This window comes from Cydia fagiglandana, chromosome 9 (assembly GCF_963556715.1).
Source record: "Cydia fagiglandana chromosome 9, ilCydFagi1.1, whole genome shotgun sequence".
In the NCBI taxonomy this organism is placed as follows: Eukaryota; Metazoa; Arthropoda; class Insecta; order Lepidoptera; family Tortricidae; genus Cydia; species Cydia fagiglandana.
The window spans coordinates 20,890,112-20,962,200 of record NC_085940.1 but is presented as its reverse complement, the minus strand read 5'-3'; the positions used below and the strand labels follow the sequence as shown (position 1 = coordinate 20,962,200).

At 37.1% G+C, this 72,089-nt stretch overlaps 1 protein-coding gene and 1 long non-coding RNA gene across 2 annotated transcripts; both read right to left on the bottom strand.

The window, feature by feature from the left end:
- Positions 1 to 13,720: 13,720 nt before the first annotated feature.
- On the bottom strand, positions 13,721 to 14,087 carry LOC134667774 (uncharacterized). The gene is made up of 2 exons (XR_010098687.1): positions 13,842 to 14,087; positions 13,721 to 13,804 (listed from the first exon to the last, which is right to left on the bottom strand). It is a non-coding gene; the product is annotated as an uncharacterized LOC134667774 (long non-coding RNA).
- A 52,441-nt stretch (positions 14,088 to 66,528) lies between these two features.
- On the bottom strand, positions 66,529 to 68,132 carry LOC134667669 (uncharacterized). Its single transcript, XM_063525090.1, has 3 exons — positions 67,997 to 68,132; positions 67,639 to 67,728; positions 66,529 to 67,529 (listed from the first exon to the last, which is right to left on the bottom strand). Exons 1-3 carry the CDS (start codon positions 68,130 to 68,132, stop codon positions 66,529 to 66,531), a joined length of 1,227 nt encoding a protein of 408 aa, XP_063381160.1.
- Positions 68,133 to 72,089: the final 3,957 nt, after the last annotated feature.

The window sequence follows — 72,089 nt, the reverse complement described above, 5'->3', positions numbered from 1 at the left end:
TGCGACCTTTCGACCGGCTCGGTCGAGTTCAAAGATCGAAGTTCGAGTCTTGCCGCAAGCGGCAAATTTTTCCTTTTATATGATGAAAAATATTCGTCCTTGTGTGTGCCAAGCCACTTTTGCTGAAATCCTCAGACTGGACCTTTTGAGATGATTACTCTGTAATGTATATGACAAGGCGGTAACCGCAGCCCGGTATAATGGCGTAACTCGATAAAAGATTTCCCCCGGCGGCGATGCTTCACACGCGCCATTTTAACTCGGCCCTGAGGCACACATGCGAGTGCTTTTGAGACCACTTTTAGAACGCCGTAAGGATATGGGTCGTTCCGGGGTTAAAACTCTGTTTTTGGGTGAAAAAATAAGTACATAAGTACCTAATAATGCAGGCAGCAAAATAGTGGATCTGGTCCACTACTGCACCTGATGCATTCTTTAATAAACTAACGTAAAGACAATAATATATGTTTCTATATGTCAGACAATTAGTATGTGAAAGATACATAACTTCACTGCTGTGCTGTGTATCTTTTCTCTCTATATTTTAAAAAAGTTAGCTTTACCCGAGAAAAAATGTGGATGGACTGTGTGAGGGATGATATGAAACGAACGAAAGTGAATGATGAGATGACGGGCGAGAGAGAGGTATGGAAGAAAAAGACATGCTGTGCCGACCCCAAATGAATAGGATAAGGGCAAGCGAATTATGATTTTAAAAAGTTGTCTCTTAAAACATTTTTAACAGTAAACGTCATTTAACATGCACGTTCCAATGAATTATCTCGACACACAGAGGAACACAGATAGAGACATATCCAACACAGAGGAAACTCGCAACCCACAACTATGGTCCGATCTCCGTATCTGATTGGGCAGTCGTTATTGGCCCTCGGCTCCGCCGAATGGCGTGCTCAGTGGCCCCGAGGCCCGATAACGACATTGTCGGTCTAAAGAATACATCCAACAGACTCAGCAAAAGCGACCGTACAGTCGCTCTTTTACTGAATACGCGGTGGGTTCTGTACGCAGAGTTTTTGATAAATCGTAGCGCGTTTTGAGATTATAATACGGGTGCCAAAAAGTATGAATATAAATCTTGAGGCCTTTCTCTAGCAACTTCATCAATTCGAAAACAGATTAAACAACTTTCGTTTGATGGAATTTTTTACATAAAAGCGATTAGGTACTGTTTGAGATCACAGTGCCCTGCTTGTCGCCTTATTGAATTGATTAACTTGCTTATTAATCATAATCGTAATCACAGTCCAGATTAGGTTTTCTCGAGAGGCACAGCGTGGGATTCTCCAAAAGAAGAGTAATGGGTTCTAAAGGGCCGACCACCTCACAATATCATCTAAGGGAGTTGCAGGCATCTAAAAGCTACGGTGACAGCTAACATCAGGCGGCCCTTATGCTTAGTTGCCACCTACGTGGTATAAACATAGTACGAAGTACGAGTAAGTGATCTTCGTGCGGGCCATTCTGAAGGGAATTAGCCAAGGGCTGATTACGCGCACTGGCCCTTTATTTATTTGTTTCGCTAATTTTATGACCGCGATAATGGCTGGGAGAATGTCTTGCGGTGTGGGGACAATTGATTCTAGGGTTGTTGGCAGCCTCCAGTTGGCAGTTGAAATCCTGTCTGACACTTTTTTGGGTTCCTTGTACTCAGAATCACCAGCATTTATGTTCTACCTACATACTTAAAGGTGGAACTTGAAAGGAATTTTAGTTTCGATACTTTCGATTAGCTAGGTACTCTACGTTACTTATGATGATGATAAACTAATCAAGTTAAAAGAAAAGACCTTCTTACTCGACTTTTTACTTTCTTGTACTTAAGCACCTACCTAACCGGCTTTTGTTAAAGGCGTAAATAACAAGATTCATAAAATGGCTTTACTATTTAATTAAAGAGGAAATGAAAACATAGTCAACCCTCACATAAGTATAACATGAATACTCCCACATCAGTCAATATACGTCCAATATCGCCCGTCACATTTACGTATGGCTCCAGAAATTCCCATAATTGGCTGTCATACAATAAATATGGGATATCATACGGCTAATAGGACATCTGAATGCAAACCCATACATTATTCCATATATTACCCTAACAGTCTTGTCAATGCAATACAACTGATATATACAGCATATAAAATTGGAGGCACAAGCGAATAACAAGTAAAGGTTTGAGCTAATTGGGGTAAAAATAGCGTGCCTAACCTAACAACTACAAAGGTACAAATTGGCGCATTCTCCATTATTTTAAGCAGGGAATGAAACTGAGATACAGCAAGCCTCAGAGCAAATATCAGAGCAATAATGGGGTCTATAATCCTTATTTTTACGAGTTAGCGGATCGCATTTCACGCTTATGGTTGCTTCTGCCTCCGCCCTAAGAACCCAGGACCCAAAGAAACCCTGGAGTGGACCAATGTTGATCCTTTTTAGGGTTCCGTACCTCATAAGGAAAAAACGGAACCCTTATAGGATCACTCGTGCGTCTGTCTGTCCGTCTGTCACAGCCCATTTTCTCCGAAACTACTGGACCAATTAAGTTGAAATTTGGCACACATATGTAAGTTTGTGACCCAAAGTCGGACATGTAATGTAAACAAATGAATTTTAAATATGGGGGCCACTTTTGGGGAATAAATGAGAAAATTGAAAAATTAAGTTTTTCAAAATATATCAAATGAAAGAGCTCAATGTGAGAATTTCAAATATATTTTTTTTGTAATTTTATAATAAACAGTTTAGAAGTAATTCAAGAAAATAGGCAATAAATGACCATTCCCCCCCTTTATCTCCGAAACTACTGGGTCTAAAATTTTGTAAAAAATACAAAATAAGGTCTTTACCTATAGATGACAGGAAAACCTATTAGTAATATGTAGTCAAGCGTGAGTCGGACTAATTACTTAGTTTTCGATCCGACCCCTACGGGTTTTTAAAGGCAATTCACTCGCGTTTTACGTATTAAAAAAACATTGTTTTTTAATTGAGTAATGTACGGAACCTTTGGAACGCGAGTCCGACTCGCACTTGGCCGGTTTTTGAGACAGAGTCAGTGGGTCGCTCCCGCGCCCACGAACGCTTCCGCCTCCTCTAAAGCTGTGGTCTTAGAGCAAGAATGAAATGTAGCGTAAAAAGAAAGCCTGGAGTGGGCCAATGTCGATCCTTATTTATGAGTCAGCGGATTATTATGAGTTGGCAATTTTCCGGAGTATAAAACCCGTTACTGCCTCTGGAGCGGAATTTAGACTTAAAAAATATATTATTGATTTGATCATCTTGAATGTTGAACTCCGTGTCAACAATTAGCGAGATGAAGCGCAGGGCCGAGAAAAATGTCGTTGTATTGTGTCGGCGGCCAAGACTCTTCGCGACCTCCGGAAGTCAGAGACGTCAGAGGCTCTCGGCCACCACCGTCTTTAGGCTTCCATAGTCAATCTGTCTGTTTGTGTATCTGTTCGTATGCCATTACCATTAGCCATTTTATTCTGATACTATAAGCCATATTTTACGAAAATTTGGAACTAACTGTAGTTTGTTAGTAAGTAAACGCTTTTGGAATAATAGCTCAGAAAGTAAAAAATATTGTGCCCCCGCCCCTCTAACCTTAAAACCCGGCGGAAAAAAAATTGGAAACATTTCTAGATATTAAACCTTAGTGCGGTACATCTTTTCCTGTGGCTGTAAAGAGTATAAAGTCCAATCGCAGCACGGCATTTCCTGCCACAAAGATCGCAGGTGAAGCGCGAATCTGTTGATGATTCCTGTGGAGTCAGAAGTCTTTTCCGCTTTAAGTCAACAGCTTGGAAACAAAGAAGAGACAACGTTTACTTGGCGTAAAGATGTATAAGAGAATTCGATTAAGCTCTGAAACTCTGAAAATGGTTGCCGCTTTTCTTGCTGAAATAGCAAGTGGTAGTAAACTTCCAATTTCGAATGGCGATAGCAGCGGACGACTTAAGAGCCCTAGCAAGCTCGGTTCTCCATACAAACGTAGGTACTTAAGCTCTCATTTTAAAACGACTAGCTAGATTGCTCTGAAACTTTGTACTTACAATAGGATAAGGTACATCTAGTCCTGTAATTAGTAACCGTAATTTAAAAAATACAGGGAATTTGTTTTATAAAGTTTAGCTATTTATAAACTAATTACAGAACTTTAGGTATTTTTATTTTTTATTTATTTTTAGTTTTAGTTGTTTTTATTTTTGTAGCCAATAATTTGTTTACATGCAGTTTTTAATCATTCTCTACAGGACTAGATACATTTCATCAATCTCATGTCATTGTATGTGCAAAGCTTTATTATATTCCCAGATGTAGTTGTAAAATGAAAACTAAACTCCGTTTGTAGGGAAGGTGAAATTCGGCCGAGCGTGACTCTTAAAGCCAGGAAATTAGAAGGAAAGAAAAGATATGGCGCGCCGCGCGGGTTTTTACCTTTCATATCAATTAATTTTAAAATATTTTCCTTTTTATCATATTGCTCGTCAGATGCTACGGGTATTATCTGTTACTATTTTATACTAAAAATACTGATACGTTATGCAGGGTAAGGATCCTATACATATATGTACAACTGAAAATAAATGAAAATTATACATATTTCTTTAATTTTGTTCAATCGAACAATTTTATGTTAAGAATTTGATGTTAATCTTTTGAGGTTGGTTGGCGTCTGCCCTTGCAAACATAGGCAAGTTTCTGAGCTTTTTCCATCTCACAAAAAATGCTATTATTTTGAGAAAATTTACTAAAACTCGATTAAAATTAACAGCCATTCGCATACGTCGTTCACAATCGCGCCCCTTCCTCGAAAACAGAACGCTATCAAAGGCAAATTGTCGCAAAAAACATTGTGTTTGTAGCAATTTACATTCGCGATATCACCCGGTTAACATCACAACCTCGTATCTCTTGCACACTCAATAATGTACAATCAACTTTATGGTTTTCATGTTAAGGTTGTTTTTGTAATTCAAGGTTTAATAGGATAGGAGTGTTGGTGAGTGTGACAGCGGTATGCCGGACGCAGGGTCGCCCCAACAAGGCGCAGATTGAACGGCGTAGAAACGATGAAAAACCTCGTAAATACATGTTTCTTTGCGGCTGCTGCCAACTCTGATGGGGTACCTACGTGATTTTTATAGGTTTAAGTTGCTAAAAAAAAGAGATATTTTTGAATTCGTGGTGTGAAATCGCTATAATTATAAGTACATACACGGTGTAACATGAGGGAACCGAATAATTTTAACCACGCATTTCTGAGGTCAAAAGAAGTAAAAAATGTAATATGAGTTTAGGTTAAAATTCGCCAAAAAAAATTTTTTTTGTTTTGTTTTTTATTTTTTTGAATGTATTTGTACACAAAAAAAAATGTTATTGATAAACTTGTCACTTAAAATTGCTTTTTACATATTTTTTCGTAGAACCTACTTTTTGCAAAGTGTTACTTGTCACTTTTTGACATATATCAATAAGAATATTTAGACTACGTCCCATAGCAGCATCATCACCATCAAAAAGGCCTTTTACACTATGTAACAATAAAAACTTGTTTTTTTTTAAATTAATAATATCTCTGAAACTAGGCGAATTTCAAAAAAGTTTATAGGACATTTTTGTCTCTAAATATGATATGATCAGGAATACGCTGTTAAAATTATTCGGTTTACTCATGTTACACCATGTATATGAATAATATCAGTACACTGGTGCGACAACGTAATAAAGTATAAGTCATAGGTACATCTCAAAACACTCATGAACTAAGTATGTATGTAACTAGAATTAGAAAGATGTAACTAGAAAGATTTTATCAAATACTAAAGGGGTATGATTAAATCGCCCAGAAAGTAGCGGTGCTGACTCCAATTAATTATTTAAAGCATTAAAAGAAATTGCATCTACAAAAAGGAACGATTTGTCGACTAATAAAATAATGTATGTGCATCTGTATTTAAGGCCATTTATGTTACTTTAAGTTTTATGTTCATCCCATGTATGTTTTTCTGTGTTATCTCCTCAATAAATAAATAAATAATAAATAAATGTACTTACTCGTATCTAAATGTAATATGTACAATGCCAACCAACCGCAATGTGGTTTGGCAGAAGAATCAAGTAATTAATGTACCTAAAGTCATGTTTTTAAACAAACGATTATTTAAAAAAAAGGATTCTCAAGCGTCTTCTTACTTACCGTCTTTGTCATATACCCGGTTATAGTTAGAGTCCGTAGAATGTAGGCCGTACTTTATGCCGTAATAAACGCATAACTCCCGTTATCTGATGACCATGTTTTACTCCCTCCGCGATTACTGTCCCGGACGGAAATAATTCCGGGATAAAACACTTGTTTTTGCTTTTATAGCTAGTTCAGATAGTCCTGAGTTATGGCAGATTGTATGGGGTGGGGTTATTATTTTACTGCGAATAAACGTTTAGATAATTTTTAAGCATTAATAGTTATATGTATAACAAAGGGCTATAATTATTGTTGAAGTCAAAATATTAATAACAGTAGATATAGTGAAATATTACAAAAAGTGTAATCTTGAGCATTGCGAGGGTTTCGATTCAAGGCTCGTGTCATGAAACTCTTGTGAGTTAAAAAAATACATTTGTTACTATAGGTACTACTTGAATCCAACTATTTTATGCTATTTGTCATTCAACATTATCATACTTCAGTGAGGAAAACACTCAAAATTACTTTGCTACTCTTAAGATAAAATACAACTTGCTTTTTATTTTTGAAGGATAAAGGGAATGGTGTGGTTAAACATTAATTGAATAGATCACATCGGTAAGTCGGTACTATTTATATTTATGTTTACCTTATGGTCCATTTCCAACGACAGCTGCACTACTGTTCATTTTACTATGGAAATTGACAATGACAGCGACGCGTTCAGTACCGGTAGTGCAGCTGCGGTTAGAAATGGAATGTTACCATTAAGGTGTTAAAGTGACATTCCATTTCCAACTGCAGCTGCAATACTGTTCATTTTACTATGGAAACGCGTCGCTGTCATTGTCAATTTCCATAGTAATTTGAACAGTATTGCAGCTGCAGTTGGAAATGGAATGTCACTCTTAAGCGGAGTCCATATTCCGCCATCTTGTTTAAACTCCTAATCAAAGTAATTTTGTAAATTGTAAATGTTAACTTAGGTAAGTAATTTGGTTTGTTTAATTATGTATATTGATGTTAAGAGTCGGTAAACATGAGCAAAATCTTAATTAAGCTAATTGATTAATGTTTTGTTTAACTAACTCTTGAGAACTTTATTTCATATCAGTCAATTTAAAAACAGTACACTGAAATTAAAACGAAAATAACACTAAATAAAACGAAACTAAAATAAAACGAAAAATATACCTACACATATTTACAGGTAAAAAATGGGGGCTAGCTCGTGCTATAATTATAGATAGTGTAGGGTAGGGTACCCAGTAGGCTGTCACCCCTGTATGGTCACCCCTACCTAACATCATAACTAACTGTTCAGTTATCTTTGCGGCTGTACATGGATTAACCTAATGCCTACATAATATTTCGAACTGCAATAAATCAAACTCAAAGAAACCATCCATAACTCAATGGATCCCACTTAATATCGTAATCAGAGCAATCGGTCTATCATTAATTACTCCCCCATCATCCTTTAATGAAAAAGGTAGAGCGCATTAAAAGATTAATTCCAGAAAGAATCTCCCGGGACGTTTTGTATAGAGAATCTTATTTACTTCAAGTGAGGCTTCGGGTGCACGCAAGTTGTAAGAGACGAGCGACAGTTTTATAAGATGACGTTCGGATTCAACTGCAGCTGCAAATATATTTGATTACAAAAATTGGTCTACCTAAACGGGTGAAATTATATCGCGGTAGACCCGTTTGTGTAATTAAATATGTGTACAAAACGCGAGAGGTTAAAGTGTTATATTGCAGCTGTAAATGTTAAAAATGATGTCGCTGCCCCGATTTTTGACATTTGCGGCAATAATGAAGTCGGCAGTAAATTATGTCCCGTTTCCACACTGCCGCAGTAGTGCAGCTGCGATCGGAATCCGAACGTCACATTAACAATATGAAGCAAATAATATACCGCAGCGAGTTGAGGGCTCAGAAGCTTGTGCGAGATGACAATTGTTGGTGGAAAACGCCAATAGAAACTTAAATAATGTAAGGAAGTAGTCACGTTATTTCAGTAGCATTTGTCATCCCGACATTTTCTCTACGATTGTGATTTTGGCTGGGCCCCCAGGTAATTCCATTTTAGGCGGCGTGATGTTTGGCCATCCTGTCTGTGACTATAATTGTCCTGCAGTGCTCCAAGGAATTGTGGGGAATCCCTGCTTGCGGTTTAGGTCCCCGTGCCGGTGCGTGGAACTCGTACTGATGAATAATTGTATAACTCTATTCAAAGTCAGCCCTTTTTTGAGTTTTCTAAGCCTTCGTTCGATAACAATTTTTTAGTAGGTACATAAAATATTTTTAAAATTAGGATATTTATAGGTTATTAAGTAATATTAAAAATTATACCTACAACTACATTCGGAAAACTGGATTAAAATAATGTGGTTGAACGTGCCTTCGTTTAACTGATTTTTTTTTATAAATGATTTCTATGTCGTCGTAGAGGCCATTTTTAAAAACGGGCTGTTGAAAGTGAAAATACCAAAAAACAAGCGCAAAAATTTCCAAAACGCTTTTTGCTCTTAACTCGGATCTGTCAATTTGATACCGCCCAGTCGGACATTATGGACTTGATTTTTATTGAAGCCGGAATTGAGACTCCATGTTTCCCCCCACCATCTAACTGAAAAATTAAATAAAATGGAGGGGAACATAATTGAACCCAGTATCCAATTTGTTTTTATTAGATATTTTACTTTCGGAGATCTTTGGATTGCGTTTGTTTGACGGCGTCTTTATTCATTGATCGGTGTATTTCGACTTGGAGAGGCATTTAGACTTTTAAAATCTGATAGTGATTTGGCATTAGTCGTTATTATCAAAAACATTATACCGATACGTCTAACTACTTCATTTCCTTTAAGTATTAAATATCTCTCGAGACCTTCCTATACCTCTTGCGTTGAATAAAATGTAATTGGTTAGTAAGTTTCAACGTTATTTTATGTTTAGAGTCAGACCAAGAATAGTCTGCAACGGATTTCATAGCCTACGCAGTAAAAGTGTTATTTAAAACGTCAAACTTGTATGAAATTATGACGTATAAATGACACGTGCACTGAGTGGGCTATCAAATCCGATGCAGACTTTTTTTGGTCCGACTATACCTATGTTATGTATTTTAAACTAAAAGTTCATAGGAACCCCACTTTTTTGGGATATAGGCCTCCTCCAATAGGTCCCTGCCTTTTGCCTTACTTGACCGGCTACTATGTCATCGCTCCAGTGTTTTCATGGTTGTCTCCATTTTCTTTTGAGGTCGGGCCTTTCCATAGAGTCACTTCTTTTATCCCCAGTCTGTCAAAATAGAATATATACAGTTCGAATTCCCCTCTAATAAGCTGTTGGAATTGATCTGAGTATCGCTGTCATGTTTATTGTCATGAACTGGGATTAGATCCATTTGAATTGCTAGTTGTGACTGTGTGCACGTTTTCCTCCCAAAAATGGCATGTGTTCGGAAGCCGGTGGTGCTTGAAATATTGAACTAGGTTACAAATATTAAAAAAATCGATGGATAATTTTCATATTAGACGTTGTACGTTCAAACTGCCGTATTAAATAAATAATAAATAAATATCATAGGACATTTTTACACCAATTGACTAAGCCCCACGGTAAGCTCAAGAAGACTTGTGTTGTGGGTACTCAGACAACGATATATATAATATATAAATACTTAAATACATAGAAAACAACCATGACTCAGGAACAAATATCTGTATCATAATACAAATAAATGCCCTTACCAGGATTCGAACCCGGGACCATCGGCTTCATAGGCAGGGCACTACCCACTAGGCCTGACCGGTCGTCAAAACGTATTAACGTATTAACTAGAACTTCAAGATATTCACAGAGACTATTACGACACGTACTAGATCCATTCTAGATACGTTATAGTTTAGGTATCAACTAGTTCTCGTTTGCAGCGCAATTCGGGCAACTAATATAAGGTCACTTTTACGTTTACGTTAAATTTACGTTAGATATCTATTAGATGTGAATTGGATCTCTAAGTCATATCCTGTGGAAATCGTTCAAGAGTATCTCCAGAATCGCGCAAATGTCAAATTTGACAGGTTCGATCGATAAACATATCGTTATCGTATCTTGGTGATGTCTAAAAGATATCTAATAGATGTCTATTTCAAAATCCGAATAGGGCCCATAATCACCAGACTTGCTATTAAAAATACGGAAATTGGCAGTTACGCAAAAGTAAAGGGTCCCATTGTGTAAAATTATTCTAATATAAACACAAACAAGCAATTTATTAACTTTTGACGACCACATTAAAACCCAAACAGCCTTTATGCAAAAAAATCCACAAAACTTCAACACATTCGCACAAATCTGTTATGATAAGTACCAGGGCTTCATGAGCGTTAGGAGCATTACTCGGAACAGCGCGCTAATAACCAAGTGCGTTAAACAAACGGAGGTAATGCGTTAGAGACTTCAACTCCGGCAAGAAACGTGAAATGCGTCCCTCGGTTAACATTACCGTTCCAGTTTTGGTTTCTGTCCTTGTCGCACTGACAAAGGTGGAAAGAGATGGAGGTGTTAGTTAGCCTACCGAGTTAGCATTGTGCGGCGAATCTCTCTCTGTGGACGCCTTTACAGTTTTTTACGGATTGCGAGGCCCGATACGTACTATTGTGGCGTTTGGGAGGCAAATTTTTATTTGCAAAAAGCATGGCAAACCAGGAGCCCGATTCTGCTCGGCCCGAAGCCCTGACCCTGAGCCCGAATTATTATTACCTGAATCATAAAAAAAAACAATATTATTAAATTTTATTTCCGTTTTACAACGAAGTTTATAAGTTGTGGACTGATTTGGGTTATTCAAAAAGATAAACTCTATTTTGCGAAAAAATCATGTCGTATTTTATAACATTCTGCATTACGAATATCAACGAGATTTGTTTTAAATTTAAAAAAATACGATTGCGCAAAAGTAAATATTTTTTATATAAGTAAACAAAAAGGCAAGAAGACCGTTGAGTCAGTGTGTATACAGGTTGATTCATGAGACGTGAGCAGCACTAATCCTGCAGACTCAGTAACTGATAATTGATCGATCACCGTCGTATTTAGGCGAAACAACCACAGTTTTTCCTATTTTTTAACTTTTTAGTGAGGGCTAGTTTAACTCTCTACAATCATGGTCACCCTACAAGACCTAATCACTGAACATAAAAACTCTTTATCCGTAATGACAGCGTTATGATTACGAAGAAAATAACTGTCAAACTTGAGTTTTCAAAAGTAACCAGACCTGTGATGACAGTGATGACATTAAATTTGACACAGAGTATCGGTAGTTTAGTATTGTAATTTTAGGGTGACCATGCATATCGTAAATAAATCAAAAACTTTTTTTTTTCAACATGACTAGAAAATTAACGTTAATCTCACTAATACTGATACGAAACAGTTGCTTATAATTTACGAAATGCGCAGTGTTAGTCCTGCTCACGTATCCTGAATCACCCTGTATTTATTTAATAAAATAAAAAATGTCCGCGTAACTCCGCGTTAATGGTTTACTGGAGGTTATTATCCTAACGCTTGTCCTGAATGGGATTTACAGCTGAAATCACTCCGGCGCGGTTATTACGGCCATTACAGGACGGTAATAAATAGACGCCAATTATTTCATAAAACAATACGAGTATAACCAGTAGCGCTGTAGAGTGAAAATTTCTATACATATGTATATCTGTTTAACATTAAACTGCGGAAAGTCCTCAAATATTTTAATAAAATTATCGCCTGCTACTCAAGATCCATACTAAAAAGTTCAAGTGTAAAATAGATGAAATACAGCACTGTGGAGTCTTGTTAAGCCAATAACTATTTTGTAGGTAACATACCTACGAGTAATATCTCATTTTGATTGTGCTTACCAAAAATCTGAAAAAGAAACATGTGTGAATCCTATAAACAAATAATCGGTTCATAATAAAACCCAATCGTCAAACAAATCACTTTCAATTCCCTAAAATAATTACATCGCGTCAGTAATTATGTAAAAAACCGAGTCAGAATTCGAAGAACAAAAAAGATGAGAGAAAAATGTGCAGATTTCCTCGTTTCCTTTGAAGTGACAACCCTCGAGCTCTCGCCGTAACGAAGCGTGAGCGAGCCCTCTCCGAGGATGCAAAGTGTATGCGCGGTTAGGGCTGTCACTCAGTGAAGTGCTTAAAAAGTTTTCCGTTGCGAAATCGTGATTTTTTTACAAGCTTTTATTTAACTTGCCCTGTTAGTATGGATAAAATGTTGGAAGTTAAATATGACCTACTTCCCGATTTCCGATTGTGCTGAAAACTTGCATACCTTCAGATGTAGTAAATTGGATGACAATTACGATATGGAGCTGATCTGAAGATTGGAAAAGGTGGCCATGGAAACTCTCTCGTATTTACGAGACTTCTAAAAAACTTCTGAGTCTTTTAAATCCCAAAATAATGTCCTTTGTTGAGTATTTTTAAGAGAAACCCAAAAGGACTCGAGGATCTGAATAAAGACTCCGTTAAAAATGTTGTAGATTTTATTTAAATACTAGTATTTGCCTAGCAGTAAAGAAAATGTGTCAGGGAGCCATCATGTCGAACGTGGTTCGCGGTAGGCCCTGTGGGTTTGACCAGCATTCAGATCCCTCTCTCTCATCTGATGAGAGCGAGATCTCATTACTAAGAGTAGTAATAAAAAAATGTATAAAAATTGACCAGTTGTAAACAGTGCAGAACAGCAATAGAATATCTTCGGGCTCCAAACTAGACTGAGTGAGCATGTAACTATCATACATAAAAAAAAAAACAAAAATAGTACATTTCGATGCTAGTGCGGAAGGTATGTCATTACTTCACGAGTACCGAGATATCTCAAGCAAGGCAAAATCTCAAAAGGCAAGACTCGGGACGAGTGAAGAATGACATTTCCGCACGTGTATCGAACGACGTTTTTTAATACAGTTGCGAAAAAATAAGAAAAACATTGTTAATCGTACACTAAACAAAAGTGGTAACAGTGACAGCTCGGTTAGACGTCGTCTTTAAGTATATTATATCTATGGGCGTTTGGCAGCTATTCCGTTCCATTCAGTCAACTTATTAAGAACGGAATTTTCAATATTGAATATTAAAAAATAAACGTGTTATAATTTTATTTTTTATTTTTTTTATTTTTTTTTATTGGGAAACAAACAGCTTTCAATCTTACACAATATGAATTAATATTAATAATACACAAGCCAAAACAGTTTCCACTGATAAATTAAAACAGAAATGCTCAAAGGGAATAACTTAATGAAATACAAAGAATACAAATAAAATACAAAGAATACAAAAGTATTATCCAAAGCAATCAAGTAAACCGAAAGTTATTGAACTGATATTTTAGCTGGCTAGTTAAAACGAGAAAAAAAAACAAATACTTAGTTACCTACATCCTATACTTATGAAAGTGTGTTCTTATTTAGGTTATAGTTTATTTTTCATTGAGGTGACAAATTTACCCAGCTTCATGTTGAACACATCAAAATTGGAATATTTAGAGTTATACGTAGAGCATGCTCTAACAAGATATGAGTTTTTGAAGTACCTAGTACGACAGAATGGAATGGCAAATAAAGCTTTGGATCTAGTTCGGGAATTAGGACATCTATATGAAATATTGCTAATAAGATATTGCGACTCGATTAGATGGTTTAGTAATTTAAACAGAAAAATTTGATCTTTTTGCTCCCTGCGCAGCTGGAGACTTACCATGTTATCACTATCAAACAATTTGAATCTATATTTCAACCATTTAATAAATTTATTTTGGATTTTTTCAATGGCATTAATATGCACTGCATATTGAGGAGGAGAGGATAATCATGAAGAGGTAAGTCATTAAATATGAAATATGTAATATTTTTCGTATTCTTACATTAACGGTAGGTTTTTATGCTGATTACGACGTTTAAAGGAAACTAATATTAACACTCATCAATAAGTAGTCGTGAATTGGAACAAGTATAAATTTAAAAAAATTGGAAAAGTAAAAAGCACTAGTTCGAGATAACCAACTTTCCGCACGCTAAACAGCTACGTAAAGTAGCACTTTTTGAGCAACTGTATTAAAAAAAATATTGTGATGTATGTAGTGGACACAGCCCTTACTGTTTCATCATTCGCAGTACACGGCCTAGATGTAATTAGTTCTACAGACATTTGCTGGAAGACATTTCAGACATTTTCATGTTTTACCTACTTGTGCCGTTTAACTTATTTAGTTGCAGCTTTTGAAATAATGGAGGATTTTAGTGAATTCGCTTTTTAACAGTTATGAATTTACTTATTACAAATTGAATGTATGAGTACATATTTGTAAAAAGTTGATTTAGATTTAGTTATTACAGTAGGTAAATAATTATTACATTATTTAATGTTTACATGTCGTCGGTGCGAATAAAAAAAACGCTATGTGTTTTTTTACGATTTTTCGATTTTGGCATATTTGAATTCCTTTTTAAGTTTCCCGTCGACCCACATTAATATTTTTGTTATATCTTTATTAGTTTTGATAATAAGAATTCCGCTATGTGAACACAGAACAACATTTGTCCAAAAAATAACAGAACAGAAACAAAAAAATAGCTATGTGATATTTAAGCACATAACGATTTTAAATGCCTTGTTTTCCGTCGAGGGTGATGGCGATAATGTTGCACATGGCGATTTATTGTAGAATGGATTACCCGACATAGACCCTAAAATCCGCTATGTATCATCTATTGTAGAATGGATTACCCGACATAGACCCTAAAATCCGCTATGTATCATCTCTCGTACTATGTTACTTTGGCAACAAATCGCTATGTGTACAAATTTCACACATGACGATTTTAATGAACCAAATTTAAGTCGCTATGTAGCAAAATTTGGTTAAAATAATAATATTGTAAAAAATTACATATAAATCTGTTTATTTTCTTCATGAGTATCATGTAAAAATCATTGATCTATCAGAAAAAAAATACAGGCGCAACAAATATATTACAAACAGGAAAATAAACAGTTATTTTTGTCTCCTGAAAAGTAGCTTAAAAATACATGGCGATTTTTTTATTCGCACCGACGATGTGTTTGTTATAAAATCAAATCAAAACGTAGACATACTTTTCAGACTAACATACCTTAACATACCTTTGAACGAGCAATACTTGTATTTATATATGTATGTATTTATTTCGGGGATCTCGGAAATGGCTCTAACGATTTCTATGAAATATGGGGGTTGTGCGTCAAATCGATCTAGCTTCGTCTTATCTCTGGGAAAACGAGCATTTCTAAGTTTTTATGTTTTCCGAGCAAAGGTTGGTTTCCCAGATATTTATTATTATGATAAACCGTCAGCATCATAGATACCTACCCCCCTTTCTTCCTCAAACAATAATACACCGCCTAAACACTAGGTAATTCAAAATTTCACGAATTTAACAAGTTCTTATTTACGAAAACGGGACTTTAATCAGTCTTCTCCGAGACCACGGGGACAATGGCCTCTTTCAAACGTCGGAGGTAATTTTAAAACTTAATTATACGTGATTAAGTAACGTTTTACAAATAAACTAAAAGAGCACCAAAATAATACTTTCCTAAAATTTTCAATGAGCCTACACTTAAATTTCGAACTCCCATTCAATACAAAGAAACCTAACGGACTTGGCAGCAAGCATCTTAAATGAAAATTCCTTTGTATGCAAACCCGTGTCCAATCGTTCAGAGCATTTTACTGCAGCGACTTGTCTCCAACAAAAATAAATCGTATGTTACACGCAAAATGGACTCCGAGCACAATACGGCCGCACGATCCGCAAAACGCCGATTCCGGCGATTTGTAGTGCAACTCCACTGGAAATTCAATCTAATCTACATGCAATCAAAGTTCACATTTGAATGACACAGCTCCTAAGTTCCTTAAGGTGCACACTTCGTTGATATTCTGTGTGAACCTCAAGAGATGCTCATCGAGCATTCCTTTTAGTTCCGTTGCATAAAACTTTCATGGGCGCAATACGTCCAGTGAAATGCACTCTAGAAAGGACCTCGTCGAATTCAATTCTGGAACGTTAGTGAATCGTTGCGTTCGATTTTCAAATGCTAACGTCCGAACAAGTCGCGTGGAAAGATACGGAGCTCACTTGGAATTAGTAAGTACCATCGTCTATAGTGTAGGTAGACTGACGAATCGTGAACCTTATTTTAAACGCATAAGGATTACCGATGATCAGTTTAGAGAGTTGCTGTTATACCCCTGCCACACAATCGACTAGTGGCATGGGAATTAGGCAGAGACGTAGTGTAGCCACGTTACCCGTCATGCCCACCACTCCCTATATTGACGGTTTTGTGGCACAAGTCAAAGGGCTGGCAATACGCTATTGGCCGGCCACTCATTTATACGGGTGGATGTAATTAGCTATACTAAAAATGCACGCTGCCATAGTTTCTACGTCCATTGCGTTGCACAGGCAAACAACTACTTACGTGCGGAGCGTCGCGGACAGGGTACTGTGTGGCCAGAGAGGGTTAATTAGGTGTCATTTTATAAGATCAAGTCAAATTAATAATATAAAATGTGCTTACTTTAATAGTTTTATAACGGCCACAAAATTAGCATAATTCTTTATTACCTCGACCTGGTTGTTACATAACCAGTTAGCTTCGCCTAGTATTACTATGAATAAAAATAATAATTATGGCTTAAAACTGCCATTTCAAAGTCGCCCCTGCATTGTAAGGCCACACTCGTTAATCATTCATAATCTGAACTGAATGTTCTTAAAAGTTAAAAATTAAAGCGCGATAATTACTATAGTAGTGTAACCACTATTTATTATCCAAAGGTATGCGAATAAATCCCATAATAAATACTTTCCCAAAATCTCCAGACAATGGAACAACAATATAGTCAATAGGTACATAAATAACAAAGATATAAGCAGCGGGGGAATTAAGCGGTCAACTCGTCCTATTATTTGGGTATAAATTGATGGGGGTTTTATGGCCAGTTATGTACGGAGACTTGGGGTAATGTGGACTATCTGTGGGCACAGACTAGTGCAGCGAAGTTACTTGAAATAAACGTTAGAAAACTAAACTACATCTAATGATGGTTCCAATGACGGTCCCTTCAAGTCTTTGGCCACCGAACCCTAAAACGTGGTAATTGCGTGACAAGTATGCTATGCTGCCTAATGAGTATACGAATGACAACACAACATTCGTATACTCATTAATTTATACACCATAGTTATTATTCTCGCGCAAAAAAATCCAGTTTTTAAACAGGATTTACAATGTCATTTAATTATGGTTGCTAAACGTACCTATATGATGGTAGGGCAGTATGCTAAACGGGCCGATTTTTATTATCTTAAGTTTCTTAGGGTTTCGTAGTCTACTTGAGAGTATTACTATTACCCCTTGAGAGTATTAACCTCAGAGTAACGTTTTTTCCAGAATGGCTACTTTGTTGAAGTCTGCGGCACTGTCCCCACAATTCCGGGGGATTACCGCCGGGATATTTCTCCAGATAAAATAAAAGTAAACGTAACTTTGTTTGGTTATTTGGGATTTGTCCACACCCCGTTCTATCTCGACGCGATCGTATCACGGGCTGCCTCGGGATATTTACTTTATTATCTTATGAAATTAGCTTTTGAAAGAAAGGAAATGAAGAAAAACAGTCAGTTTGTAAGAAAAAGTCTGTTTGATTTTAGAGTTAGGAATTAATATTAAGCACCTAAGAGGTGAGTCGAGTAATTCTGAGCTTGGCATTTTATATATAGACATACATTTTATGGGAGAAAGTGGGGACATGAAAGTCGGCATTCTATCGGAATCTTAATTTACAAAAATGGCAACGACATAAGTAAGTATGTGAAACGAATCACCAGTAACATGAAACGTAGCGAGGCCACTTCAAAGGCCTCGGCCGCATGTAACTGTGTCAACATGGCTGTTTTCTTTCTATCCGAGCCGAGCCGAGCGAAAACATGCCGTTAAAACATGTAGCCTGTTCAGTGTGGTTACCTTTTTAAATACAGAAGTGGCTAAAATATTATTAAAGCTAAAAAAATATTTATTGTATATTTATAGCAATTATAATTTATTAAAGTTAACTTACACTAAACCATATTATGAAACAATATTAATAAATAGGGTTTCAGTGTACTATTCTGTAAATCATAAATCGAGCGGAAATTTCCGATATTAAATGAAAATATAATCGGCTATCGAAATAATTAATTAGATTATTAGCGGAGCCGATACGCGCTGTAATACGATTGTTCCGGTGGCATTATTCAATATTTCAAGTACCTACCTGTAATCATATATATACCTACTTGCTATATATATATATACATACATATCACGTCATATGTCACGTTTCCTTTGATATTGGTGAGCAATAAATCATATTTGTATTGTATTGATTCTGATTTAACAATTTGTTACTGATTTGATCTTGTTTGGTTAACACCTTGACAATCACTCACGCGAATGGTCCCCGCGCGCGGGCCTTAGAGTCGTTCATGCAGCTGCACTAAGCAGCCGCGGTAAGGTCGTATCTTAACAAGATGAAAACTACCTATAACCAATTGTTTAATTAGAGTTGGCCTCCAGTTTTTGGGTCTTATTTAGTTTTTTTTTATTCTAGTTAGTTTTTCGGTTCAAAGATCTTTATTTCTCAAAAGAATTTTTACAATTCACTCATATGAGAAACTTACATAACTTAAAACTAAATATTTACAATATTTACAAAGTGAGCGCTAAAACAAAACATTACATTTACATTTTTGACCATACTTGGGTGAATTTAGACTATGTATAGTTGAGTCGTTTTACGGTAACTTAATTAAAAATACTTAAATAAATAGCTTATTAAATAGTTAATTTTAGTGGGACTTAATTTGAAGTTTAAAACAAGTACTAATTTTACGGACCCGGGTATGTCCTTAAACTACGTCCAAGACCACCGGTGGACGGGCAGCAGCGTCCCTCAAATTCAGTGTACTCGACTGCAATCGCCAACTGGCCTGCCAAGCGTGGCGATTACGGCATTCACCCCCCATTATGCATTTATTTTAAGGGGGAGGCCTATGTTCAGCAGTGGACGTCTTATGGCTGAGATGATGACTAATTTTATGCAACCGTCCCTCCCAAATAATTACTTATATAATCCTAACCCAGCACACTCCATTAATACCGACACATTAATGTTTATCATCAAAATAAACATTTCTCCCAAAATTACCAACCCTTACACCCTTCCCCCCACGGTTAATATGTCAGCCGGGGGCACTTGGTAATTCCCCTGTCAATACGGAGTTGCGAATTCATAATTTTCTATTCGCGGAGTTTGAAAATTCGCCGGAGTTTTAATGATGCTAGGAATATCGGCTGATTAGCTGCGATGTGGGTGAAATTGTGTTCTAAGTTGTTGATGGGTTGATGTGAGTAAGTATTATACAACGTGCTGACGAGGAACCCGATATTTAACCACGCATTTCTGAGGCCAAAAAAAGGAAAAAAAAATAAAGAAATCAAAAATTCCACGTGAATACGATTATAAAGATTTTTTATTTTAAAAATATAAAAATATGCTATCTACAAGAATAATATTGCCAAATTTCCTTGCAATATTTTCCTGTTTTTTCACAAAAGCCAATTTACTTTAAGGGTAAATAAATTCGCAACCGCGACTTCACACCGACCTTCCGTACCTACAGGCGCTCCTAAAAAATCATATCATAAGACGGGAAAATAAAACCGCTTCATTCTTGTATGGTGGCGTGTACATTGAGCCCGCCACGTGAAACGTTGACGAATTTCATAAAAAAAATGTTGCTTTTCCTTTTTTCGTAACTTTTGCTTTTCATCTTACACGTCCAAGCATAACTAAAATTACGATGTCTCATAACAGCGTACACGATTTCAAAGACTAGGAATCTTCAACTCTGTAATAATTGTGTAAGATTTCTTTTCGCTTGTATGTCGATTCTTTTAAGATGTTATGAGTATGTGAAGGAATATTTTGGTATGTCAGAATAGAGCATTACAGTGAGCATCCCACAACAGTGAAGCTCTTACAGAATTTAGTGGAAATGTTACCTTTGGGAAGATACTCGGCGCGAGGAAATGTATTATTTATGTGTACTGCCGCAAGAAACAAACCAATAAATAAGAAAAGCTGTCAAGCGTGAGTTGGAAACTGGGGAGCATATTGAAATAACTAGGTCAAGTGCGTAGGGACTCGCGAGCCGAGGGTTCTGCACTATTTTAGGGGATTCGACGAATAATTACAGTCCAGTTTGAACGTAATCCAGTGCAAATTGAACTGTAATTCAGTTATCGTGCATTTCGCTCGTATTGACACTTGAGTTAGGAACACAAAATTAATAAACACTAGAGTCCGTATGTCCGTATGTATATGCGCAGTTCACAATGGGGCAGCGTCATTATAAACGTCATATTATTTTCATAGAATTTCGACATGAATAGATGAATATTTCCTCCCTTTCATTTACATGTTCTAAATGAGATGTACATACCTACTTACATACATTTCTCAATAAATTATCTGAAATCTGTAATCGACCTTTTCATTGCAAATACCATTCAGACTTACTTGTCACTTGGTCCAACTCTTTACCATTTGTGTGTGTGTAGCTTAGACAAATGGAAAAGTCAAGTAATCCACTTGACACCGTTACGCAGGATCCCTAAAAAGTTACATGTCGTATTTATCTTACAAGCTAGTTTGCGTACTCGTGTTTTACTAAAGGCCTGTTTTCGTTATTCTTGTTTATAACTCTGTTAGGAAAGTGATTGTTTAATTATTTACAATCGACAAACTGATTTGTGTTAGTGACCTACCATAGAACGGTTTCACGGTGTTATAATAATTTTACTTTATACGTTAATGTATGTATGAATGAATGAATTAATTAATGTTTATTTGCATCAAACAAGCGTACATGTATAGGTGTTACATTTTTATTTTTGTACGATCCTTGCCAATGCCAATGCCAATTACGTAGTAAATATGACAATGTTTCATAGTGGGTCAGGAATCATGTTATATTTTATTTTCTTTTAATTTATTTTATTAATAAGGCACACTATACAGACGACATTCAATACGTGATTACAATAAAAGTGGTAGGCTTTATTTAGAAATGCTATCCAAAATAAGCATGCCCAGCAAGAACAATAAATAATAATGAGCAAAATCTTTTCTAAAATTATAAAATAAAGGCAAATATAATTTATCTTAATAAAAACATACTGAATTATAAAATTACATATATATCATAACATGCTAAATTGCTTACTATTGTTGTTGTGTAGTTGTTCGATAGTGCGCCAGTCAGCAGAATAATATCAGCGCATGACGATAGCTCGATAGGACGCGCACGCGAGCTTTCATTGTGACATAAATAATGCCAGGCGTGCGTGCATTTTGCTCGGCTGTACTATTACGCTCCGCGATTGTTGCGCCATTTAGGGTCCTAGCTAAATTGGTTGTTCAATACTCACGCTATACAATTTCCAATTTAGCAGGAATCCTGAATAGCATAAAATCCCGAGTGTGACTGTACACGGTATGGCGTGAGCCAGTCAGCCAGATACACAAGCGAATGACATTATTTAGTTATCGTTTTGATTTTATTTTTTAACAAGCAGAAACGTCTGCGAACGATGCTAAACTTAAAAGCGTAAAAATAAATTTAAAATTGGAAAAATTACTGTCTTGGGTGAGACTTGAACTCACGGCCTCTGGATCGTTTTGATGTCAAAATGTAAGCTTAAATTGGCCTCACGGTCCTTTGAATTGGATACCTAGTGTATCGTAATATTCTCCATATATAGCCAGTTGTCATTCGGACCACTTTAAATAGAGTCCTGTCCTGTGTATGGTCGTATAGAAGTTATTGTCGGTGTAACGCTTGTCGTAAAACGGCGCTCATTCCGCGCTGAATATAAAACGAGTTTTATTTCGATGTCACGTCACAGCTTACAACACTAACGGCATGAGAAAATAAACGCTCGAAAATGTTTCCTTGCTCACTACTGGGTAAAAATGGTACTTACTCTAATAGTTTTTATTACAGGAAAACAATATCATAACTACTTGCCTTATTCGTACCCCCTAACCCTAAGAAACAGTTATCTGGAAATAAGATAAGGACATTCAGTTGGTGGTTCAAGAATCGTTATTTATTTAGTTATCAGCTAAAATAACAAATTGAACTTAAACTTTTAAGAAGTTTTTTTTTATGTGGTAAAACTATTAAACCTCTGATTTCTAACACAAGACTGCACCAGCATTACTACTGTGGTATTGCGACGCGACATTGCTGTCGACTGCATTGCTACCGCAAACGTCATAATTCCGAGCGTCGACATCCATTATGATCAATTTCTTTGTATTTGGTAGGTTTTAATATTCATAAGTGTATGTCTAAATTAACGAACAAAGATTTACGTTGTAATTTTTTAAGACAGTTTTCAAGTGAAATACACTCGCTGCCATAGCTAGGCTGTGTCATCAACGGCTAGTATTTTATCGATATTGTATACGACTTTATTATCTAATGTATCAATTATTATTTATATTGCTAATGCAGCTTTTACAAGCCTCGTGGGACTGCGGATGACATATGATATATTTATGATACTGATAAAAGTATAATATTTTTATCAATTTACTGTGTAGGAAGGAATGTAGGTCTTAAAATAAATAATGCTATTTTATACTCCTACAAATCACGGACGACGTTCACGTAACATAGACAACATAGACGTAAAGGAAGATCTAAAATAAGCACCTACCTAGGTTTTATTTAAACAATCTGGGCTACACCGGATATTCACGAGAAAAGACGCCGGCTCTACGACTTATATGATTTAAAGGCAACTGATAAAAGACCGGAATTTCTGGAGTACGTCAAAAATTATTCTAAATCTTTTAAAATGTTGTGTGTCGCCGCTAAAGCCGATTATTTGTCAAAAAAGATCCTAAATTCCAGCGATAAAGTCAAAACTGTATGGCAAGTTATCAGTAATGAAACTGGAAAACGTAAACTGAAGGATCCGCACTACAACCTACGAATTGCTGACACTTTAGTAAGTTCCGACCGTGAAGTGGCAGATCATTTTGAGCGGTTTTTCTCGAATATCCCGGTAGAAACAACAAGATCCCTTAATTCATCGCCAGACGTCGCTGAAGAAATTTTGAAGACAAATGTGGCAGAATGTACAGAAATCTTCAAATTTTCGTATGTCTCATCGAATATAGTTCTTAAGACTTTTAGGTCTTTAAATTTAAAGAAAACAGAAGATCTTTGGGGCCTGTCTGTCAAAGTATTAGATTCCATCATTGAGTCAATTACACCATACTTAGCTGAGATTTTCAACAGATGCATTGATGCTGGAATTTTTCCAGATATTATGAAACATAGCAAAATTATCCCTCTGTTTAAATCAGGAACGAGAACAGATCCCACGAACTTTAGACCGATTTCAATACTACCGGCATTAAGCAAAGTGTTCGAGAAACTTATTCTGAATCAACTATTGTCACATTTCAACAGAAACAAACTGCTTGACAGCAATCAATTTGGTTTCACCAAAGGTCGATCAACTACTGACGCCGGTGCGGTACTTCTAAAACACATCTTTGATGCTTGGGAAAAAGCTCAAGATGCTGTTGGAATTTTCTGTGATCTGTCAAAGGCATTTGATTGCGTTAATCACGAAAATTTAAAGAGAAAATTAAGCCGCTATGGGATAAAAGCTAGTGCCCTTGACCTGGTCTCATCGTACCTTTCGGATAGAACTCAGCGAGTAGTTATTAATGGAACTCAATCGGCGGGGTCCCCGGTAGCCCTCGGAGTGCCTCAAGGTTCAATTCTTGGTCCCTTCCTGTTCTTGGTATACATTAATGACTTACCAAAAGTTGTGCAAGATAGACATGATATAGTGTTATTTGCAGATGACACTTCCCTTATATTTAAAGTGGACAGAAAGGAAAATAGCTTCGAGAGCATTAATGACGCGCTATCTACCATTGTAAACTGGTTTACGGCAAACAATTTGCTTTTGAACGCCAAGAAAACCAAATGCATCAAGTTTACGCTACCTAACGTCAAGCAGGTAAATAACAGCAAGATTAAAATAAAAGGTGATACGCTGGAATTTGAGGACCGAACTGTTTTCCTGGGAGTCACTCTAGACTCCAAACTGCAATGGCATGCACATATAGGCACTCTAGCCGGAAAACTTAGTTCAGCAGCCTATGCAGTGAGGAGAATCAAACAGCTGACAAACGTAGAGACGGCCAGGCTGGTATACTTTAGTTACTTCCATAGTGTTATGTCTTATGGAATTCTGTTGTGGGGAAAAGCGGCAGATATTCAGACAATATTTGTGCTGCAAAAACGAGCTGTACGTTCCATCTATGGACTGGGCGCTCGAGTATCCCTAAGAGAGAAATTCAAAGAAGTTAACATTCTTACCGTTGCATCTCAATACATACTAGAGAATATTATGTATGTTCGGAAAAACATCCACGAATTCAAGGTTAACAGTGATATCCATAACTATAACACTAGAAACAAACATAAACTTGCTGTGCCCGCCCACCGCCTCCGTAAGGTTAGTACGTCTTTCGTCGGGAAATGTACACGTTTTTATAACAAAGTCCCCACTGATGTAGTGGATTTACCACTTCATAAATTTAAGTCGCACATTAAGCACTCCTTGTTACGTAAGGCGTACTACACTGTAAATGATTTTATAAACGATAGAGATGCTTTTAAGCCGGTAGCTTGATTTCATTAGTATAATAAGAATTAAATAAATATTGTTTTTTTTTACATTGTGAATTAAATATGCTAGTGTTGACACAGTAGAATTGACACATGAGACAATGATGTTCTCGCTTGATTATATTGTTTAATTTAATTTTAGTTTTGGACACTTGGAGACCTTATACATCTCTAAGTACATATTTATTTATTTGATTTTTATTTTTGATTGTACATACTTACCTATATTTTTAATGTTTCTGACACTTAGAGACCTTTACATCTCTAAGTCAACTTAGGCTAGTAATTATGTGAAGCTATATTACTGTCTTTTTATGTAACATATGAGCACAAAATGCCGTGTCTTACAGCTACATGTTATTACTATTTTAATATTAATATAGGCCGGTAGCTTGAACATGTCATGCTCGCTTAAAAGTCTTTGCTTACGGTGGCGTTGTTGATCGGGTCGCCACTTTCCCGAATGAAGGTTGAGGGAGGCGATGGCTGAGATACGCGTCATACTCGTGAACGGGTGCTGTTTGTGGAGACTGGTCTGTTAAGCTAACACGAGCTATTATACTTAGTAACTTTTATTAATTAATTACAGTGAGACGCCTCATTCTGTTCTCGTATGTTTCTTTTCTTTTAATGAATGTATTAATTCCTCTTGGTCACCACTAAACTATAAGAGAGTAATTTTATTTAATAACATTTTTACAACTTTATAACAAATCACTAAAACTTATAAATAAAAAATTTGCCCTAAGTCATGGTCCGTAGGTAGGGTGCCCAGAAGGCTAGCCGCATTGCCCCGCTGGATGGCAATGCTGATCCTTTGGGCAAAATATAGGCCAGCCCTCTGGTCACCGGAGGCCTCTATGAGGCGCTTTGATAACTCCCCATAGAGGCGACGCGCGCTAGGTCCCCACGGCCCCAAGGTTTCCACACCAAACGCCGCAAATATATAGCTACTACCTAGTGTGACATATTTGCGGCGTTTGAGGCTTTCGGCCGAGGATGCGGCCGCACCAGCGCCAACTTTGGTGCCTGGAATATGGGACGGCGCCAGGGTATCAACGCACGTAGCGTCCCAGACAAGTGGCCGTCCCATACTCCAAGGCACCAGCGTCATTCCGTCAGGCCTCTTGCCATCGACCCTGGCCAGACCGTTGGGCTCGAGGACCGCCGGTACCTTGGCACTGACAAGGGCCCTTCGGATGACGTCGTTGAGGCTGGCGTGGCGGGGGATCCTTCCAGCGCTACGGCTGCATGAGAGGCCGTGGTGGCCCAGATTATCCACCATAATTCCGCATTGGCACCGGTGGGGTATGTTTGTTGATGCCCCTATTCTTAAACATGTGGCCAAACGGAATGTAGTATTATCCAGCAATGTGCCCACAGTTGTGGATGGTAGTGTCTGTAACCACAGACCCGACTCCCATTCCGCAGTGGCAAGAAGACGAGCGCGATCTGTCGGACTAAGTGCCGAATCTAGGAGACGGTTCCTAGTTAGACGGCAGAGAGGCTCGTCCCACTGCCTCTGCGAACATGGGTTGACAGGCGGGTCTGTGTTAGGACATGTTAAATGCCATACGTTCTTGGCCTCGGTACAGTGCGAAGCCTCCAGGGCCCCAAGGGAAGGGGCTAAAATTTTCCCGATGAGGTTTTGAGCACCGTGTACCGAAGCCAAGAAAGCGGGTAGCGCCACGCTGGAAATTTTGCGGATGCCCAGGCCGCCCAACCTAATGGGTAGGCTAGCCTGGGTCCATGTTCTTTCGCCAAAAGAAATGTTGAAAATGGTGGTGAGTGTTTCTAAAACTAAGTTGTCCAAGTTTGATAACAAAGAAGGGTGTTTCCAAAGGTGTGATCCGCGGAGAATGTAAGTAAATTTTGGGACGAATAAACAATGTTTAATGATACAATACGCCGAATGTATATTAATTTTGATCAGACGATGTGAGGATGCCTTAAAATTTTGAATTTTTGTATCTATGAAATTTTCAAAAGATTGGTCCAAGATGGGACAACCAAGGAGGTGAAGCGTTTCTTTTGTAATAATTTTGATTCCAGGAGCTAGTTGTTCAAACTGTTCTATTGTTCTTTCCTTGTTTGGGCAAGAGTCTGTAACAAAGAGTTCGCATTTCGAGAAGTTAAGAGATAAGCCAATGATACTGAGGTCTGTTTTTAATTTTTCTAAATCACCGAGAACTGAAAACGCTTCACCACCTAGGGTCCCGTCATCAAGGTACCATAAATTCAATTTTGACTTTAGGTTTTTAATTATGGGATGGATGGCTAGGCTGAAAATTGCTGGGCCGAGCGGGTCGCCTTGTTGACATCCTACGGATGAAGCCAAGAGGTTAGATTGGTATAACAATTTAGAAGGGGAACTATAACACTGCCAAAGAAAATTATAAGTAGCCGGGATTTTATCTTTGATTTGGGTCAACAAGGCGCCCCGGTCTACTGAATTAAATGCGTTGGAGATATCCACCTTCAGAAGAACCTCTCCTGTCTGATGTTCTATATAGGTTCGCACAGCGTGGACAGCGGCTTCGCAGCCGCTCTTGGAACCGAAACCAAGCTGCACAGGCTGTAATTCTGAGCTAAGTTCCTTGAGGATGGAGTGACAAGCAATTTTTGCAGTGAGGCGGCGCAAGGTAGTGCCAACTGCAATGGGCCGAATACCGCCGTCCTTTTTAGTTAAGGCGCAAAGGTTGGCTCCGTACAGAACGCCTGTAATCTCTGGAGGGACCAGACCAGCCAGCATGGTATTTACAAGGGCCGTCAAGTCCTTCAAGAGACTTTCCTTGGTGTCACCACAGCCACAGTACAGGAGGTCTTTGAGGTGCTGTGGTGACAAACCGTCGAGGCCTCCTGCGGAACCATTAGGAAACGACATTATGGCTGCGAAAACATCATCGGTGGATGCACGCAGAATGATATTAATTATACAGGATATTGACTCTTGGAGACCTTATACATCTCTAAGGATAACTTGATAAACTATATAATCTTATAGTTCTGACACCTAGAGACATTTACACCTCTAAATATTATAGATTTTTTTTGTGTGTGTTTTTTTATCTGTATTTTGTATGTAATTCGACATTAAGAGACCATATACATCTCTTAGTAATTGTAATACGTTAGATTGAATTGTTAGTTTTATTTTATAAAATTGTTGATGTTATTATTTTTGCTTTTATGTAAATTCAATGTTGACGTGTAAAAGTGCCCTTGTGGCCTATTTGCTGAATAAATGTTGATGTTTTGATGTTTTTTGAATCTTGTTATGATTTTCTTATTGGGAAAATCATTTATTTAGATAAGATAAGATAAGATAATCATTTATTGCATAATTATAGGTGTTACAGAAAGGTGGATTACATGATATGTACATATTTTTAGTGGACTCACTATAATTTACCCGTCAGGCGTACAATATTTGTTTACTTAAAATCTATATTAACTATAACTATAATCTATATTAACTATTTACAATGTTACATTTACTTAATAGTGAATAAACTTTACAATGTTTGTAATTGCCATATTTTTCTTTCTTAGCCTAGTTTTACCTAAGAAGGAAAAATAAGGCACGTGCTATCAACTATCCTATTACAAAGTGGTTGAGAAATCTATATCAAAAAAATCATTTATATTGTAAGGCATCTTCTTTTTCAATATGTATACTAAAGATTTTTTAGACGCCTTTGCATCCTGATCTTTAATTGAGTCGGGTAATTTATTAAATAATCTAGCAGACATTACGTATAAGCTTTTATTATAGTAGGCGGGTTTTTACAGGGATTTTTGGGAGTATCTCATACTTATTTTGATGATTTCGGGGCAAGTTTTTTTTTCTATTTTCCTAAAGAGATTTAAATTTTCTTTGACAAATATGCACGCTTCCAGTATAAACATAGAGGGGGGAGTTAAGATACCAAGTTTATTGAATAGAGGCCTGCAACTATCATTATATCTTGCTCTTGCAATAGATCGAACACATTTTTTACAAACACAAACTTATTACTAAAAGATATTAATAACTAGCTTAAATCTAAAATAGGCCCTTGCTTGAGACATTGTGCCAAGGATGCTGGCGGTATTTCCTCGCTGTATCGCAATGCTGCGTTGTGCGAGGTAGCCGCCAGCTCTTCGGTCACCAGTTACGTCAACCAGACGTTTCGCGATTTCTGCGAACAACTTATGGGAGCTGGGACCCCATGGCCTTAGAGTTTCAACTCCAAATGATACTCTCTACCGAGCCTTTTCTTATTTCATTTTAGGTTTTTAGTAGTTGATGCGCCGGCAATGTTATTTCATACAACATTCCGGGCCTAACAGAATAATTCGAACGTAACGTACGCTGGCATCAGAATGATATTTGTGCAAAAGCAGCAGGGCAAAAGGTACCTTTTGGCGGCTGGCGCTTATGTCGCATAGCGCCGCAATAATGTTGGAGCGGCGTTAATAATAGCGTAAGCGCCAACCGCCATAAGATACCTTTACCCGTGGGACGTCACATTTGAATCATGTTATATAGGTGGATATTTATGGTGCGTCTTGCTTGCGATATAATATGTGCGGACAAGTACCTAAGAGCGAAATGTACGATATTAACTAATTAAGGCCCACTTGTACCATTCTACTAACCTGAGGTTAACCGGTTAAACCTGGAGTTACCCATGGTTACCAGTACAAATTGACACCAGGTTGACGGTTTAACCGCTTAACCTCTGGTTATTGGGATGGTGTAAGTGGCCCTAAATTTATTCATATATCATTCTGATGTCAGTGTATATTCGAATTGGCCTGTGGGTTCAAATATGTGTGTACCTAAAATGGTCTCAGCATCTGGGCTCTAAAAACAAGCCTTACTTTTTGTGACAAGAATGTTTTTTGTACCTTTTTATATTTTTATTTCCTTTTAGGCTCTTAAGATGCATTTTACTTACACATCTATGGTTCGTAACAAATAATTGTTATTTTTAAAATTTCATATTTTTTATAATCACCAACAAGTCACAAAATCGTCGAAATGACGCGCTGCCACTGAAAATCTGAATTCCAATATATCAGTCCCCGAAGCATTGTAGGACTGGCGTAGCGTGACGTCACAGGGCCCTGCGAGCTACGAGCTACTATATTTCGTAGCGGCGTCTACGGCAGTGCATGTTCCATTGAATTTATCATTGGCCTATCAAAGGCGTATTCAAGGATGTGAAATATGATGACGCATTGATTTTAATTGTGGCGCGTCGCGCTAGCGTCATACGGGAGATCGTAGTCTCTTTATAATTATATGCCTCATAGATAAGGATGCGACGGGCTGCCCGGACTACTCCATAGGCTACTACTATGCTATTTATTTCGCATTTCTAATAAGAAAGCAGGTAGTTCTTTTAGATCCTCATACCGGCCGAATAATTTATCACCAAGTAATAATAAAAATAAACTGCATCGGTTACAGCCACCGGCACGAGACGTTAAAATAGCTTACAGAGTACTGGCAAGTTAACGTGAAATAAATGATTTACTATGTCTTTACGCATCTGAACAATGATATTTCGGACATGGTGCGTGGACCGAAGCCATCACATAGAGGCCCTTTTGATACTTTAATGCAGCGGTCGGCAACCTTTTAGCAGCCAAGGGCCACATAGCAGTTAACGAAGTGGATGCGGGCCGCACTTTGTTAGTATTTATGACTTTATCAGACATTATCGTTTGTCAATATTACATACAAAATAGCCAGGGAGGCTCGCGGGCCACGAGTGAGAGATTCGTGGGCCGCATGCGGCCCGCGGGCCGCTGGTTGCCGACTGCTTCTTTAATGAGATGTAAGACGTACAGTGGATGCTGCCCTTGCCCGTGTCATGGGACGCACGCAGAAGCAGGCCAGGGTGTTATTCTAGTGAGACTTGGTGGAATCTCAAATGAACTAGGCTATTGGGTGAAAGCGAGTTACTTACTAACTGCTCTTCAAGTAGTTGAGAATAGTGAGGGCGGCATGGCTTGGCGCGGGTTAATATTTCAGACCTCGCGCGGAGACGTGCCGCCCCTGCTAAAGTAAAGCTATGCGCACATGCGAGGGAATTCACACTCGGTTTAATTTAAGCATTTTATAAGTGTGTGTGTGTGTTGTGTAAGTATCAAGAAAATTTGTTCCTAAGTTTTGAATGTTTTCTAGCTATCTCTCACATACACAGGAACATTACGATCTGCCTGATCTTACGATCGGCCGCCGACGTATCTACTTAGGCCACGGACTGTAGGCCAAGCACATGATTGGCCTCCCGTCTCGACCCGTCCCTCTTTAATTAATACAGTTAGAAAAAGACGGGTAGTCTACCTCGCGGCGAGATACTGTCGCGCCAATCATGTGCTAGCTCGGCTGGACGCAAGCGGCGCTCAGCGAAGGAAAAATCAAGGCTATTGAGTTATACATATAATGCGCGATCTCAGGCTGTAAGATAAAATGTATTTATTTGTTTGATGTCGCTCTGAATATTCATAAGCAGACTTCTACATGTTATTGATATTTCTAAGAATATTTGCTCACCATCCCTATATTCAAGTTGGCAATCACGCATTACACTTTATAGGGCAATACGCGATCTCTAAACAAAGTTCCGTATTTTATGTTCCATGCCAATTGTTTCTTAGGGTTCCGTACCCAAAGGGTATAAAAAGGGCCCTATTACTAAGACTCCACCGTCTGTCTGTTTGTCTGTCTTTCAACAGGCTGTAACTGATGAATAGCTAAACAGTTGATATTTTTACAGATGATAATTATATTTCTGTTGCCGCTATAACAACAAATAATAAAAACAGAATAAAATAAATATTTCAGTTGGGTTCCGATATAATAATCGTGATTTTTTGATAATGGTACGGAACCCTTCGTGCGTGATTCCGACTCGCACTTGACTGGTTTTTTATATCTATTGCCATCATAAAGCTACATCGCATCTGGCGAGATCCAACAATGTTTGAGATGACTGACTCTTGTTTTATGGAATTATCGGGAAACATATTATTCTCAAGGTTATTGGAGCGAGAATTTCATGAGAGGGAAGTTCAGAAACGTAAACATGGTCGCAAACAGAATATGTCCAGTCAGTAACTCGCTTCAGTCATGGGTACCAGAATGTGATATGTTAGCAAGGGTTTACTAACGAATGGGCCAAAATCGTTTCCCAAAGTATCACATCCCAAACTATGTTTCCCAAATTACATTTCCCAAAAAAATGTTTGGCAAAACAACTTATCGCAAATTTTCAGTTAGCAATAGTCTTTTTTGGCAAGTTATTGTTTAGCAAATAATTACTTGGACAAGTTTCATTTTACCAAATATTATTTAGTCAAATGTATCATTAAGCATAACTTACATGTCCCAAAATATTGCATGGCATACAGTTTACATACCAATAGAGAGGAGGCTGCAGAATTTTATTTGTCTAGTATTTAATGATCATTACATATACATAGTAAAATGTAACGTCAAAAAAAAACATTGTTACTGCCAAAAATATGTAGTAAATGATCACTAAAATTAAAACTCCATTTTAATGTAAAATGACAACGAAATTTGTTACATCTTGCTATTCTATTAAAGCAAATAACACCAAAGTAATCATTGTAACCCAAAAATAGTAAATAACCACCAATATTCAAACCACATTTTAGAGTCTGTGCGGAAAGAGATTCAGTCGTGGCAGAAACGGGAACTAACATTTTAAATTTTAAATATATGGCAATCAAACCTTTGACACCTTGTCATGTAAAAAGTAAACAAACTTCTGTCATTGTATATTTATTAACAAAAACCGCAAGTTTTATGTATAAAATATTTTCAAAACACGATAAAACCGTACATAAAACCACAAGGAAAATTATATTTAACATTGTTCGGTTTTGTCAGCGGGAAGAAAACGGCTAAAAGCCGACTATCGACTTACAAAAAGTCGCGGAACGTGTTTCCGCTATTCGCGGGTATTGATGTTGTATTTAATATTAAATAATTACCTATTTAATAAGGCCCCTAAGTAACTTGTCTCCGGTACATAATCGGTAAGTATATTCATTCAAAATATATTAATTTTCATAAATATGCAGGTCATTCATGGTCTTTAAAATAACTGACAAATAGTCTTGATACTTGCCATTTTATGCATATTTATATGTAATTTTTTTTTTCAGGATTGTGTAAAAGTACCTACGGCATCTCGAATAAAAGACCGCTAAGTAGCCCATACAACCATTTCTAGTCGCCGTTACGACGCGGTGTTGACACATCTTGTGTCGACACCGTCTGTTTCGGTCACAATTCCAGTCGCAGAGTCGTCGCCGTGTCGACACAGTTACCAGAAATGGGGAAGGGTCGACACATGACACAAAGTGACATAAAGTGTGGTCGCCGTGTGCACACATTGTTTCGGGTTTGCGACTACTTTATGCCAAAATCATTCGTTCATTCGTTCATTTTGTTCCTGTCAAATGGAAACTGTCAGATGGAAAAATAGTTAAATAAAAATAAGTGACATTAATACGCCATCTCTAAAACGGATTACAAGACGTAATTATATATTGTTTGCATTTATATTACAATAGGACTTAAATTATTATGGGGAATTAAACTGCTCGAGTGATTTGATAAACTAAGTGTAATATAATCAACGCGCCACCACATTGTTTTAGTTTAGCCGGAAATGAAATTGTTTACTTCTCAGTGCCTGTGTTCATAAATATATTATTTGATGCATTTTTATTACTTCGATGCGTATACTATACTTAAATAACAGAAATAACGCTTTACATACTACGAAACTTGTTAATTATGATGTATAAATATGGTTTAAGGCTGAGAAATATTGCAGTCACAAAGTAGTCGCAAATGTTTCGACTTTGTGTCGACTCTGTGTAGACACATGACACGCGCTGTCAAAATTAATAACAAAGTTACTGGATTTGCAAAATGGCTCCTTGTTTTCATTTGTTTTCAGATATTCTCAAAGTGTAAAAATGCCGTGGTCAGAGATGGGACTTAATAGATTAACTGTTTATTCGACTAATTAATGGAATAAAAAAAGTTAATCCTCAAATTTTAATCACGATTACTTTAGTCGACCTAACATAGATTGAAATTGAATTAATCTGAACATTAATCGAATAAATTATCGATTAAATCTCGGTTGGAATTTGACAGGGGGCCATTTTTGTACGTAAAAATAATAGAAATGTCTTGCATGCAGATGGTAGCCAAACACTTTGTCATAAAAGTCGAGATGGGTGTCGATTTATAGGTTTTAGGGAGTGCCGATTTCGAAAATGATGACCATTTTGGAATCCAAAATGGCGGCCATGCACTGTGTCATAAAAGTCGTCATGGATGTCGTTTTATACGTTTTAGGGGGCCCCAATTTTGAAAATGATGACCATTTTGGAATCCAAAATGGCGGCCATGCACTATGCCATAAAAGTCGTCATGGATGTCGTTTTATAGGTTATAGGGGGCCCCGATTTAGAAAATAATGACCATTTTGAAATCCAAAATGGCGGCCATGCACTATGTCATAAAAGTCGTCATGGGTGTCGTTTTATAGGTTTTGGGGGGCGCAGATTTAGAAAAAGATGACCATTTTGGATTACAAAATGGTGGCCATGCACTATGTCATAAAAGTCGTCATGGGTGTCGTTTTATAGGTTTTAGGGGGCGCAGATTTCGAAAACGATGACCATTTTGGATTCCAAGTAGGCGGCCATGCACTATGTCATAAAAGTCGTCATGGGTGTCGTTTTATAGGTTTTAGGGGGCGCAGATTTCGAAAACGATGACCATTTTGGATTCCAAGATGGCGGCCATGCACTATGTCATAAAAGTCGTCATGGATGTCGTTTTATAGGTTTTAGGGGACGCAGATTTCGAAAATGATGGCCATTTTGGAATCCAAAATGGCGGCCATGCACTATGTCATAAAAGTCGTCATGGGTGTCGTTTTATAGGTTTTGGGGGGCGCAGATTTAGAAAATGATGACCATTTTGGATTACAAAATGGTGGCCATGCACTATGTCATAAAAGTCGTCATGGCTGTCGTTTTATAGGTTTTAGGGAGCGCAGATTTCGAAAATTATAACTATTTTGGAATCCAAGATGGCGGCCATGCACTATGTTAAAAGTCGACATGGATGTCGTTTTGTTGGTCATGGTCATCATTTTCGAAATCTGCTCTTCCTAACACCTATAAATCGACATCTATGACGGCTTATATGACAAAGTGCACGGCAGACATCTTGGAATCCAAAATGGTCATCATTTTCGAATTCTGCACTCCCTAAAACCTATAAAACGATATCCATGACGACTTTTATGACAAAGTGCACGGCACACATCTTGGATTCCAAACTGGTCATCATTTTCGAAATCGGCACTTCCTAAAACCTATAAAACGATATTCATGACGACTTTTATGACAAAATACGTAGCCGCCATCTTGGATTATAAAATGATCATCGTTTTCGAATTCTGCACTCCCTAAAATCGACATCCGTGACGACGCAACTTATCTTTATTTTCAGACCTAACAAATTGCTACAGAATACAAAGGACAAAAAAGAAGCGAGGAGGTAATGAAACAAGCAAAAATACAGATGATGCCTCGACGCAATTGGATGCTTCTTATATTGTGTCCAGATTTTTTTGTCATAAAAGTTTTTATTTTTCACATATTACTCTCACAAGTTCCGTGACATTTCGACCTTGTAATTTTTTAAGTAAATGTTTTTTCACCACACCAGCTCCGAAAGGCTTAATTTGCACTTCAAAAACTGATAGCAAAGTAGCATTTTATTCGTGAGGCAAAGTAATCAAATGCAAATTTTGAGTTGTTTTCTTATTAGTTTGGTGGTAGAATTGACTTTTAAATGATGATTTTGGATGATACATATTTAATAAAATTCACTTAGATTTGATTTGGTTTGATATTTTACATTTAATATTTGCTTCGGGTTGGTGTGGTGAAAAATGTTGTGTTTCACTCGGGGGCAAATTTTGTTTAATCCTCGTGCTTTGAAACCCTCGCAACGCTCAAGATTCCATTTTTAGAACTACTCGCTACGCTTGTGGTTCAATTTTGGAATCTTTCACTTGCTCGGGTATCAATATTAGCACGAGCGGTTAAACAACAACTTCGCCCCCTTGTAAAACAAATAACTATTGTTTATCTATGAGGATCTCACTAGAATAATATAATCAAGGTATGTTTATATATTTGATGATTGAAATAGTAACGCAAAAAAAAAATTATATTTGTGTCTTATATTCCTGCCGAAGACTTTTATTTTTCCTTTTCCTTCTACACAAGTTTGGTCAAGTAATAAGAATTTAGGGCTCTCAATTTTATTTTGACTTCTACAACAGTAAAGCTACGAGGCCATGTTTGGTATCGTTTTCGTATAAATTCGCAGTACCAAATTTAGTTATGGTATCACATTGACACCATTCCAAAGTAAAAACATATAAACTTACTTTCTTTTAAACTCCTCTTCACGCTTAAACTGCTGAACAGTTTTAATGTAAATTTAGTACACATATATTTTGAGTCCCGAGACAGGACATAATAAGTTATCTCAAAAATCATCCTTTAAAGGTGTGAAATGAGGTGTAGGGGGGAATTCAGAATTGACTTCTTGAAGTTAATACTGTTTAAGTTTAGGTTCGAAGTCATGTTTTTTTTTATCATTTTTAACTAAATCAAAGATGTAGATCCCAAATTTAATATAAATCGGTTCAGCGGTTATTGATTTCCCGTACAAATTTCCACGCCACTTTTCACACCTTCAAAAGATGATTTTGGTTATAAGATCTATCCTATGTCCTGTTCCGGGACGCAAACTATTTCTATACCAAATTTCAACGAAATCGGTTCAGCGGTTAAGCGTCAAGAGGAGTTTAAAAAAAAACCGGCCAAGTGCGAGTCGGACTCGCGTATTAAGGGTTCCGTACATTAAGTCCGACATATAGGTAAAGAACTATTTTGTGTATTCAGACGGACAGACATACAGACGCACGAGTGATCCTATAAGGATTCCGTTTTTTGAGAAAGATTTAATTTAATTTTGTGGAATGGTGTCAATGTGATACCTTAAATGGATTCAGCAACCCAGATTTATACGAAAACGATACCATACACGGCCTAGCACCTTCACTGATGTAGATATATCAAGATAAAATTGAGAGCCCTAAATAAACAAATAAACTTTCAAGAGCGGATATCTCAAAAACTATTCAACATATCGAAAAAATTTACTGAATAAACTTGTAAAAAATTAAATTAACTTTCATTTTGTATAAGTGGCCATGTCGCTAAAATGCATAGTTTCCGAGATATAATCGAAAAACCGGAAAATGGGACCTTCAAAGCCCCCTCTCTTCCCCCCGCTCAAGGGCTACGGCCGGGGACTTTTGATATGTTCACCTCCTAACTTGTCCAAACCAAGTTACAGAGCCAAAAATTGTGTTCCGAGCATTTCCCTCTACAACTTTTTGGAGCATTCGTTGGCTGACCTAAGTAGCTTATTGCATTTCTTTAAAAACTTTTCTGTAAAATGTTGACGGGTGTTGGGTGTTTATATGGTTATGGTCGATTATTATCATTTGCATCGCCCATGAAGACTTACAAGAATTACTTACGAGCACACGAGACACTAATAGTAGTTTGACAAACCTTGGTTTTCAAGAGGTATTTTATATTGACATTTGCTGTCACAAATTTGCTGTCAGATTTAGTCGAAAACCGCACGCAAAGTGCACACAAATGTGTCGACACCTTGTTACGGAAAAGTGTAGACACGGCGACGACACTTTGTTTCGAAACAATTCTAGACACATTGTGTGGACTCTGTTACGACACATCTGACATTTAGTTACCACTTTGATGATTCTGCGACTGGAATGGTTATATGGGAGGTGATATGCAAGAATTCGTAATCTACGTGCCGGATTCAAGCACATCCAGTTCAGATGAAGATAGTTCTATGAGTGTCCCTGGTTGTTCTGAAGCTAGCTCAAACATAAGTGACATTGAATATTTTAATTCAGACTTCGATTACAAAGAATAAAACTTTTTCTAATAAAATATTTCTTTATTTGTAGGTTCTGTTAGTTACGAAATTATATTTCATATTTAGCAGTGTTGTGACATAGGGGAGGGGGGAGTCACAAACATTGTGACGTCACTTTAACTTCATCAATATTCATCAGTAACCGAAAATTAATTTATATTTTGTTAATCGCTGTACATTTAAATAATGAGGTAGGTAGGAATGTAATTTTCGTTCCTAATTGGTTTTGCGTTATAAAATTACTAATATTTCTTTTACAAAAAATATTTTTTTATAAAAAAAATACAGCCGAGTTAGTATTGCCAATTTCGTTGAAAACAAAATTGCCTAAATGTGACGTCACACAAGGTGGGGAGGGATTTGCAAAATGTGACCAAGTGTGACAAGGAGGGGGGGAGGGGTCAAAAAACCTAGAAATTCGTGAGACGTAATTAATGGATGATTCCTTATGCACTATTTTTATTCATATCCATATTTATTATTAATAATGTACACATACATTACAAGTCAAGTTTACAATGAGTGAAATATATCCCAGATAAAATTACAGTTCTATTGCCCAATTTCTACCCGATTTTCCCGGTTTTAATAACTGTTGGACTGCACAGATTAGGCAGTACATAAATGAGACTCTATCTTGTTTGGTACTAAAATTACAGTTGTATTGGGCAGATTCTTAACTAGTTTTAGCACTTTTAGCAGTTTTGTCAATCGCACTGTCACTTTTTAGTATCTGAGACATAAAAACAAGTGTGTTTTAAAAAGAAAACTAGTGCCTGCGCTAAATCAGGGGATTGAGTTGATGAGCCGACACCACCACCAGGCTCCGTTTAGTAAGCCGTGGTAAAAAACCGGAACAAAAGGGATTCAAGTATCATGACCTTTAGTGCCGTACTATAATCACGTGACCAGTGTTGTCAGCATAGCAAAAACCATAAAATAGCACTGGCGCGCCCTCAAATCCCACGACTCTTCTCTTTCCGCACAGACTCTAGTTTAAAATGTCATGCAATTTTTTTACATCTCGTTATTCTATTAAATTAATTAATCCACTTCGATGACCTTTTTTTAGTACATAGAATTTCGTTTCTGTAAGGACCGCAGTTCTAACCTAACCTAACCCACTTTTCTAATAGCATTTCGATTCTGTGAGGGTGACAGTTCTAACCTAATCTAACCCACTTTTCTGATAGGGGTTCCGTTTTGTGAGGATCGCAGTTCAAACCTAACCCAACCCACCCAAATTACGTAGAATTTAACGTACCTATTATAACATAACAAAAAGTACTTTAAATAGAGATGCCTATTTGTCAAATTTGCGAAGTGACAATTTTGACCAAACATCTTTTTGGAATATAATATTAGACAATAAAAAACGTTTGCTAAATAAGTTTTTGTCCTAATAATATTTGACAAAGTAAAATCATGCCAAATGATAATTTGACCAAATAAATTATATGCGAAGTGTAACTTTGCTAAAGGTTCGTTTGGGAAATGAAACTATTGCGATAAGTTTGTTGGGAAGTGAAATTTGGCGAAATGTATTTGGCCGAAACGAAAGTACACCGTTAGCAAGTCTATGGATGGTTGTGTATCAAACGTATCTGCGCTGCGTTACCTACTGTGAGATGATGGACGAAAGTTAATAGAAATCTTTACCTCTGGTATAAATTTCATACAAGTGTGATTTTGATTTTCCAAAACGTCCCGCTTGGTGCGCTGTTCAAAATCCCATAAAAAATAGGCATAACGCAAACGCGAACGCTCGTCACGCTATCGAATGAAATTGACACTCGGGGTTCTGAATTTGCTATGGTGACTAATGTGTTTTACTTGAACTTGAATTGTACAGTGCCTTGGTTTCGACTGTAAGTAAATAAAAGTAAGAATAATAAATAATGATCCTAATAATGAGTATCAAAACCATACAAACTTTTAAATCTGAATGCCGCACACGAGTTAATGGCACGGGGCTGACTCGTCCCGTGTATTAAATTAGCCAACAATGCCCGGTGTAATGGATAAGTTTGAATTTTAGGACTAATGGTGAGTAATTTCACAGGTTTTCGTATAGTCAACTATATTTGGATAATTTCCCACGGGATGCACAGACAGCTATTTGTCTTCATTATGTTTGAATACATTTACTTACAGTGAAATTAAATGCAAAAAAGTTATTATTCACCTTCTAATTTAGTATTCCAACGAAGTAATGTGTTCACGGTTTAGATAGTTTATCACCATCATAGTTTGAAACTTATGAAACGTTGTAAAACTTTTGGAACTCTATTTTATAGTTCGGACAGTTTTGTGGATATTTCGGCAAATATCTAAATATTTATCGTAACCGCTTCGAAAATTACGACCAGATTCGAACAGTGCTTCATTCACACCGATATGATACTAATTAAAATTAAGTTAGAGTTACAAGTGACATTTCTTCAACCAAAAATGACACGTCATATCTGTGTGACATCTTAAAAGCATTGTACGAACCGGGCCGTTATTATAACACCACCGTGCTTGAAAGTACATTACATTGAAAGTAACAAAACCTTTTGAATCCATGTGCACCTAGCCTAAAAATGCAGGAACTTTTTCCGTAGAATATTTCCTATTCAATCTCGTTCAAACATGTCAGACTCTTGTCTGATTCTAGTCTCCTGGTACCGATAAACTAAGAGCTAGGCCCGAGAAACATCCGGTTCCGGTTTGTTTTAAGAATCAAATGTCTATGTGGGCCATTGCAAGCAATATAAAAGTTTGGAATGACATTCAAACTGCATTTAAAGTCGTATGAAACGCCCGTGTAACGCCCCTTTCAAAACGGTACTTATTATGACGTTCTGAACACGTCGACGATACGCAGAAGTATGGAAAACATGTTTTTTTTTGACGGTAATATATTGCATTTGTTTATTAATTGCCCCGTAATTGCTAAAAAAATGCCTACAATAATTTTACGTGAAAACCTCTCCATATAAAAAAAAACTGTCTTATGGGATCAATAATACAATCACTCGTTGCTCTCGAAATCATGGACCATTATCCAAGGCCAGCTCTCCGTCTAATTCTGGTCTCCTGGCACCGACTATTGGATTTGCAACGTTTGGCCTTTGACGAAGTGAAGTAAATGGCGGGCGAAATGTGCAAGGGATCTAGGGCTCTGCTGCCGTGCTTCGCAGTGTGGCCGGCCAAGATTTGGGAAAACGCTGATCAACACTGCGTTTGTTTTTTACACAAGTTATGAAACATATTTTCAAACTCCTCGTTAGTTCTGAATTCAACTACGATCCTGATGATGTAAAAAGAGGAGTGTTACATATTTGGGTGTCTGTCTGTGGTATCTTAGCTCTCTAATAATTTTTGACATCACGTATACTTCACAAAGTTAGTTTGACGGTGCATGACATGTAATCTATGGACGGTAAAAGAGTTAATGTTAAGTTCAACAATATATTATAACTGCGTACGCTTTTCGAAATACCTCGTACCTTTTTAATTGGCCACGGGCTTCACTCAGTCGACAAAAAGCACTCACAACATTCAATTTTGAAAAAGGAACTTGGCCATTTTTGTACATTAACATTTTAGTGGGATCCTGAGTTAATGGAATTGAGTTTGTTAACTCCCTGTTCCTGATGGCGAACGGGCTAAACGGGTTTATTATTTTAAGGTAGTAGAGTAAATAGATGCGGTGACCGGACGTTCATCCTTTGAATAGTTTGAATTAAATGAATGGGAGCTGTTAGCAAAGATGGGACGAATTAATGATGACAAAGGGTTATAGATACCTAAATAAGCTGTAGAAGGTAGAGATGCAATAGAGAGTACTCTCTTCGGGCGGGTGTTATGCCTGGGGACCGAAGTCCTACTGAGAGTTGGTCGAAATTTATATATATAGCAACTGACATTTAAAACTCCGTACGCGCGATGTAGGTCTCCTACTAATTACGTTCTAGCTCCCTAACGCCATCTGTTAGATTAATATGGCACGACGTTGGCAGTGACAACTAGAGGAGACGCCACAAAGCTACTGTAGCTGCGCAAAAGAAGGACCATCGTTTTTTTGTATTTTCTTGGTGATACAGAGTTTCTGATTAATCCAAATTAATCAAATACTATGAGAAATATGAATGAGATCAAATGTAACATTGATATAAATCAACATTTGGGTCCCCAAATCATACACAGATCGACCTAGGCCCAAACTAAGCAAAGCTTACGCCTATGGGTATTATATTAAACGGGGTTAAACCTGGAGTTACTATGGTTACCAGTACAATTGACACTGGGTTAACGGTTTAACGGGTTAACCCCTGGTTAGTGGGCCGGTGCAAGTGGCGTTAAGCTATATAATGTAACCTTTAAAAGTGTTAAGGAACAAATACATATCTCCCCTAAAAGCGTCTACAGACTTATAGGTACACGAACAGCACTCAGACCCAAATCACATTGTGGTTAAGAACCAAATTTAATTTGGGTCCCTTCGCCAAACTCTATGTAAAATGTCATCCCTGTGCCGTCAAATGAAAAAGGCCCTAATAGGTATTTGTCAAGCTTTTATCCATTTTGGGCCATAATTAAAAGAAGTTTAACCGACATTTGAATGGAGTCGGGAACACTGAAAACATTTTCTCTGGTATTGGAGACATTTGACATCTCCAAGTTTATGTTGGTAATTTTAACCTAGAGACATCTCAGAGAAATCTGTTTTATTGTAGTAGGGAATTTATATTTGATTTAGTTTAGTTTTGTTTTAAACTGACTAAGTTATGTCTAATTCTGTTTGAAAATATTTCCGTGGATGTTACCCATATGATAGTTCCAAGCTTTGCTTAGTTTAGGGCTAGGTCGATGTGTAAGTGTGTCCCTACATTTTTATAATTATATTTATCTACATTCAGAGGTCCGTTAAGGAAAAACGTCCGAAACGCCTGTAAAACGGCCCGATTCGAACTTTAAGACACGTCAGTTAATAAATCTAGAAACGAGAATGGATTAGATATGTCAGTGTCAAATGTGACGTTTATTCAAACAAAAACAGGTTTGACACTGACACATCTAATCCATATCGTTTCTAGATCTTTTAATTGACGTATCTTAAAGTTCGAATCAGGCAGAAAGTCTATTAAACAGTCGTACCTACCGAATACTGTAAAAACGCGTTTTATGTTGACAGGTTTATTACGGCGCGGATTAAAATTACACTTTAATGTGATGTATTTATAGGGCAGTAGTTTAAAAGCGAAAACAAGACAATATGTAAGTAATTGATAAAAAAGGTAAAGTATTATGTCTATTATAAATTCATTCGATTAAGGAATAAACATTAACGAAGATAAAGGTCTAACAAACCAAATACCTATATTTTTGCTGGCAGTTTAAGGAATATTAAAAATATTCTATAAGTTTAAATTTTTGTAAAGCTTAATACGTAACAGAACCCCAAGCACCCGGTCATAAAACAAATTTTAGTTATCTCTAGAGAACCCTGCGCTTACGCGAGATAGTTACAAATATGTTTGCAAAATTTTTTGGCTTATAAAATATGTTATGTAACAATTATACACACATATACACATAAAACAAATATCTACTCATAAATAATAATAATATTTTAAGAAATAAAAACGGCAAATAATATAGAATTTCTGCTATTATTTTTCAAACTAGCGTTCCTTCCCGCCTTCGCATGGGTTACACAAAACTTTAACAATTTATACACCTAAACATTTCTCAAGAATCATTCTATTGATATGTGAAAACCGCATGAAAATCCATTCCGTAGTTTTTGAGTTTATCGTAAACATACATACACACAAATAAACACGCGGCTGGGGACTTCGTTTTACAAGGTGTAATGATATTTTTTTTTTTATTATGCATGGGTTTACTCATGGCCACAGACTAGCCGAGGCGTAGACGTGGCCTACGATGGAGCGAGCTCGCCCAGAAGGTGCCTGTTCACTCTTGACTTGAAGGTTGCCGGGTTATAAGAGCACGGAAATATAGACGCCGGCAAGGAATTCCATTCCTTGGCAGTGCGCATAAGGAAAGTAGAAGCAAAGCGCTTAGTGCGAATTGGCGGAATATCTACCAAGTAAGGATGGAAACCGGCCGTGCGTCTAAAAGTCCGATGGTAGAATATTAATAGGTAGAATGATTAATTACAATCATTCAAAAATTGCTGCATCAAAATTAATTAAGCACGGTGCATGTTTTGCCCCCGTCAAACCGGGGTTTCGGAATCAGATACAAATAATGAATTCCCACTAAATAAGTAATAAATAAAACCTATTTTGTGGGTTTTCCCGAGCCACAGCTTTTACTCCAATTTATTAATACCCAGTTTCATGTATGAAATCCTTTTACAAGGAATATTTTGTATTTGCATTCACTGCGAAATATGGAATCTGGATAAAACTCCGTTAGTTCCAATTATAGCAACATGTACCAGGTACCTACGCTTCATGTCAGGTAATGATCAAAACATTTCCGTATGTGTATTGGAATTTTTCCGATAGATTTTTGATCGAGGCGAGTAATATTCGTTACTGGACTGAACTTTCCAAGTCGCAAAATCTGATTTTTCTTTAACTAATGCCTTTATAATTTTATTTATTAAAGTAGGTACCGTTCAAAAATATCACTGGAATAAGCTTGTTTTGAAAATATACCGGGTGTGGCCTGTAATACGAGCAAAAAACAAAACTGTAGCCTGTACTCCTCATACTGACCAACATTTGTTCAGCAACTTTTAAAAATAACTTGTGGTTTGATTTTTAATACACTTTAAAATTTATTCTAAGACGCAATGTATTGCGAATTTTGTTATGTTTAAGGCGTGACAAGCAACGTCAATCACAATGATATGGCGTGGCGATGGCGTCTATTGAAGATAATATTTATTGTGCATGAAAAATAGGGAGTCTAAATACTTCATAATTTTTAAAAGTTGTTGAACAAAGGTTTCACCGTTTGAGGAGTACAATCTATGGTTTAATTATTTGCTCATGTTAAGGATGACTCACGTTAGACCGGGCCGTGTCCGGGCCGGAGCTTCCGGCGCTTACTTTTCTATGACATGACAGGCGATCACGTGACGCTTTCCATAGAAAACGATGCGCCGGAAGCTCCGGCCCGGACACGGCCCGGTCTAACGTGAGTTATCGTTTACAGGCCACACCCGGCACCTAGCTCCTCCGCATACCTCATTTTATAGTTTTTAATTTGTTGGATTTGTCTCAGAGCATTTAGTAACTGGAAACGCCTTGGCTGTCATTTTCTGCACAATGCAGTCTGCCAATTTTTGCGGGTGAGGGGCACGTCAAATGTATGGCTATTTGTACATGATTTGTACGTAACGTACAATAAGCCATGTCAGATAAACGTCAGGCCATACAAAAGTTTGCACAATTGTGCAAGGTTTTCGGCAGAGGGGTAAGCTCTTAAAGTCGATTCCGGTTATTAAATGCTCTAAGCTTCTCTATCCCGGAAAGCAGAATGAGTGCAATAATAATAACATTGTAAACATTATTTTAAGATTATTATGATAATATATAATTATATGAAATACCTAAGTGTTTCGTTTCGTCGTCTCGGGCTCACACGAGACGACGCCCAGGATTGCGGAAAGTGGAGGAAAGCAAGTAGGAAAGCGGACCCTGGCAAAGGCTGGGATAACGCTAGGTAGAAGAGGCCTAAGTGTTTCGTTTAAGGACTATTATACATTTATTTTGATTGTCTTATCTGATTATCTGGCCTTATCTACATATTCGTTTCCCTATGCGCATCCCCATTCCCCCGTAATCGACTGGAAATGACTAATCGCAATATTCGTCGGCGTCACGTATTCTCACCCCATACGGGGTAATTTACCCGACGGGGTAATCTGCGAGAGCAATGGGAGATTCACCCATGCGTACTTATCGTTTTCAATTAAAACTTCTTGACGAGGGTGCCCCCTGGCGGGTGTTTTGCACAATTAAACTTATTTGCGACGTGTGAATTTCATTTGTTACTTTTTGCGTTCCGGATGAGTTCTTTGTTTTGTGTTTGAAACTGAAAACAATTGCTTTTGTACTGATTTGTCTGTAAATTAACATAGGTACTGTTAGCGATCAATAGTAGGTGCTTTTCGCTACAAAGCGGAAAAAACCTGTTATCGGCTACAAACTTAGCGCGTAGCTCACACTGGTTTGCTTTATTTAATTTTAGCAAACGCGCATCTCAAAGTGACAGTTAAGGCCGAGCCACACCGGCTTGCGTGTGCGTGACGTGCGCGTGTGCGTGCGCTAAAATGTTGGAGCCGCACACGCACAGGCACGCAAGCGGTGTGTCATCTCTCATAAGGATCTGTATACTACAACGCCGCACGTGCACGTGTACGTCACGCACACGCTGCCGGTGTGCACAGGCCATTAACGGTATGGACTCCAGGCGACAGGTGCTTCAGTAAAACGCTTGAGTTAGAAATTGTTACATTAAAAAAATACATAAATACAGTTACACCACGGAAGTCTGCAACGATGTTGATAGCACACGCAGTGCAAGTGTTATTTATACGTCATAATTTCATAGAAGTATGACGTTTAAAATAACACTTGCACTGCGTGTGCTGTCAAAATTGTTGCAGACTTATCTCGGTATGACTCTATGAATTATATTTGAGAAGTAGGAAGTTTATTTTTGAACCGAGTTTTATTTTTGGATTTTATGATGTGGTTGGCAACAAAACAAACAAATTATATAAGTACATACTAATTTTATTACAAAACAAACTGAACGTCAATAATTGGTCCCTACAACAACGTTAGTATGGCGGTGACATGCGAGAATTGTCATGTTTGTAATTAACACTTCTTTTGAAATAAAACGTCATCTCAACTAATATTAGAATAGAGGTCAAATCAATTTGCTTTGTTTTTCCGTGATAATAAAGGAATAAAAACATTTTCACAGATAAGGAATCTGTTGTAAAAAACATAATATTTTTAGCAAATAAAAAAAAAGGTAATTTGCCATTTTTGTTGCATAATGGGAAGTTTATGATATGAGTATAGATAAAATATGTACAAAAAACAATATTAAAAAGGTGTCGGAACGTCTGATAGGTGTCTCGGGGGACCACAGAGCGGGCTCCTTCTTTGCGCAGAGGTTGAGTCTGGCGGTGCAGAGAGGTAACACCGCCAGCATTCTGGGGTTTAAGCCAGAAGCAGGGGATTTGGGGGAGGTATTTTATATTTAGTAGTCTTTTAGTTTTAGTCCCTTTAGGTTTAAGGTTTATTTTTAAGGTATTAATTTTGTGTTTATTTTTTTAAATATTAATGTATTTTTGATGTAAATCGCGACAACACTATTAAATAAAAAGTAAGTAAATGTACTTGATTATATGTAATTGCCAGGCAAATGCGCTGACGCACATTTAACCAATACAACATTGCATTAACCTATATCTAATGAACCGCTGAAAAGTTCGCAAGCAAACTTAGCATAGCGAATCAAAAGGGTCTATAATTCAGTTACAAACCCAAGACCGAGGGTGCGAGGGGGTTAGTTGTAGTAATGTGGAAAATTAGTTTTCCCGCAAATTTAAATATAATATTCCAGCATTATTCTCACTGGTCATATCCCTTTGTGAAGTGGAGTTCAAAAGAACAGACTAATAATGTAAACAAATATGACTTATTTCGTTAGCATTTGAAGTATCTAACCAACAAGTTTTACGATGGTTTTTGTCGATAAAATATTCATAATTAACATCTATTTTAACTAGTAGTTTGTATTATTTATATAAATAATAGATACGAGTATACATATTGTGATGTAAACTGTTTGTAAAATCATTGGTTGTCCTCAAAAAGTGCGAGATTACGAAGAAATTACGGTAAATTGACATTGTTACATGTTTGATGGGAAAAAGGGCGGGTTGCAACAGGGAGAGGGGAGGGGCTGCTAATGTGCATAAAACCCTATACCCAAAGGTATTAATTTCAATTTGGGTATAATTTGTTTTTTGAAAATTCGAATCATATGGAAAACCAAACATTCCACAAAAATTGGCAGATAGATATGACCGGGAAAATACTCGGTAAATTCCCGGGAAAACATCCGATTTTAGCCCATCACTAGTACGAGACCGTGTGTTTGGTCTGAGACAATTTGCATTCAGAGCTGGCGTTTGCTTAGCCTTCAGTTTGTATTGTTTCCAGTTTGTGACCAAAACACAGTATAGTTTAAGATTAGACTGTGTGTTCTGTTGATTGCTTGAATTTGTAGTGGAAAGTTACACGCAAAATGTTTGATTGTACCTACTGGGCACTTTCGATCTACGGCCAATTTCAACGTACATTTGACATCAACATGATATCTTAAGTGAAGTCATTTAGTTATCATTCATATGTCGGTATTCATGTGACGCGAAAGGTATTATTACAAATGAAGGTAAAGGGATGTAAGGAGGTCGTGGTAGCTCAGATGGCAGAGCACTGGGCTAGTGATCCAGTGATCGAATGTTCAAGTCCAACCCAAGGCAGTAGAATTCCCCATTTTGTGGAATTTTTGCATGTTTTAGGATATATCCGCCAATTTATTAGTCATGTATTTAAGGTTAAAACGAAAGGTTAAAGGCAAAACGAAGCGCTCCAATATAATCATTTGCCCTCATTTATCCCACCACTCACTCACACAGGACACACTTCCAAAAAACCTTTTGACACTCCCTTATCCCCGGCCCTAAAAGGAATGATAAAGAACGAAATGAATACGGCAAAGGATACAAACTAATTTGATCTGTCTCTCTGAGCTTGAAATATGAATGTGACAAGTCTGTTACCGTGTTTCATGAAGTGATTTAGCTTGAGGTTTCATGTTTTCTGTGAGGTTTTTTTCTTACAGTAACATGTCTTTCAAATTTAGAAAATCTTAATAAAATGTTATGGGCAGTAGGTAATTAAAAAGGTATAGGTATGAAAAAACATTTTAAATTAAATTAAAAATGCTTCGTGCGAGATTCGATTTCGCGTACCTACTAAGCGTAACACCAGCTTTATTGCTTCTTTTAAAACGTTAGCAAAGAAAAAAAACTAATTTACTTGATTTGCTCAAATATGCTCTTAGGGCAACAAAATAGTAGTTATATATTTCTTTTGATTCATTCGACACCTGAGTTATTTGTTTTTTGAGACTCCTGAGACTCAGTTGCCGGTGTGCTATTCTTGGCATGCAACAAAGAATGATGTTTCCTTTGGCAAATTCGGCATCTAGAGGATTGACGGCATGCATAAACTGAATGATGAGGTCCTAAACAGTTAAAACAAAGACTATGTGACTGGACAAAACCACGACGAGCATCAGTATCAAGTTTGGAAAATCCCTTACAATTGCTTATTTTATGGGCTTCGGAACAAAACGCACAAGATGGGTTTGTAACAGCTGATACGTGATGAACCTTTACAGAATGATTGGAACTCTTGGAAGTGCTAGTGCTGGGTCGAGAAAGTTTCGGGTCAATGAACTCCAATGCGCGAAACCGTGTCTCCAAAAATGTTTCAAATTGTTCGTAAGTTGGTAGCTCACTGTTGTATTCAGTTGACTTCAGTTCCCATTGCTTTCGCGACTCAGCATCTAGCTTTAAACACATTAGATGTACAATAATAACGTCCCAACTCTTAACATCTATGCCTAAGTTCTTCAGCGCTTGTAGACACTCGTTGGTTGTATCTAACAACTCCTTAAGGGCACTTGCAGATTCAGTAGCCAAATTACGCTGACTTAACAATCGTTTTAGAATGCAGTTTGATAAATATTTCTTATTGTTATACCGCTTCTCGAGTTGCTCCCAACTGGTACTATAGTTATCTTTGGTGATTGGAATGTGTCTCAACAACTGTTCAGCTTCGCCAGTTAAATGCCCCTTTAAATAATGCAGCTTCTGGACATCATCTAGATCTTTGTTGCTGTGTATCAACGAAACAAACATGTCACGGAAACTCACCCATTCAGCATACTGACCGGAGAACGTTGGTATTGAAATCTTGGGCAGTTTGACGCGTTCCTCAGCCTTGTTGGTTGACTTACTGGGCTCGGTGACATTCATGCTTGACGTTGCAGATGTAGAAGCTGGCTTGAGACTGCTAAGCAAAGATTTAACAAGGCATTTATAAGTTATGTATGCTTCTTCAGTGTCATCATACACATTGTTTACGACATATGTGCTTTGAGTCAAAGCTTCTGACTCGCTGTTCTGAATAATATGTGTATGCGTGCGTGAAAATTGGGTCCATAATTCCTCCAACAATTCCAATCTAGTGTTGAGATAATCAACAGAATTACGGCGTTCTTTGCGAGACTTTTTGAAGTTTTCGAAACCGCGAACAATTCTAGACTGCAAGTCATCCTGTATATTTATAAGATTCTCCATCGTGATTTATTTCTAAGTGTTTGACAGCTAACTTAAATCGGGCATAAGTCCTGGCTACTGATCTGAATTTTCTAAGTCCCCACTCAATCGGATTGAAGATTTTCTAAGTCCCAGATTATCCGATTGAATTTTTCTAAGTCCAGTTACACGTGAAATTTTCTAAGTCCTCACTCAGTAATTAATAATAAAGTACTCACAATTCACCACCGGCACTCACACTTGACCACAACTGACGTCACACTGAACTCGCCGCTGTTGACGTCACCCGATGTCGTGACGTCACGCGATGTCGCGACGTCACCCGATGTCGCCGCTGCCGATGACGTCACGCGATGACGCTGCTGCCGATGACGTCACCCGATGTCGCCGCTGCCGATGACGTCACGCGATGACGCTGCTGCCGATGACGTCAGGCCTTGGTTGACGTTGGCACTGCACTCGGCAGCACCCGCACTTTGCCGGACGGCGCCCTCTGCCGTCGACTCCGTGAACCGAATTGCCAAGTATCCGGCTCGAAGGACCATGTACGAGGTCCAAAAATAACACCACACTGTATAAACCACCACTTTATTTACAACTTACTACTACTAATACACACTGTATATAACACTCACTGCTTGATTTGAATTTTGAATTGACGACCTATTGTTCCTCGAAGCTTATATACGAAACCCGGAAAAATCTTAATACCGCGTTGTAGAACCGACGCGTTGGGAACAAAGTGCCATCTTTTGATTTATTTGGTAATTAATTTCCTTTAATAACAAATTGCTAAAATGTGAATTTTAATGCAAAATATTACAAACATGTTATTCCAAATAATTTTACAAATATTTTAGAATGAATTGCCAACAAAAATAACCATAATAAATTTCCAAAATCGCTACTACTAACGCCATCTATGAATGCATTATGTGAAACTGTGAAGTATTAAAGAAATTCATACACATTAAAACATAAGGTTTGGACATGCCGCTTTGCGAAACGCCTGTAAAACGGCCCGATTCAAACTTTAAGACACGTCAGTTAATAAATCTAGAAACGAGAATGGATTAGATATGTCAGTGTCAAATGTGACGTTTATTCAAACAGAAACAGTTTTGACACTGACATCCAATCCATAATCCAATCCAATCTAATCCATATCGTTTCTAGATCTTTTAATTGACGTATCTTAAAGTTCGAATCAGGCAGAAAGTCTATTAAACAGTCGTACCTACCGAATACTGTAAAAACGCGTTTTATGTTGACAGGTTTATTACGGCGCGGATTAAAATTACACTTTAATGTGATGTATTTATAGGGCAGTAGTTTAAAAGCGAAAACAAGACAATATGTAAGTAATTGATAAAAAAGGTAAAGTATTATGACTATTATAAATTCATTCGATTAAGGAATAAAAATTAACGAAGATAAAGGTCTAACAAACCAAATACCTATATTTTTGCTGGCAGTTTAAGGAATATTAAAAATATTGTAAAAGTTTAAATTTTTGTAAAGCTTAATACGTAATAGAACTCCAAGCACCCGGTCATAAAACAAATTTTAGTTATCTCTAGAGAACCCTGCGCTTACGCGAGATACTTACAAATATGTTTGCAAAATTTTTTGGCTCATAAAATATCTAACAATTATACACACATATACACATAAAACAAATAACTACTCATAAATAATAATCATATTTTAAGAAATAAAAACGGCAAATAATATAGAATTTCTGCTATTATTTATTCAAACTAGCGTTCCTTCCCGTCTTCGCATGGGTTACACAAAACTTTAACAATTTATACACCTAAACATTTCTCAAGAATCATTCTATTGATATGTGAAAACCGCATGAAAATCCATTCCGTAGTTTTTGAGTTTATCGCAAACATACATACACACAAATAAACACGCGGCTGGGGACTTCGTTTTACAAGGTGTAATGATTAATTACAATCATTCAAAAATTGCTGCATCAAAATTAATTAAGCACGGTGCATGTTTTGCCCCCGTCAAACCGGGGTTTCGGAATCAGATACAAATAATGAATTCGTACTAAATAAGTAATAAATAAAATCTATTTTGTGGGTTTTCCCGAGCCACAGCTTTTACTCCAATTTATTAATACCCAGTTTCATGTATGAAATCCTTTTACAAGGAATATTTTGTATTTGCATTCACTGCGAAATATGGAATCTGGATAAAACTCCGTTAGTTCCAATTATAGCAACATGTACGCTTCATGTCAGGTAATGATCAAAAAATTTCCGTATGTGTATTCGAATTTTTCCGATACATTTTTGATCGAGGCGAGTAATATTCGTTACTGGACTGAACTTTCCAAGTCGCAAAGTCTGATTTTTATTTGACTAATGCCTTTATTATTTTATTTATTAAAGTAGGTACCGTTCAAAAATATCACTGGAATAAGCTTGTTATGAAAATATATAAAATGAAGCAGCATAAGCTGCTGATAAGCAGTGGTGGCCGAGTGGATATGACGTCTGACTTTCAATCCGGAGGTCGCGGGTTCAAATCCTGGCTCGTACCAATGAGTTTTTCGGAACTTATGTACGAAAAATCATTTGATATTTACCACTAGCTTTTCGGTGAAGGAAAACATCGTGAGGGAACCTGCATACATCTGCGAAGAAATTCAAAGGTGTATGTGAAGTCCCCAATCCGCATTGGGCTAGCGTGGGGACTATAGCCCAAGCCCTCTCGCGCATGAGAGGAGGCCTGTGCTCAGCAGTGGGACGTATATAGGCTGAAATGATGATGATGATGATGATGATGATGATAAAATGAAAATGAAAATATTTATTTCAGACACCAGGTATCCATATTTTGTCTACAAAATTAAGTATAGTATAATTATCTTCCATTAAATTATCATAATAATCTTAAAATAATGTTGCCAATGTTATTATTATTGCGCTCATTGTGCTTTCCGGAGTAGAGAATCTTAGAGCATTTAATAACCGGAGTCGCCTTTTAAGAGCTTACCCCTCTGCCGAAAACCTTGCACAATTGTGCAAACTTTTGTATGGCCTGACGTTTATCTGACATGGCTAATTGTACGTTACGTACAAATCATGTACAAATAGCCATACATTTGACGTGCCCCTCACCCGCAAAAATTGGCAGACTGCATTGTGCAGAAAATGACAGCCAAGGCGTTTCCAGTTACTAAATGCTCTGAGACAAATCCAACAAATTAAAAACCATACAATGAGGTATGCGGAGGAGCTATAAATATAATTATATGAAATACCTAAGTGTTTCGTTTCCTCGTTTCGGGCTCACACGAGACGACGGCCAGGATCGCGCAAAGTGGAGGAAAGCAAGTAGGAAAGCGGACCCTGGCAAAGGCTGGGATAACGCTAGGTAGAAGAGGCCTAAGTGTTACGTTTAAGGACTGTTATACATATTTTGATTGTCTTATCTGATTATTTGGACTTATCTACATATTCGTTTCCCTGCGCACATCCATTCCCCCGTAATCGACTGGAAATGACTAATCGCAATATTCATCGGCATCACGTATTCTCACCCCATACGGGGTAATTTACCCGACGGGGTAATCTGCGAGAGCAATGGGAGATTCACCCATGCGTACTTATCGTTTTCAATTAAAACTTCTTGACGAGGGTGCCCCCTGGCGGCTGTTTTGCACAATTAAACTTATTTGCGACGTGTGAATTTCATTTGTTACTTTTTGCGTTCCGGATGAGTTCTTTGTTTTGCGTTTGAAACTGAAAACAATTGCTTTTGTACTGATTTGTCTGTAAATTAACATAGGTACTGTTAGCGATCAATAGTAGGTGCTTTTCGCTACAAAGCGGAAAAAACCTGTTATCGGCTACAAACTTAGCGCGTAGCTCACACTGGTTTGCTTTTTTTAATTTTAGCGCATCTCAAAGTGACAGTTAAGGCCGAGCCACACCGGCTTGCGTGTGCGTGACGTGCGCGTGTGCGTGCGCTAAAATGTTGGAGCCGCACACGCACACGTCACGCAAGCGGTGTGCCATCTCTCATAAGGATCTGTATACTACAACGCCGCACGCGCACGTGTACGTCACGCACACGCAGCCGGTGTGCACAGGTCGGCTGCCCTAAGCAGAAAACAAGTAACTCAGTTTTGACAAATTTTTGAGGAGAGCAAAAAAACGTAATTTGTCTGTTTTGTTAGGTATTTGGTCTAAAATATATCATTTTTTTATACCATTATGTTAAGGGCGATAAAATTAAGCTTATACAGACTTTATTTTTTTATATTCTTGTATATAAAACTTTGTACAGGCATAAAATGTTTTCTGTGTAGTTTACTGCCCGAAAATCTCAGAACCATTCTACACAAATTCAAGTATCTCGTGTTTAGCTTTGAAATAGCAAGCACTTTAGCTTCTTAAATACTAAACATATTTGGCTCTCCGCTCAATAACTTTTCAAATTTTCATGTAATTCTGAAGGAAATGGTATCAAATGAAAGCTAATGATATAAGCTACCGATAACTCATTTTTGTTTCTTTCTGGTTTGTCGACTTCAAAATTTCTGTTACATAATAAAACGCTTGAAAGAATTATATTTTTTTTATATATATTTTAAACTCATTTTCTCTTGGAAATTATACTTTTTTTTATTAGTAATTGCCCAACTAACAATTAAGCGACACTTAGCACTTATTTTATCACCTAAAGACATAGAACGGCTGTAGAATAGCTACATATTCTAAGCTTACAGGCTCTGGTGACATCAAGGTCTTTAAGAGGTCCATGTATAGCTTTAAGATCCACAGTAGCCGTTTTGGCCGCTACAATGCATCTTAAGCCGCTAGTGTTATAGCTCAAAGTGAATTCTACCACCTTAATATCTATATGAGTAATAAGCAGCAGCAATTTTCGCTTAAGGTTCTAAACAGGCGATAAAAAGTCTTTTATAGCTCCGTGTATCATAATCGCTACTTAACTCTCTTGTATCACTTACAGTCGAAAAGAGAAGTTATGAGTCACCATTATCGATCATGTAGTCGCAGACGAGCGTTATTCAATACCTTAGTACATCTTATACTGTTATTAGAGTCTTACTTAGGACCTAAGCCTATAGCGCCATGTTAAGATGACCGATGAATCAATAAGCAAAACAAAAACTATTAATTAGAACGTAAATACTTCATAAAAATCGATACTTTTGCTCAATATTGACCTAATGTTAGTATTGTTATATTTAAAACCGGACTTTACGTATATTGAGAAATTTTACGAAAATTAAATACGGTGGACCACAAATAAAAAAATATTATATTCAGATAAATATGCAAAGGATCAGAGGCCCATTAAAATTCTGTTAGTAATACATATAGTTTTTGACAGTGTAATTAATTTCGCCATCATAAATCCGCAGATAACTCCTGCATCAGTGAACTAAAATCATTATTTGCTTTTAATTATCCGCCATTACATTTCACTTCAAGCTGTCACAGAGCAAGCTTACGAATAATAATACAAAATGGAAACATCTGCAACCAAAGCAGATAGGGCTAAGGAAAAAATATGCAATTACCTTCTTGAGTGTTACAAATATTGACTTTAAATGCTAATATACCATCTAAAGCTGAAAGTATCATCTATATGGCCCTACACTACTACTCAAATAGTTAGTATTCGCTTATTTGGCACCCTTTTAAACCCTAAGTACTTAATCAACGCTATTACAACACTACTTTAGCGCTCTTCTACTACAACAGTTTGTAGTCACCTATATGCAACCCATCTAGCTCCTAAAGAATTAATTAACACTATTGTAGCTCCACTATACCGCTCTTATATCTCTTTTTTTATCCGCTAACCCTACTGTAGCACTGTTATAAATCTTATGGTGATAAAATTTGTGCCCAATCCGGGGTTAAAACGGGGTTATAGCCGGCTATAACTCCTATTTTTAGAGTACTAACAACACCTAAAGAGTAAATAGGCGCTTATATAAATCTCTTCTAACCCTTAAATTTAGCGCCTAATATATGTTAGTTGGGTGATGTTGCCATCCTCAGACCTTCTGACACATGGTTATTGGTAGCTATTTCATCGATTTTATTTATTGCCAGCGATTATTTTGTGATGCAATATCCCATTCCTTCAACAAACCCTCTGTCTTCGTGGATGGGTGGTTTCAAACTTCTAAATTAACGTAAAAAAAGATACGGTTGTTTATGTCAAAATACGTAAGTATTCGACAGTCTCAAATGAATCAAAATTTAAAACTGGTAGGTAGTAGGTAGCTTAAGGAAGTCCCTTTGACCTAGAACTATGAAATGTGGCAAGTAATATTGTCTTACACTATAAGTATGGGAATAATCTGAAAACTATAAAGTACCTACTAAAAAAGAAATAATTTAAATTTGTAAGGTGGGCAAGTTCGACTTGCGCTTGCATTTTTTATAGTCCTATTTGACATATGTCTTTGATAGGAATGAGGCTGGTGCATGGTATGGTGAGAGCTGGTGAGTCCATAAAAATCAATATTTGGGGACAATCTTTCACCTGTTGACCTAGCCCCAAATTAAGCAAAGTTTGTACTATGAGTACTAGGTGACGATGCCGACGATATACATACTTACATAGATAAATACTTAGGTGTACATAGTTACTTTATTTACTATTTAACTTTACTTATGTAACAAAGTAAAAATCGAATTAAATCCTTCAAGTCAGTTTTCCCTCTTTCTTATAAATCAATATCGATTCTTGGCTATGTTACCTATTAATATGGTAAGTAATTGGTGGTTCTCTTTATTGGCTAGAGTTAAACCAAAAACTGCAGAGATTTTGACAGCACACGCAGTGCAGGTTTTATTTTAAACGTCAAACTTCTATGAAATTATGATATAAATAACACTGGCACTGAGTGTGCTCTCAACATCTCTACAGACTTTTTTGGTCTAACTCTACTAATAGCCTCCTCGAAATTGATCTCAGATGATTCACTACACCACATAATATATTTCTTTATAAAAAATCAATTTCTGGATTAAAATAAATATTTCCCTTTTGGTCAATTGAATCCAGTCAGTTATTGTTTGTTTCTATTTTTTTCCAAAACCTTTGGCATGGATACGGCCTGATTATGATTTCCTCTTTCTTTGGCGTAGGCGTCTATCTCATGCATTCTAGTGTTCTGTTTTCATTAATGTAGACAATACAGATAATTTTAATTGTTTTAACAACACTTTTTCTTTATACTTAAATCTCACAGACTCTTCACGTGTTAGCCTTTGACACGAATATTGCTAAGCAAATTTGTTCTCTATGTACTCGTCAGTATATGTTTAAACAAGGTACCTACCTTCTGTATAACTATGTAACTAATTTCTTACCTAAATTGCAGATTGTGTTGGGAGATACTTGTTTTACCATTGTAATAAACTGATTCGCAGTTACGAACATCTACGCTAAACTCAAGTATCTCGGTCATCTATATGAATTACAAGTATCTCTGTTTAGTTACTTGAATTTAGCGTAGAAATGGGACATATACTTGAATTCAGCGTAGAATACAGGGTCAAAAAAAGATACTTGGATTTTAAAAACATGAATATTTTAAAAACTACGCATTATTTTACAATTATTTTTTGGTGAAAGATGCGCCTAAAATTGTAGATTCCGAAAATCCAAAAAACCCGTTTTTGAAAATTTCCGAGATACTTGTTTTCTGCTTAGGGCAGCCGAGGTCATTAACGGTATGGACTCCAGGCGACAGGTGCTTCAGTAAAACGCTTGCGTTAGAAATTGTTACAATTAAAAAATATACACATAGAGTTACACCGACGAGGAAGTCAGCAACGATTTTGATAGCACACGCAGTGCAATTGTTATTTATACGTCATAATTTCATAGAAGTATGACGTTAAAATAACACTTGCACTGCGTGTGCTATCAACATTGTTGCAGACTTATCTCGGTATGACTCTATGAATTATATTTGAGAAGTAGGAAGTTTATTTTTGAACCGAGTTTTATTTTTGGATTTTATGATGTGGTTGGCAACAAAACAAACAAATTTTATAAGTACATACTAATTTTATTACAAAACAAACTGAACGTCAATAATTGGTCCCTACAACAACGTTAATATGGCGGTGACATGCGAGAATTGTCATGTTTGTAATTAACACTTCTTTTGAAATAAAACGTCATCTCAACTAATATTAGAATAGAGGTCAAATCAATTTGCTTTGTTTTTCCGTGATAATAAAGGAATAAAAACATTTTCACAGATAAGGAATCTGTTGTAAAAAACATAATATTTTTAGCAAATAAAAAAAAAGGTAATTTGCCATTTTTGTTGCATAATGGGAAGTTTATGATATGCGTAAAGATAAAATATGTACGAAAAACAATATTAAAAAGGTGTCGGAACGTCTGATAGGTGTGGGGGACCACAGAGCGGGCTCCTTCTTTGCGCAGAGGTTGAGTCTGGCGGTGCAGAGAGGTAACGCCGCCAGCATTCTGGGGTCTAAGCCAGAAGCAGGGGATTTGGGGGAGGTATTTTATATTTAGTAGTATTTTAGTTTTAGTCCCTTTAGGTTTAAGGTTTATTTTTAAGGTATTAATTTTGTATTTATTTTTTAAAATATTAATGTATTTTTGATGTAAATCGCGACAACACTAATAAATAAAAACTAAGTAAATGTACTTGATTATATGTAATTGCCAGGCAAATGCGCTGACGCACATTTAACAAATACAACATTGCATTAAGCTATATCTAATGAACCGTTGAAAAGTTCGCAAGCCAACTTAGCATAGCGAATCAAAAGGGTCTATAATTCAGTTACAAACCCAAGACCGAGGGTGCGAGGGGGTTAGTTGTAGTAATGTGGAAAATTAGTTTTCCCGGAAATAAATATAATATTCCAGCATTATTCTCACTGGTCATATCCCTTTGTGAAGTGGAGTTCAAAAGAACAGACTAATAATGTAAACAAATATGACTTATTTTGTTAGCATTTGACGTATCTAACCAACAAGTTTTACGATGGTTGTTGTCGATAAAATATTCATAATTAACAATATTTTAACTAGGTAGTAGTTTATATTATTTATATAAATAAAAGATGTACCTACATATTGTGATGTAAACTGTTTGTAAAATCATTGGTTGTCCTCAAAAAGTGCGAAATTACGAAGAAATTACGGTAAATTGTCATTGTTACATGTTTGATGGAAAAAAGGGCGGGTTGCAACAGGGAGAGGGGAGGGTCTGCTAGTGTGCATAAAACCCTACACCCAAAGGTATTAATTTCAATTTGGGTATAATTTGTTTTTTGAAAATTCGAATCATATGGAAAACCAAACATTCCACAAAAATTGGCAGATCGATATGACCGGGAAAATACTCGGTAAATTCCCGGGAAAACATCCGATTTTAGCCCATCACTAGTACGAGACCGTGTGTTTGGTCTGAGACAATTTGCATTCAGAGCTGGCGTTTGCTTAGCCTTCAGTTTGTATTGTTTCCAGTTTGTGACCAAAACACAGTATAGTTTAAGATTAGACTGTGTGTTCTGTTGATTGCTTGAATTTGTAGTGGAAAGTTACACGCAAAATGTTTGATTGTACTGGGCACTTTTGATCTACGGCCAATTTCAACGTACATTGACATCAACATGATATCTTAAGTGATGTCATTTAGTTATCATTCATATGTCGGTATTCATGTGACGCGAAAGGTATTATTACAAATGAAGGTAAAGGGATGTAAGGAGGTCTTGGTAGCTCAGATGGCAGAGCACTGGGCTAGTGATCCAGTGATCGAAGGTTCAAGTCCAACCCAAGGCAGTAGAATTCCCCATTTTGTGGAATTTTTGCATGTTTTAGGATATATCCGCCAATTTAAGGTTAAAACGAAAGGTTAAAGGCAAAACGAAGCGCTCCAATATAATCATTTGCCCTCATTTATCCCACCACACTCACACAGGACACACTTCCAAAAAACCTTTTGACACTCCCTTTTCCCCGGCCCTGAAAGGAATGATAAAGAATGAAATGAATACGGCAAAGGATACAAACTAATTTGATCTGTCTCTCTGAGCTTGAAATATGAATGTGACAAGTCTGTTACCGTGTTTTATGAAGTGATTTAGCTTGAGGTTTCATGTTTTCTGTGAGGTTTTTTTCTTACAGTAACATGTCTTTCAAATTTAGAAAATCTTAATAAAATGTTATGGGCAGTAGGTAATTAAAAAGGTATATGAATTGATTAATGATATATTTATTCTAAATTATATACACGTATATTATACATATATTTAAATCATTTAAGCCTAATTTAATGTTATTGTGGGGGTGGGTAAATCTAATAAGTAATGTAGAAGTTCCGGGTTTGATATTATGTTACTGTAGGTACATTTAGCATGTGTCGCAGCTCATGAGTGGTGTCAATACGCTGACAAAACAACACAGAATAATAAAAAAAAAACATAACAGATGCAGATAACAACATTAAAAACATTATGTTATATGTGCTAAATTCGATAAAATGTTTTTTCATACCTATGCTTAAAGATACTAGGTATGTATCTTTAAGCATAGGTATGAAAAAACATTTTAAATTAAATTAAAAATGCTTCGTGCGAGATTTGATTTCGCGTACCTACTAAGCGTAACACCAGCTTTATTGCTTCTTTTAAAACGTTAGCAAGGAAAAAAAACAAATTTACTTGATTTGCTCAAATATGCTCTTAGGGCAACAAAATAGTAGTTATATATTTCTTTTGATTCATTCGAAACTTCGTCTTTTATCGTATTGGTACGTTTACCTGCAAAAGTCAAAACTGCGCTGTCTTTCAAGATTTCTTTACAACAGTAGCCAAACTAACGATTAAACTCTTTCGATTTCCAACTCCCTTCACACCAAGCACTTTCAATAAGGCCTTTATTATACGAACAAAGAATTTCCAATGAAATACCTCTTAAACCATTTCTTATATTGCCGTCTACAGATTTTTGGAGGGCATGATAAATAAAAATAAATATAGGTTTAATGAAAATATAAAGCTCCTATATTAATAACGTTGGATACCTACGGTATCGGCCGACGCGGGGTGAATAGGAAACCGGCGGGCCTATTATGAGAGTTGTAATTATTTCATGTTTTCCTCTCACTAATGAGAATATTATGTTTTTGCTGAACTAACCGGGTTAATTATGAAGAAAAAGGTTTTTGTGGTAGAAACTGTTAGATACTCGATTTTAGCGGATATTATTTTTTATTAATGGGATGGATATTGAATTGATAAAACGTCATAACTATGCAAACTATGAAACGTATTGCATAATACCGGTGATTAAAATCCATAATCGCTTTAGTCATCGTATCAAGTACAAATATAGGTAGCAAGAAAAAAACCAAAATACTTACACAACATGGAAGCAGACGGTCGCTATACCTAGTATTTTTCAATCTCGATGGGTACGCTGACAGGTGTCATTTCCATAAAATTTTGCAAGATTTGGCGGTTTAAGGCCTGCGCAAACCGGCGGAGCGCAGCGCAGATCACTTTAAAATTATCAATGTATTTTCTTCCTTATTTCAATTACCTTCAGGTATAAATTTAAATGCTTTGAGACCGACCTCGGAGCATCTCGGAGGATTGTTACTCCGCGGCATCGAGGAGCACGCTAGAGGATACCGCGGCGGTAGAAGCCGGCATGCCGCGGCATCCCCCGGTATGCGCCGACGAGGCCTCCCGAGTGCGCCGGAGTAGCGCAGAGACGACGGGGGAGAACTCGTGCATGCCGCGGCATCCCCCGGCCTACGCCGAAGTGCTCCCTGGTGCGCTCAGGCTGGCTGGCGCTCGCGGTATCGCGGGGGATTTTACCTCGCCGGTGTGCGCTGCGCGGCGTAAATCCTCCTCGGTGATCTGCGCTGCGCTCCGCCGGTTTGCGCTTGCCTATATATTCCACTCTAATCGCACACCTAAACATTTTACAGAAAATTATTAAAGTTATTTTCTAAATGAAATTTCCCTTTGCAGAGAACTGTAAACAAAGTTAATTGAAACTAAATTACTACTAACATTTCATGAATATTGGAGAAAGCATTTCCGGACAGTGTGATTTTCAATATGGTATCCAGATTTAAACAGTAAATAGTGTATTGTGGTAAATAATATATATTTCTAGTAAATAAATAGTGTACCAATTACCTATGTAAGTTATTATAGTTTTGTCCTATTTGTTAATGTACACATTTGTGAATTGTGTATTTGCAGAAACTAAATAATCGCCTTATCTATCTAATCTATTGTTTATTTATAGGTACTCATAATATATACCTATTATGTTCATCCCAAAGTGAATACAAACCCGCTCGGGCTCAGAATAATCCCGTCAAATCTTATTGGATAAGTTGGTTTTTCGTCTGATTGCAGACGGGTCGCAATATATCGCCATTGTTGCCCTGAATAATAATACGAGATTAAAGCATAATTCATAAAATATCTCATTTCGTGTCCCTTAAGAAACTGACAGTGTTGATTTTATTGGAAGATTTTATTTATTTATTGAATGATCAAACGAACTTACCATAAGTGAAGTTCGATCATAATTATCTTGTCTTCGTCGAAGAGATTTAAAAATATTATGTTTTACTAATGTAGTTATGTCCAGAGCAACTTGCGAACCTACTCGCACCAGTATTTTAGCGCTGAAGGAGGGTAAAAGGAAAAAACTTTTCGATACCTACCCTCAACGCTACCTTATATAAGGCCTGACAGCACCTAGCGACCTCATTATTTTCAGAGTATACCGTAAGCATTGATTTTCAAAGGGCCCAGAAAGGGAGGGAGGGTTTTAAAATCTCTTCGACGAAGACAAGATAATTATGATCGAACTTCACTTATGGTAAGTTCGTTTGATCATTCAATTATCTTGTCTTCGTCTCTTAGATTTAAAAATATTATGTTTTACTAATGTAGATGTTCAGAGAGTAAAAATCAATGCTGCGAAATCAAAGGTATAGCGAAAGGTAGTATAGCTTAATAAAAAAACAAGTATAATCACACATGGTATTTATTCTAAATTAACAAATAATCCACAATAGATTTGACTTAATTAAGGATCATTGATGACTGGTCTATTATAAAAATTAGCGAAAACAGCTGATTGGTTAGACCAGCCAGCTGCTTTCCTGATCACCTCAATGCTAACGCCAGCCCGTGAAGCTGCGGAGGTTGTGGCATGGCGCGTCGAATGAGCGCCAAAAATACTAGTATCGATGCCACTCTCCTGGAGGACCTGTTTAATCCACCGACCAATCGTCTGTGATGAAACAGGTCTGTAAGGTTTCTTATGAGTAAGTATGAGTTTGTCTTCACTCGACCTATGGGCTGCAGTAACTGCAATATACTTTTGTAATGTAGCAGCCGGGCATATACCTGGCCTTTGATTAAAAAATGGTAACTCTATTACTGGTTGTGCTCGCCCAATTCCAGATGTTTTAATTAAATCAGTTATGATAATTACAACCTTATCATTGTAAAATTTAATATTTGAAATTCTAATTAAAGACAAAGTTTGGATCCTTTGAGCAGTAGCCAAAGCAAGAAGCATAACCAGCTTTTTACTTAACTTTTCTAAATCGATTGTATCATTTGATAAAGAATTTAAATAATCTAATACCGTACTAGGGTTCCATGTTACACTGTAACGAGGGAACGACGGTCTTAATTTAAAAACTCCTCGAAAGAACCTTTTAACACTCTCGTTTTGACTTATATTATGAGATGAGATCAACGACACAGCGGATCTATGATTATTTAGCGTACCATAGCATGATCCGTTTTCAAAACATTTAGACAAAAAATCTAGCAATGATGGAATTTGAACATCATAAAAATCAACCTTATTTTCTTCGCAATATTGCCACCAGAGCTTGAGACTAGAAGAGTACTGTAACTTGGTACCTTGTGTTACTGAGGAAAGTAAGACATTTAAGGCAGACTCTGGTACCCCTTTTTTGACAAAGCTTTCCCTGATAACACGCTCGCTGCCAGGGTAAGGTGTCGGTGCAGCGGGTGGGTTGATCTGAAAGCAGATGTGAGGAGATATTTATTCGGAGGGAAAATTACTACTTCACCCATACTTAATGTCTTAAAAAGGGGATACCAGGGTTGCGAAGGCCAATAAGGAACAACGACTATACCAGTCGCGTTATCAGTAACGATTTTATTTAAAGTTTTTAAAATAAGTGCAAACGGTGGAAATGCATAGAAGAAAAAAGGTTTCCAATTAATAGTAAATGCATCAATATTATACGCGTACGGATCTCTTTTCCAAGATATATATTTAGGGCATTTAGCATTTATGCGAGATGCAAATAAATCAATGTCTGGTCGACCAAACTTCTGAATAACATTAATGAAAGCTTCGTCCTGCAATTGCCATTCACCGTCAATATTAATTTTCCTAGACTCACTGTCAGCTTCAATATTTAGGGATGATTTAATATAAGACGCAAAAATAAAGATCCTTCTCTCCTCACACCACTTCCATATCATATTAGCCACATAATTAAGGTGTGGATATTGCACGCCACCCATTCTATTGATATACGATATTGTCAACGCGAAGGAGTATATCACAATTTACTTTATCCTCGGCAAATGATTTTAAACCGAAGTAGACTGCTAGCAGTTCCAGATAGTTAATGTGATTCTTACGTTCTATATCAGTCCATTGACCTCCGGTTTTCTCACCACCCGAGGCGGCACCCCACCCGGTAGTGGATGCATCGGTAAATATTTCTTGTATGTAGTTATATTTTTGAATGGGGTTACATGCTGTCAAAATTTTATTTTGCCACCACCGTAAGTCATCACGCACGCTATCTGGAACTGCCATAAACTTGTCGTAATCATCATTAGATTTAAGTAACGCTAAATATTTTGCTCTCTCCATTGACTTTGTGTAAAGCCAACCATATGTGATTGCCGGGCATGCAGCTGTAAGTGTGCCTAGAAAACTCGCGAAATCACGAATACGAATATTTTTAGTACTTAACATTTTATTTGTGCGTTCTAAAATATTGTTCCGTTTTTTTTGGGGTAATTTTAAACACATCATTTTAGAATCTAAAACAAAACCCAAATATGTACTTTCTTGTCCCGGAATCAAATTGCTTTTAGTGTAGTTTATAATGAAGCCTAGCTTTTCCAGGCATTCTATAGTATGGTTAGCATTTTTTAAACAATCTTCTTTAGTATGTCCTATACAAAGTATATCATCGAGATATCTTACAGACTGAAAACCTAATGTTCTTAAATATGATGCAACCGGTTGTAATATTTTTGTGAAAATATATGGAGCTGAAGAGAGCCCGAATGGGAGAGCCATAAATTCATATATCCTATCCTTAAAAGAGAAACGTAAAAATTTTCTATGTGACTGGTGAATAGGCAATAACAAATAAGCTTCTTTCAAATCGATATTTATCATATAACATCCTTCTGTAAGAAGCTTTGTCGCAGTTCTGATATCTTCCATTTTAAAATGTTCAGTGTGAACATATTTATTTAATTTTTTAAGGTTTAAAATAAACCTCATAGAGCCGTCACTTTTTGGAACAAGGAAGATATCAGACAGAAACTGGCCCGGTTCGGGCAGACACTCTTTTATTGCATTGATATTAGTTAAATGTAATAGTTCTTTATCAATCAGCGATGAGTCAGAGATGGAAAAAGATTTCTTAGGGTAATTTGTAGGATCTTGCTTAGGTATTGTTATAAATGGAATTTTGTAACCTTGTATCGTATTTAGAATAAATTTATCATTAGTTATGGACTCCCACGCATTCGAAAAATATTTTAAACGACCGGCATGTACCTGTGGATCTACATTTGTGACTGGTTGGCTGACGGGCGCGCTGCCTGCGCCGCTTGTCGCCTCGGCGGCAGAGGTGCTGGCGGCGGATGCTGCGTCTGCCGCCGGAATGCCGTGTTGTGGGCTGGGGGCGCTCGGCGCCTGGGTTGGTAGTACGAGTATCCTCTGAGCCCCCCGCCGCGGCCGGGATACGGCAGCTGGCCGCCTCGCTGTAGGCGTGGGCGTGACGGTGGGGGCCTCCAGTTTAAACCGGAACTTGAAGCAGACGCTGTGGGTGCTGCTTGAATCAACTGCCCAGTTTTCTTGATGCCGCGGGAGCTTTTAACTAAATCGCCAAGCTTTTCTCCAAATAAAAAGCTATCCCTTTTCCTATCTTTGAAAGGGTCAATGAGCGATTTGTCAACCAGCGGAATTACGACAGACCGACGAGTTTCAGTTTCGGCGAAGTGAGCGTCGGCAACTAATTTTCCAATGTCGCTTAACGTACGTATAGCTTCAGCTATATTAGGCTCCTTTTTCAAAAGAGAGGCCATAGCCTTGCCTAGTCCTGAAAGGGCTTTTCCAATCTGCTGCTGTTTGGCGAGAATTCGATTATCTCTATTTCTAGATGCCTCGGTCAGCATGGCGGCGATTTCCGGATTTAGAGTTGGGGCTTTTGATAAAGGTACGTTTTTTGGAAATAAATATTTTTTATTTAATTCTTCCTTTGCTTCTTTTTTTAGCCCATTCAAAAGGATGTGCTGAAAATGTTTAGCAATGTCTTCGTGAATGTTGTCGCCCCACTCAATAGTGTCTGCCTCAAACTCGCCTAAGGCTCGTAATAGATCAGGATCAAAATCCTCGGTGACAACGGCGATCTCGTCATTGTTATTTGATTCGGCAGGAACTAAATCCTTTTGCACGTCTGCATTACTAGGCGCCGGAATTTCTGCTTCAGCATGAATTTCTGCGGCACATTGGACCACGTCACTAGCAGGGGCAGCTAATATAGCTGATTCCGTTTCCAATTTATCTGGAAATTAATAAACAAGCATTTAGCAGAATGAACGCATGTAATTAACACACGAGTGATTAATAAACTGAACCATAAAAAAAGTGGTTAAAGATATAGGTATAACTACCTTCAATTGCATCATCGTACATGTACTCGTCATATTGCGCAGCGGAACCTGCAGGCTCAAAACCCGTATCTCGTTCGTATTCCTCATGATCTGTAAAATGCCATTAAATAAAACCGTGGTTAATCACGTATATTCAAACGTTTAAGTACACAAGAATACTTGTAGGTACTTTTGTTTTACAAATAAAATTTGTACTTTCCACTACAAATGCAGTGAAGGAAAAATTGCTACGGGTTAATATCTCGTATTAACTCTGAGCATAAAAAGGCTGTTGGCCAATATCACGTATTGGCTTGAAGCAAACAACATGAAATAATGGCATATTTTAACACAACGAACGAATCACTTTTAAACTTACCTTCAATTATATCATGTTCATCGTCCGAGTACACAACACGATGAACGTTCTGTTTTTCTTTTAACTTTGCTTGATATTTTTTTATTCGCCTGCGCCATTTGTCCTCTTCCGCCTCGTCCCTTTTACGCTTAGGCATAGTAACACTTTAAGAACTCGTAGAAACTATTTCAATACTAGGTGCGAATGTCGCGCGCGCACGAACAATAATGAGGTCGCTAGGTGCTGTCAGGCCTTATATAAGGTAGCGTTGAGGGTAGGTATCGAAAAGTTTTTTCCTTTTACCCTCCTTCAGCGCTAAAATACTGGTGCGAGTAGGTTCGCAAGTTGCTCTGGACATAACTACATTAGTAAAACATAATATTTTTAAATCTAAGAGACGAAGACAAGATAATTTAAATTGTATTGCACAAAATATATACAACAATGTACAAATGGAGGACTTAATGCCAAATGGCATTCTCTACCAATCAACCATAGTCGACATAGCTACAATTTGTGCATGTGTGAACCAAAAATATTATTAGTATTGGATTTCAGACTTAGTACTAGTTTAAATCAATTAAAAAACTAGTTATAGGCATTTTTCGTGATACTTTTTAAAACGTGTTTCGTGTGTCTCATGAATGACGTGTTAGGCACACGGGGACCGTACGCATTGGAGGGCCTGCCATCTTGTGGCCTGAATCGGAAACATATGTGCACATGTACATCGCCAAAGCAAGTGATACCATCTACTGTTCTCATCGGTACGTTCCATCTTGCATGCTGCATGTGTGCTGCATCGGAGACATAAATGACATATTTACGCCTCGCGCCAAAAATCTGACGGCTCATATGCTGCTGCCCCCTATAGTTCATGCGCGGGGCCTATATAGCGGTAATTTGTGTATGCGATAACATGTCAGATAGGTAAGTGTCAGTCATGTGTACCGTTTTGTTAAAGTCAAAGATTTACTAAAAGCATCGTCATTGTAGACACTAGACAATGCTCTAATCGACCGTATACGTATTTAGTTAATTTTCAGAGTGCAGGATCCCCGGATCCTGAATAGTTGGGGTTTACCGAGGCGGACGTTATTGTGTGCTATTCTGGAAGCGTATTCTAAGTTATTATGTTTGATTTTGTTGCCCAACCTTAACACTATCATTCAAGTTTTTGATACGAGCTTTTATAGCTGACTGTACTTTTCTTTCAACAGTGTTAGCAGTCTATTTAATTGAATTCTTAAAGTACTCTCAAAACACTAGAAACCTGATATAAATGTAGGCCAGAGAGTCTCTTAATTAATGAGTAGATTCTTATTACGTGAACGTTTGTTTTCCTTATTGCTTTTGGATATTTTGTGCAATATTTTCGCCATTGCCACAGTGCATAAGAGCCAGTAGGACATGAAACGCTCTCAGAGAAATCTGTATCTTTAGGTATTTAAATAAAAGTAAAAAATCAATTTGTATATTTTAGGATAGTTATAACATTGATTGCTTAACCGACCAATTACAAAACCGCCGGGATCAGTCACTGAATGACCAGACTTTAATCTACATTATTTGTTCGTGTGTGTTTTCATCTAGCCTCAACTGGCATACGGAGCCATTTGAGGGTAGATTTTGTTTACTTTTATTTATATACCTAAAGATACAGAGCATAGGCTTCATGGCACTATCAGACGGATGATGGGCGGACAGCGGGGAACCGTTTTTATGATTCTTTGAATCTGAATCAAAACTGCTTGTTATGTAGGTAAGGCATGCAGGCGTATACCGTCTTTAATAACAGGGTAAGAATTGAACTTCAACCAGAATCGTCACTTCTGATACTGACAGATCAGATCCATATCTAATCCAGATGTAATTCTTACCCTGTAATTAAAATCAGAATACGTGTGATCCACTGTAATTTTGTCCTATATCATTCAAGACGTGATAAATGTGGTAGGCGTCGCCAGCAGCGGGCGTTCGGTTTTAAGACAGCGGTACTACGTACAGCCGCAGCCAGTGATAGTTACTGCAACAATCTCTGTCTTACTCCCTTTTTGTGGTTTCGGGAATTCAATACCCACAACACTACTGTTTTTGTCGGTATTGAACTGTTTTGTCATTTGCGTGGGTCTTTAAGCTCTGCTACTGCTGCTAATTATTTATCTTATCTTATTGTTATTCATTTTGTGTCTCGTAAAATCAAAAATAAAAAAATTAGATAATTTTGTAATTTATTATGAAACTCATGTTTTTGCTACTAGGTATAAATATTCGTAGGTAAACCGAAGCCAATTTGGCTTTCCTTTTCTTCATGAGCCTTAGTGAAAGTACCTACTAAGAGTTTCTTATTCTGGTTGACAAAAATAAATTGATAACAAAATAAAAATCGGCCCCAAAACTAAAATTTTCACATGAAAACGTTTCCACATAACTCGAACAAGATTCCTAAACGGGATGGGACTTTTCGATTATAATCAATATTGTTGCTTACAAATATTTTTATATAAACACAGCTCCATCAGTCAAACATCCGAAAACGAAAATTCCTCCGTTGCCCCTTCTAATATCCACTACTTCCATTACCTCTCATCTTTCATCCCCTGATCTACAAAATTGAACTCAATATCAATGACATTAAGTTTGTTTTTTATTTAAACTGATCGATGAAATACGAGCGTCAGAGATTGAGGAGATATTGAGCATTTGCCAATAATACGGAGTAAGCCGCCGCAAAATAATATCTATTAGGAGTAATCCGGGATGTGTTGGTATATCATTTCCTGGACTTGCCTTAATCTGTCTGGTGTAACGGAACGTTCGAAAGGAACTTGAATTATTAAGAGAGGACGAGGTTGAATTTGGCAAAACATTGGGAACATTTTCAACTGTTCTGCTTGCTACTTATTTATTTATAAACGAATATGTATATTTTTAGCACAGTAAAACAAGTACAAAAGGTGGATTGCTAGAATAAGGTAGTCTCTATCAATCAACTATCCGGCCAAATAAAAAAAATTTAAGGCTTAGAAAAACTTACACTAAAAATGAGTTAAAAACTTGAAAAAATAAATTTATTAAATGTGAAACAGCTCAATATAGAGAAGACTATACATATAAATAAGGGAAAACCGTCTTCAAGCTCTTTCCTTGCTTTTAACTCTTGTGTTTGTACACATACTCCGCTTATCGATGGTTGGTAGAGCAGAAGAAGTTTTCTCTTCTTCAGAAGAAGAAGTTTAGTGAAACTCTCTATTTCTAACTGTGTCTGAGCATCTGAACGACGTGCGTATTAGATATTCAAATACGAGAGTTCTTAGAAGGTGTCGGTCTTGTTGAATGTAGTAATGTTTAGTTTTTATAGTTGCCCAATTTCACGGTAGATGTCGCTGTTCTGTCGGCTACTTCGCGCTATTAAGATTTTTCCACAGCCCCTATATATAGTAAATTTGGTTTGAGTGGAATGAGTACTAAGTTGTCAAGAAAGTGTTTCATTACAAAAGGTAGGAAGTGCAGTGCAAGTGTAGTCAGTGAACACTTTGCAATAGATTTTATATTATTATGTCGGTCTTCGCCACATTCACCTTATAGTTGAACAATGAATTAATATCGAAATAGTGTTCAAATCCTGATACGGATTCCATATCCCAAATGAATAGTTCATTCAGCCACAGATTCAGCTTTGCTAAATGAATTTGCGTTAAACCGATAACAGAAGCGATTTCAACAGGAGTATCCAAATATTTTGTTGTGTACCTACTTGAACAATAGTGCAACGGATATTTTACAGGCCGGTATGAAATAATGAAATTTACCATATATGAATTTCAGGGAAATTTAAATATTTTGTTGTGAACTTGAACAATAATAGTAGAGATACAATGAGTGCGTATGGACAATTGAAGCTTGTGATATTAAATTTCAGGGTAAAAATATAAGTAGTCAGTTAAAAAACATTTAAAGCTACAGTTAACCTTCAAGCAGTGTCTCACTGCTGTGTGAGCTAATAAGAAGCAAACACACAGTCGGACGGGCTCATAACCTGCTGCTAATGATGCCCTGAGCTCTGTTACGGGATTAGCTCGAATCACGGAAGGTACCATCGGCACAATACTCA

What these genes read in the sequence shown, in the direction of transcription:
- LOC134667669 (XM_063525090.1), bottom strand. Translation starts at nt 68,132, where the DNA reads ATGCCTAAGCGTAAAAGGGACGAGGCGGAAGAGGACAAATGGCGCAGG. An exon ending in TGAACATGATATAATTGAAG is followed by an intron (nt 67,729 to 67,996) that starts GTAAGTTTAAAA and finishes GGCATTTTACAG; the next exon opens with ATCATGAGGAATACGAACGA. An exon ending in GTACGATGATGCAATTGAAG is followed by an intron (nt 67,530 to 67,638) that starts GTAGTTATACCT and finishes ATTAATTTCCAG; the next exon opens with ATAAATTGGAAACGGAATCA.